General features: G+C 43.0%; 1 protein-coding gene across 1 annotated transcript; it reads left to right on the top strand.

Annotated features, from left to right (window-relative positions):
• Positions 1-28,712: 28,712 nt before the first annotated feature.
• LOC142100786 (regulator of cell cycle RGCC-like) lies at positions 28,713-47,550 on the top strand. The gene is made up of 5 exons (XM_075184592.1): positions 28,713-28,819; positions 42,369-42,521; positions 42,637-42,723; positions 42,812-42,874; positions 47,284-47,550. Exons 1-5 carry the CDS (start codon positions 28,807-28,809, stop codon positions 47,289-47,291), a joined length of 324 nt encoding a protein of 107 aa, XP_075040693.1. The 5' UTR covers positions 28,713-28,806; the 3' UTR covers positions 47,292-47,550.
• Positions 47,551-72,089: the final 24,539 nt, after the last annotated feature.

Raw genomic sequence — 72,089 nt, forward strand, 5'->3', positions numbered from 1 at the left:
TCAGGTCCTGAAAGACTGCCGGAGCGTTGCACAAACCGAATGACATTACGAGATATTCGTAATGTCCCGAGTGGGAATTAAAGGCAGTCTTCCACTCATCCCCTTTCTTGATTCGGATAAGATTGTAGGCCCCTCGGAGGTCAATCTTAGAGAATACAGTAGCTGTTTTTAATTGATCGAACAGGACAGAGATCAAGGGTAAAGGATACATGTTCTTAATCGTGATGCTATTTAGTCCACGGAAATCGATGCAAGGCCTCAGGCTGCCATCTTATTTGGAAACGAAAAAACAACCTGCGCCTACCGGAGACTTAGAAGGGCGGATGAACCCTTTCTTCAGGTTTTCTTTTACGTATAATTCCATGGCCTGTGTTTCAGGAAGGGATAGTGAATATAAACGCCCTTTGGGCAACTTAGAACCGGGTACCAATTCAATTGAGCAGTCGTATTCCCGGTGGGGTGGAAGTGAATCAGCTTTCTTCTTCCAAATACATCACTGAAGTCCTGGTAGGGTACCGGCAACAATTCTGGACTAGGCTGAATAACTCTAGGAAGCAGGGTCAAGCAGGACGTAGAGCACCCGGGACTCCAACGGACAATCTCCCCTGTTTTCCAATCAATAAGGGGGTTATGACTGCGAAGCCAGGGATACCCCAATATCAAAGGAGCAGAGGGACAAGTGATGAGATAGAATGAGAGCTCCTCCGTATGGAGGACTCCTACAGACAACCGAACCATTGGAGTCCTAGCGAGAATCCTTCCCCCAGGCAAGGGGTTACCATCCAAACCACATGTGGTGATGCTTGATCCTAACCTGATATGTGGAATATCAAGCGTCTGAGCCAAATGTATATCCAGAAAATTACCAGCCGCACCACTGTCAAGAAAAGCTTTCAGGTCCATGGATCTCTCACGGAAAGTTAGACGTCCAGGGACTAATAAAGAATTGTCTGAAGAGGTAATCAGAAGACCCAAGCGCACCTTTTCACCTGCACTTAGGCTTTGGAGTTTCTCGGCTTGCTGGGACATGAACGAACTAAGTGGCCTGGTTGACCACAATACATACACAATGTCACTCACCGGAGTGTGAGTGCCTCCACTCTGGTATGTGGTTCTCCATCTTTCCCGCTAACACCTGTGTGGAACCACGGCCGTCAGCCATCCTGTCGCACTGCGCATGCGCAGGTCCCTTTACCAACTACACCTGACCACTAATGTGATTGATGGATCAATCACCCCTCCCTACTTAAGGCACCTGCAGCCTTAGGTAGTTAGATAGGTGTGTGCAGTTTCCAAACTGCTTCCAGCTCTACTCCTGTGTGCAGTTTCCAAACTGCTTCCAGCTCTACTCCTGTGTGCAGTTTCCAAACGGCTTCCAGCTCTACTCCTGTGTGCAGTTTCCAAACTGCTTCCAGCTCTACTCCTGTGTGCAGTTTCCAAACTGCTTCCAACTCTACTCCTGTGTGCAGTTTCCAAACTGCTTCCAGCTCTACTCCTGTGTGCAGTTTCCAAACTGCTTCCAGCTCTACTCGTGTGTACAGTTTCCAAACTGCTTCCAGCTCTACTTGTGCTTCAGCTTCCACGCTGCTCCCTGCTCAACTCAGCGGCGGTTCCCATACCGCTACAACGCTTCACTTCTCAGCTTATTCAGGATCTACACAACTGGGTATGCTCTACTGACTATTGACTATTGCCTATTGCTCGCATACCAGTTGTATCCATTGTTGTTTGCTGCACAGGGTACAAGTACCCATATAGACTGTGTTACTGCATTGCTTCATTTAGGACTAGCTTTCACTCAAGCTACGATATCTCCTCACGCTACTACTTAGCGTTATTGTGCATATCTGCTGTGACCAGCTTCTCCTCACTGCAAGGCATCTACTCCATACAGACTATTCATTGTGTCTTCCATTTCTGCCTCACAAGACATTGCTCTACTCGCGCTGTTTCCATACAGCCACAGTTTGCCTTTCAACTTCACTCTCCTGCACCTGGACAAGTCCTCATTCCTTCTCACAGCAGTGGTACAAATTGCTGCACGCAGACCACTGACTTCCCTGTTACCTACCCGCACCTGGACAAGTCTTCCTATCACAGCGGTGGTACAACTTGCTATACGCAGACCACTGACTCTCCTATTACCTACCTACACCTGGACCAGACTCCTCACCATAGCGGTGGTACAACTTGCTGAACGCAGACCACCGACTACCCTGCTACCTACCTGCACCAGTACTATTCTTCCCATCACTACAGTGGTACAACTTGCTGTACGCAGACCACTGACTCCTCCTCTACCTACCATCACCTATCCACGTCCACTCCCCGTGTCTACATTATCTTCAGCCTCCAGTTTACTGCTCCAAGTCGCTGACTTTCCTCTAACCATAGCTGCAAGTCGCTGACTTCCTCAGACTATCTACTCTCCTGCTGTGTCGCTCCAAACATTCACCTGCCTGCTTTGAGGTGCGTGCCATAACCCCGCCTCTCTAGCAGAGTTCCATCTGGTGAAACTCGGGTAAGCAACTCCTAGTGCCCGTGACACACAAGCCTAGTGAGCGTCTTCTGGAGCGTTCCTCCGGAGGCAAACGATAAGCCCCCAAATGCATGGGTTCAGAGGAATCGGGCAAAGTGTTATCAAGTTTAGCGAAAACGTCCATAGGAGCAGAGGACTCCCGTTCAGCCTTCCTCTCTCTGATCCGACGATCAATTTTTATAACAAGTTGCATCAAATTCTCCAGCGTGTCGGATATCGGATACTGGACCAAAGAATCCTTAATCTGCTCAGTGAGTCCTAAGCGAAATTGACTTCGCAATGCTGGATCGTTCCAGGCGCTATCAGTGGATCATCGTCGAAATTCCGCACAATACTCTTCCGCTTAGCGACGTCCTTGCCTCAGCGTATGGAGATGAGACTCAGCTGAGGCTACCCTATCCGGGTCATCATACAAAAGCCCCAGAGCTTGGAAAAAGGCATCCACTGACTGTAAGGCTGGACTTGTGGAAGGCAAGGAGAAGGCCCAAGACTGAGGGTCGCCATGGAGTAAAGAGATGATGATCCCTACCCTCTGTTGTTCGGAACAAGAGGAACGTGGTTTCAGACGAAAGTACAACTTGCAGCTCTCTTTGAAATTACGGAAGGCTGGCCTGCTTCCAGAGAATCGGTCAGGCAAATTCATCTTAGGCTCCAGTGTGTCACCCACGGGAACTTGCTGGAGCTGCCGGTCTCTGGAAGCCCCTTCTTGGACTGCCAGGCGCTGGGATAAATTCTGCACCACTTGGGAAACCGCCTGTATCTGGTTGGCCAGAATCTGGGCTGGGGACAGATTCGACTCCTCTCCGTCCATGGCTGTATGATACCAATCTTCCTAGGCCGGTTATAATGTTAGGAACTCCCAAGTCAGTACAGTGAAACTCGGGAACTACTCTGAAGGCCAGGTGTTCGCTGGAGCCCCTAGTGGTGGGGACAGACTGGGCTTCGGGCCGACCGAGGGTCGTGTAATGTATACTGACTTAAAGGAGTTCCCAGAAGTGGAGTGATTGGTGGACTGTAGTTTAAGAAGAATCCTAGGTCAAAAGGTCACAGGCACAGATGCAATATCCAAGGCCAAGCGAAGGGTCAAACTCACAGGCAGAGAAGCAAAATCGGATTTCCAGGCAAAAGGTCAAGGTCAGAAGAGAAGGGTCACAGGTCCAATAACAAGCAGGGGTCAAAACACGGGTAGTCAAATCCAAGGGAGCAGGAACCAAAACAGATAGCACAAGCAGGCAGCAGGACTGAGGACAGAACGCTATAACCGGCAATGAGGCTTAGTCCTCATTGCCTTAAATAGTTCAAGCAGCCAATCCGAGAGGAGCCCACACAGAAGCCTAATAGATAGAAGTGCTGGTGGGCAATCATAATGCAGTGCTCAGCTGCATACTAATAACTGACTCCTCTACGAGCTGCCTCCTAGGCACCTGGACAGCCATGATTGGCTCTCACCTAACTAGCCCTGTGCGCGCGCGCCCGCCTATTAACCAGCTGACCGGGCGCGGCGTCAGGGAATCTGTAGCGTCCCGGTTGTTGCCCAGGCAACCGGGACGTGGAAACCGGAAGTGACGTCCCGGTTACTGTAGCAACGGCCGGGACGTCATTGGAGGATCCTGGAGAGTCGCGGCGGTGCCCGCGGCCGCCGCGATCTCTAACATACACCTTGTATTTTAAAAGCAAAAAATAAATATTCTGTTTTGCTCAGATACAAAGAGCACCCTGTTTTTTGTTCACTTAGAAGTAAAGATGTCAGTGATATTGCCCGTCACTCAATTGCCAACACAGATAAACCCTTGGATTTTAAAAGCAACAAATTGTTTATTTTTTTGGGTGTGCTGCTCAGTCAAATAGCATCCTGGTTTTTGGCCGCTTAGTCACTGATGCTGGCCCTCACACAATTGCATTCAGATGGAAAGAATAGAGACTTGGGTCTAAGCCATCATATGTTTATACCTGCCTAACACTTATGTATGGAGTTCACCATTCTCTTTCTCCATACATAACACCAGGGACCCTTACCATGTTTTGTTAGCGCAGGGAAATACCCTGTGTGAAGATTTACCCACACATCTACACATTCTCCCTGATGTTTTAACGTACACATTACTGGAATCCTGGGACAAATACCTCTGCCATTTAGCCTCCTTCCAGTGACTCTGTCACAATATATATATTTGCTGGTCATAGTCAAACAGCACCTTGTTTTTTGTCCACTAAAAATTTCTGATGTCACTGAATCTGCCCCTCACAAAATTGCATTGAGATTGAAACCCATGGGATTTTAAAAGGAAGAAATATTTACTGTATATTTTTATTTTTAGGGGGCTTGCTGCTCACAGTCAAACAGCACCCTGTTTATTGTCCACTACTTAGTTTCAATGTCATTGATAGTGCTCCTTGTGTTCAGATTGAAACAATTGTGGTTTTAATAGCAAGAAATATATATATATATATATATTTACTTTTTTGGGGTGTGCTGCTCAGAGTCAAAGAGCACCCTGTTTTTTGTCCACTAAAGTCCATTAAGTCCATAGTGACTTGGGTCTAAGCCATCATATGTTTATACCTGCCAAACACTTATCTACCTAGTATCCTAACAGACACTCCATCCATGCCTACATGAGCTGCAATGTGAACATGTGCTGCATCAGTTCCGGATTACCCTAATTCAGCTTTTATAATGCTAGCAGATTGATACCTCAGAGGCCACATCACTGAGAATTTGTGGATGGATAAACCAGCACATTTGCTAGCAATGGAGCGTATTAATGAATTGACGTGACCCATCTGTCCTTTCAAGCCTGATCAGTTTTTGATCTCCTAGTTAAGGCTTGAAAGGACAGATGGGTCACGTCAATTCATTAATATGCACATTACATAAGGCACACCTGTGACAAACTGATAGGTCACATTTACCTCAAGATTGCTGTGCCTGGTTTCTCACAAGGAATGAACTTTGATAAGGGCTACTTTTTACTCTTTTTGTTCCACCAGATCCTCAGTTATGTATTAAACTCATACATTTATTATGTGTATGTTTTAATCATGTTTTGTATCATGGACATATACGTTGTGTTAACTGTAGTTCATTTTTGCACTAGTAGCAGGCCTGAAAAAGATTATAGTATGTCAACAGCATATTACTGAGAAAGAACATCCCCCGTTAATTAAGCATTTGATCTGAGACCAGGCCAGGGGAGGGCTGGCAAACTTTAGCCCGGGGGGCAAGCACATAGCACTGGCCCATAAGTAGCGGCCCACACACATATATATATATATATATATATATATATATATATACACAAACACTTTGCACAAGGACCTAGAGGGAAAGTCCAGTGTGTCTAGGCAGGGGCACACACAGAATTTTTAAGAGGGGGGGGGGGTTTCCAAATGTTAGAATTCAGGACTAATCCAAAAAAAATAAATCCAAAATAAGCCTTCAACATACACTTTTTTAGTCTAGTTAAATTGTTTTTCAAAATACCATTGACACCGCACATCAAACTAACATTGATACCGCACATTAAAACTAGCATTGATATCGCACATTAAAACTAGCATTGATACCGCACATTAAAACTAGCATTAATACTGCACATTAAAACTAGCACTGATACTGCAAATTAAAACTAGCAATGATACCGCACATCAAAATAACATTGATAACGCACATTAAAGCTAGCAATGATAACTCACATTTAAAATATGATCTATAAAAAAAATAAACAACCAAAAACTTCGATACTATGGCACCAGTTTTTGATTATATTACATTCATATATGCAATATATATAATGCAGCAAATATGTTATAGGATTCTCTATTTTATTAATCAGTAATTAAAGTAATTATTGAAGCCTGCCTCTTATATTAAAGCTTGAATTAGAATATATATATATATATATATATATATATATATATATATATATATAAGTGAAATCTGATTAAAGCTTAGAGGCAGGCTTCAGTACTTACTTTAGTAATGATTGTTAAAATATAAAATGGCAGATCATATAACATTTTTGCAGTTTCAACTGATAAAAATAATCCTATGCCATGTAGCTAACTTTCCATTTATATAGTACCCAGTAACTGTAAAATACAATTGAAGTAAAAAATAGAGTATATTTAAATAAAGAATATATATCCTATATTTTTATATATAATTAGCTGAACACCCAGTGTTATTGGGACTCACCGTTGAGCCGCAGGGCAGCAGTGACGATTTCTACTATCTGGCTATGCCTGGGAAGAGCTCCATTTCGCCAGTGATAGTCTATACAGCTGTTGTGAGGTGCTGTACAACAGGTTAAGCATGTTTACATGCTTTTGCCTGTTTGTCTGTGAAGCTGGGAGGGGGGTTTAGCAGTAGATTATATAATAATGTTCTATTACAGTACTGAACCCAGGGGCTGGTTTATCAAAGTGCAAAAAGCCATTTTGTTTTAAAAAACTGATGTTTTTTGCCCAAAAAATGGCTTGGTTTTGCTCCGCAAAATACTAATGGGGTTATCGCTGGTAATAACCACTGTTGGGGGAACCTATTTATCAAGCACTATTAATAGATCATCATACAAATAGCACTACAGTATTTGTATGATTATCTATTCGCCCACATACACACAAAAAATGCTATTTTTTTTAACAAGAAAGATTAAAAAGATAATATTAAAAAAACTTAAGATACACTTACCTAAATAAAAGTGAACTTCCTTCCTTCCTTCTTTTCTTCCTTCCTTCCCTTTTCTTCCTTCCTTCCCTTTCCTTCCTTCCCTTCCCTCCCGTCTTCAATAATGGCTACAGGGGTGGGTGCTTGTCCTGTCCTGCCTAAATGGGAGCCTCCTGCTGTATTGGAAGCTCACATTGTATTGGTGGGCAAGCAGCCACTATATATAAAATAAATATATATATATATATATATATATATATATATATATATATATATTTATATATATTATAAGGGCACAGTCGTGTCCTTATATTAAGGTTACATCTAAAAAACGTCTTTTACCATAGGGAATTTATGAGAGGGGGGCATGGTGTTTGAGGGTCTACATTTTAAAAAGTATTAAAGCTATTAAACTGAAATTTGGCATGCGAATGGAGAACTGTCCACAGGTGCCGCATGTGAAATTTCAGAAAAAAAGAATAAAAAATGACAATTTAGGAACAATCTAAAGTTCAAAATCTGTCCCGTTTTTTTCTACTTCCTGTTTCACAAAAGTCAACGTTTTTCTGGGTTTTTTGGGGGAGCGTAACTCAGTGTACAGGGCGTTTAAAGACACGCGGTAAGTTTTGTTAGAAAGCTATTAAGGCTGAGGAGTGCCTTTGAGGGTTCACAAGCTTGAGAAAGTTACAGTTTTTTTACAATTTGGTAAAACATGCCCCATTTTAAAGATAGGGGATTTAACACAACTTCATAACGTTGCGCATGTCTGATAGAGTCTTGTGCTGGGTGTACTGAAAATGGCTTCACTTGAGAGCACAAACATGGCTGACTGACCCCTCTCGCTTAGAAAATTCCTTTTTTGAGCAGGAGAAATTAGCCACATTTGTCGGTAACAGGGAAGATAACTGGGGTCTTGGGGCTGCAGGGGACACACATTAGCATTTTTAGCCCTGGCACCGCTCTCATTTTAAAGTTTAACGGTTTGTGTGGTGCCAGAGGCAGCTGTAACAAAGCCGTTTTTTAAAACTGCTATGTGGTTTCTGCAGTGATCAGTGCGGGGAATAAGATATAATGACTGTTTTGTGCTTTGTGCCCACTTGGCCATCAGTTCTTGTTTTACACACAGCGCCTCAGCCCTCTGGAAACACTGAAGTCCCTCCACTAATCCACTTAACCATCCAGCTCAGCTTCCAATCGCTCTCAGGACTCGCTGCCAGCTTGTGACCGACTCTGGGGGACCTGTCCCTGCTTCCACTACTTAGCTGATACCTCCATCCTCTATACTACTTACAGCACCAGTACCGTATCCAGCATACCCAGAGATAATCATTGCAGGGGAATATGAAACATCGGGATCCTGCACGGAGCTGACAGCTCAGCAGCAGCGTATCTGTACACTGTGTTCAGACTCCCTTGCTGACCATAGCACTATTTAAGAAACTAACTTACAATGGAAAATAGGACTGCTAAATGAAATTTGAGTTAAAGAGCTTATAGATACCTTAATTATCACTCTAGAAGACCTGTAGAATAGCTGTTATCACTCAGGAATATGTTCGTACAGTTTCCCTCAGATAAAGGAATGAATGAGTCTGCTATTTATTCAATATGAAGTCAACAACTAATGTCTTGTGGAGGGATGCTCCGGCGACGAGGTGACCGAGAAGGAGACGCCGGAAGAAGCTGCTCACCAGTCCAGCGGTGAGTATCCTTCTCTCTTCACAGGGTCCGGGGGCAGCGGGTGGGTGAGCCAATCATGGCTCACTTCCCGCTGCTGGGCAATCAGCGGCCGGATTGGCGAGCCAATCCTGGCTCGCCTCCGGCCATTCAAACTACTGGCGCCGCCGCCGCGTGCCAATCAGGGCTCGCGGCTTTATAAGCCGCCGGGCGCCGACACGAGGTCAGTCCGGCGGCGGAGGAGAAGAAGGAGGACGTTGCGTCCAGAGCTCCAGCGGCTGAAGCGGCAGGGAGCCCTTGTAAGGGCTGTGAGCTACCCTGCCGCCAGAAGACTTCGATCAAGACGGCGGGACAAGCGGAGTTTCCTGCGCGGAGCAGGTGAGTATCAATTACTCTGTTAGGTCGGGCACAAGGCCCGGGGCACCTTCAGGCACTAGGCCTGTGGCGCAGGTAGGGGCGGCAATTGTAGGTGTTCAAAAGGGCACAAGGCCCTAGTCTTTAGAGGGCACAAGGCCCTAGTTGTTAGGAGGGCACAAGGCCCTTAGTTAGGGGGGCACAAGGCCCTTAGTTGTTAGGAGGGCACAAGGCCCTAGTTCCTCAAAAGGGCACAAGGCCCTAGTCTTTAAAGGGCACAAGGCCCTTAGTTGTTAGGAGGGCACCAGGCCCTAGTGCGTTAGAAGGGCACCAGGCCCTAGTTGTCACAGGGCAGGAGGCCCTCAGGTAGGAGCGCGGCTCCCCCGCAGGGCACAAGGCCCTTAGGTGGGTACAGGGCAGGAGGCCCTCAGGTAGGAGCGTGGCTCCACCCCCACAGGGCACAAGGCCCTTAAGTAGCTTCGGGCTGTAGGCCTGAATAGGTAGGAGCTCGGCTCCCCCGCAGGGCGCAAGACCCTGAGCGTAGCAGAGCACAAGGCTCTTGACGGTAGAAGGGTGCAAGGCCCTCAAGTGCAGAGAGGCATAGACCTCTGGTTAGGGAAGCGATAGGCTTCCATGAGCGTAGCAGGGCGGCTGCCCTGTAGCTTAGCAAGGACTCCGGGTCCTTGCTGGTAGAGGGACATAAGGTCCCTCACTGTGAGCGGGCAGTAGGCCCTTGTAGTTGGCAGTGGGCATTCGGCCCAGATCTAGCGGGATGCTAGGTCCTGACATAGGGTAGGGAACACTTGGTTCCTACATAGGTACGAAGTAGAGTCCTGGAGCGGTGTTTAGAACCCCTCCATCCGTCCGGAAGGGCACCTAAGTCCTGAGCCCCAGCACAAGGCGGGCTTAACGGCCGGGGCTCGGGCCACGGGTGTAGGCCTGTGGGGGCACAGCGTCTCAGGACGCAAGAGTGGTCAGTCGGAGGTAGGTGTGGTGAGGTCCATAGCGTTCCCTCAGGATTGGGTAAGTAACCGAGGTGTTGGGGAAGGGTGTTGTTGTGTTGTCTTTCTTGTCTTGCAGGTGCTGATCGGAAGACAAGATAGCAGGCAGGAGTCAAGGGGGCATCGTCGGAGAGTCGCATACGTGAGTATAGCCGCGGCGAGGACTGTTCCCTTGGTGCACTCACCTTGTGGAGCTGTCCCTCCCGCATTCTCCCTTTCCCTTACAGCAAAACGAGTGCCCTGTACACAAAGTCAGGGGCCTTCTCCCCCTGTGGCGTTTGGGAGCTCGGACATCCCCCCCACCCCTCCCCCCAGGGCACCTCACAGTCTCATTCTGTCAAAGCAATATAATTATTAGTAGACGGCATGCAATGGAAAACTGCTAGTTTAGGTAACGCTACTTAGATCAGAGCTGAGAGATATCTTCTTACCCTGAATGAATGAAATAGCCGACAGCTGGTTAACATCCAACACTCAGCCCCTCCTCCGTCAGAAAGCAGTACAGCTATCAGGAGAACTAGCTTTGTAATTAACAGTGATGGGATAAAGCAGCAAGATTAAAGCTAAGAGATAGTGACAGCTCAGCCGGCAGATGCATGTACGAGTCTAACAATCAAACCCTCCTCTCGTTAAAAACAACAACGTTATCATTAATACAATGTTTGCTAACTAACACTCATAAGTAACAGAAGATTGTAGTTACAAGATGGGGACAGCTCAGCCCTGACCGTAATAAATCTCTCTCTTGGAGATGGGACATTGTGTGGGAAAGCATAAGGCTCACACAGGAGATACAGCTATGCATTCTTGAAAGATTAACCCTTTGAGTAGGATTTCAGGTTGCTGCTGTATTCACATAATTAATTACTAATCCATACATTGGAGAATAACAAAACTGATACCTATTGTAAACTGAGGGTGAAACAGAATGAGAGCAGCAGCTATTATAGATATAACACAGAATTGATGAATCAGGGTCTTTGGGTTGATTTGCATGGCAGATTCTGGATTGGCTAGAGGGTATAGGAATAGTCTGTTAGCCCTTGATGTACTGCCTGGATCAGTTTAATTTATTGAGTGTGATAGAGAGTGTCCCCTCTGACAGTGAGAGATGCTGCTGACATGGATTTCTATCTGGGAGATTAAAATGACACTTATCAAAAGAAAAAGAAGACAACTGATATTGATATGAATCAATATGTAACATTTCCATTGAACAGTAATCCGTTTGTTTATGGTTAAATCTGTAGTAGTGAGGTTATCATCAGCAGCAGCTATTTATACAGCACCACTAACTCCGCAGTGCTGTACAGAGCACTCACTCACCCTGCCCCAATGCAGCTTACAGTTTAAATTCCCTAACATACACACAGAGAGAGAGGCAAGGGTCAATTTTGATAGCAGCCAATTAACCTACCAGTATGGTGTTTTTTGAAGTGTGTGAGGAAACTGGAGGACCCGGAGGAAACCCACACAAACACGGGGAGAACATACAAACTCCACACAGATAAGACCATGGTTAGAAATCGAACTCATGACCCCAATGCTTTGAGGCAGAAGTACTAACCACTAAGCCACAGTTATTATCATCATCAGCAGCAGCTATTTATACAGCGCCACTAATTCCGCAGCTCTGCACAGAGAAATCACATCAGTCTCTGCCCCATCATATTACAAATTACCTGTTTGCCGATCATAAATGTCAATAAGCATTCACTCCGAACAATATTTTGGGATATTTGGATTTATATAAACGGTATAAACTAAAAGGTAGCCTTAAAGATATGGTTTAATACTGCTAAGCACAGAAGATATTAGGGAATATTAAACTTTTCAACCAAGGGAGTCTCCCTTTGTTGTTGCAATAGCAATATTTTCATACACACTCTGTATATTTCTTATCGCTCACTAATTCTCACTATGTATTAACATTTCACCATCAGGGGCACATGCAAGGGGGGGTTTCCTAGTCTCTGGAAACCCCTGCCTTGCCTGATGTGCCTCATGTTTTTATTAACTTTCTTTTTCCTCTCCCCTCCACCGCTTGCGGCACCCCCCATTCACGAGCGGGGAAGGGGGTGTGCCGTGAGCGGGGCAAAGTTGGGGAAAAAGAAAGTTAATAAAAACATCATTGGTGGTCAGTGGCAGCAACAGGCAGCCAATCGTGAGGCTGCCTGTTGCTGATTGGCCTCAGACAGGAAGTGCTCATTTGACTAACTTCCTGAGCAGCGCGGAGTGATGCAGCAGATAGCAAGGTAAGTGTGTGTGTTTGTTGACAAGGGGGTTTGTGTCAGTCTAATGTGTGTGAGGGCAGCAGGGGGCTTGTGTGTCAGTCTAATGTGTGTGAGGGCAGCAGGGGGCTTGTGGCAGTCTAATGTGTGTGAGGGCAGCAGGGGGCTTGTGGCAGTTTAATGTGTGTGAGGGCAGCAGGGGCTTGTGGCAGTCTAATGTGTGTGAGGGTAGCAGGGGGCTTGTGGCAGTCTAATGTGTGTGAGGGCAGCAGGGGGCTTGTGGCAGTCTAATGTGTGTGAGGGCAGCAGGGGGCTTGTGGCAGTCTAATCTGTGTCAGGGCAGCAGGAGGCTTGTGGCAGTCTAATGTGTGTGAGGGCAGCAGAGGGCTTGTGGCGGTCTAATATGTGTTAGGGCAGCAGGGGGCTTGTGGCAGTGTAGTGTGTGTGAGGGCACAAGGGGCTTGTGGCAATGTAATGTGTGAGGTAGGTAGTGGCTAATTAATGGGTGTTATTTTGTTTGTGGGGTGATGGTGGGGCAATTTAATGTAAAAGTGGGGTTGGTGCAGACTTATCAATGTAGGGTGGGATGATTCATTTAATGTTGGGGTGGTTTGGGTGCTATTAATAAAATGTGTTGCAGAGTTTTGGAAAAAGGATTGCTATTTCTTAAAAGTGAATGCAAGTTATTTAATGTATGGTAGGAAATAGGTTTATTTAATAAGTGTGATTACTATTAATTTAATGCTGGGGTTGTTTGAGGGAAATGGGTATTTTTATTAAAGGTGAATAAAATTATTTTACAGTCGGGCTGGTTACAGGACAGGGGCACAAATAATAAAACATGAATTGTTTTGATTTAATGTCAGACTGCATAGAGGCAGGGAGGCCTACTGTGTTCACTCATTGCTATATGTCATGTACCTATTCTATTTCCAAACAGGGAACCAACATTCCAGGATCCAAACAAGCACAACTGAGCTTAGGACCCAAGCGACAGCAGCAAGTATTGAAAGCGGGAAGAACAGGTAGGAGAGAACAGGACATTCTGCCAACTGTCCTGATTCTGGTGGGGCAGTCCTGTGTATGGGGACTGACCCACTCAGTCAGGACTTTGTCCCAACTACAGGGACAGTTGGGAGGTATGTCCCACTTCACACTGCTCTACTCACGAAGGGGGAGCTGCATGCACCTAACAGTAGTGCACGCAGCATTGCTCATGTATTTAAAGGGGAATTGGAAGAGTTGGAGAGCTACCTAGCACTATCTAAAATTATAGCCACGCACCCATGCATGCTGGTCATGCCCACTGGTGGTGTGCTGTGGAAACTTCCCTCCTCAAACCCTGCGTTTGCCCCTGACCATCTACTGATTTCAACACGTGGCAGTTGAAATATGATTTTAATCAATGACAGATGAGCGCAGTGTTGGAAGCCCTATGGGTTAAGTTCACAGACCGTCTCCTGTGTACTCACCTTGTGTCCAACCAAGTTGATACTGGAACAGCTCAACCCATCATTGTACTCCTCAGCAGTCCCAGGGTCACTAATTCTAAAATTATCTCCAAAAAGGACAAGACCACCCAATTCAGAATAGATTACAGATGACTCAATGAAGTGACGGATGCTTGCCCCGGGGTATTTGATCTCCTGGAACAGCTGGGAAAGTCTTGCTACATGTGGACTTTGAATTTAAGTAAGGGGTAACAACAAATACCACTGATCAGGTACACCCAAGCAAAGTCAGCATTCATCACACCGTTTGGATTTACTGTGATGGCTTTCGAGATGAAGAATGTGACACTATACATGGATCCATATACACACAGTGACACTATACAGGGGTCTGTGTACACAGATAGCGACACTAGACAGTGGTCTGTATGCACACATTGACACTATAAAGGGTCTATATATACACAGTGACATTATACAGGGATCCATAAACATACAATGACACTATACATGGGTCCATATACAACCAGTGATGCTGTACAAAGGGCTATATACAGACAGTGACAATATACAAGGGTCCATATACACACAGTGACACTATACAGGGGTCTATACCCTCAGTGGCACTATAGATCATCACCATTTATTTATATAGCGCCACTAATTCCGCAGCACTGTACAGAGAACTCACATCAGTCCCTGCCCCATTGGGGCTTATAGTCTAAATTCCCTAACACACACACACACACACACACACACAGACTAGGGTCAATTTTGTTAGCAGCCAATTAACCTACCAGTATGTTTTTGGAGTGTGGGAGGAAACCCACGCAAACACGGGGAGAACACACAAACTCCACACAGATAAGGCCATGGTCGGGAATTGAAATCATGACACAACCGCATGGCGAAAACCCCCAGTGATAATTCTAAATGATAATACACCTTCTCATAGAGGACAACTAGTAATTTTTCTTGATGATAAACCATAACTCCATGGAGAAAATGACCAGTAATGATAAACCACCTCATTTGTTCCCTGAATAAATCTGATTTTCTGCAGGTTCTAACCACAATACTACCGCTAATAATACAGCATCCAGGGTGTCGCTCTCGGATTACATTGTTGGGGAGGATCCAGATGGAAGCACACAACACTTTGACTGATTAACAGACCCCAAGAAATAACCGGTCTTCCTGCTAAGTGGTCGACCCCAGTGCTGTAAGGCAGAAGTGCTACATGGATCCATATGCATACACTAACAGTATAAAGGAGTCAGTCCTTATGCACATAGTAACACTGTACAGGGATCTATACCCTCAGTGGCACTATACATGGAACTATATGCACACACTAACAATATATAGGAGTCCTTATACACATAGTGGCTCTGTACAGAGGTCAATATACACCCAATGACACTGTTCTGGATTCTCTATACATACAGCGACAGTATACAAGGGTCTATTCTCACAGTGACACTGTATAGGAATCCATATACACACAGTTACACTATAAAGTGGAATGGCATGAATAGATGATGGACATACAGTGTGGCATACTAGATAAGGTTGTAGGCATACATGGTAGGATGTGAGTGAAAACCTGGTGCACATATGGTGGGGCACATGACTGAAAAGCTGGTGGGCATATTTGGTGGCATATGTGAGAAATGTTGATAGGCATATGGTATGGCATGTTAGAAAGCTGGTGAGCATGTATGAATCAGATGAGCAGGGGATTATATGAGGCTAAAGCTAGTATGCATTAGAGGTGGCATGTGAGAAAGCTGGTGGGCATATGCGGTGAAATGTGAGAGAAAAACTGGTTGACATGTGGAGTGGCATGTGAAAGAAAAGCTGGTGGGCAGCTGTGACATATGAGAGAAATTTTGGTTGTCATATGGGGTGGACAAGAGAGAAAAGCCTGTGGGTATATGAAGTGGTATGTCACAGAAAAGCTTGTGGGCAGTGGGTGTCATGTGAGTGAAAAGCTGGTGGGGTTTATGAGGTGGCATGGGACAGAAAAGCTAGTGGGCATATGTGGTGGCATATGGGAGAAATGCTGGTGGGCAGGGTGTGGTATGTGAGAGAAAGCTGGTGGGCATATCGGGTGGCATGTTAGAAAAGCTGGTTAGCAGGGGTGAAGCAATTGAGCACAGAGTGACATGTGAGAAAAGCTGGTGGGCATATGGGGTATCATGTTAGAATAAAGCTTGTGGACAGGGAGGAATAAGTGAGAAAAGATACAACAGAGGTGGCAGAGGTTAATATAATATAATAGTAATGTAAACTCAGTTGTTTATTAGGGATTAAGAAAAATAGTGAAAACTATATGGGCCAATTGGTTCTTATCTGCGATTTTTCTGTTCATGTTTCTGAATTTGATATCATAAATATTTTAACTTTACAAAAAGCTATGAAATTCCATAGACAAAAAACCTTACGGTTTAACATGTCCGATTAAGGTTCCTTACACACCATCTAAAACATTAAAAAAAACTATTGAAACTCTTTAACTCAAACTCCAAAAAGCAATGAAATTACGACGATTAAGGCAGAAGCCTTAATGGACGTGTTACTTGCGCAATACAGACATGGTTTGCCATCACATCCTGTGGTTAGCTGCAGATTCAGCACTATCATGAAGTGAGATTTCTGTCACTCACAAAATGGTGGATCTGCTAATTCACAGATTTGTGTGTTCACTGGAATACACACATAGAGTACTATTACATTTTCTTAGTTTAGCTTTATCGTAGTTTAGGGCCTGGGTGTCTTAGAAAGAGACAGTAAAACAACTTCATAAAAAATTAGAACTACAAAATAACAATAGAGGTAAATTAAATTGATGTATAAGCCTCTACTTTGTTTGGTTTTCAGTAAGCAATGTCTGACATTACATTCTTTCACAACCCCTAAGCTAACTTTTAAGGATACATAAAGCCATCAAGACTATTTTTAGTAAATTGCACAATAGTGTAATCCAAATGCATAGAGAGATTTTCTGCAGGAATCCATCAGCCACAGGAACCATATTTGGTGAGGAGGAATGTATTGCAGATATCTTTTAGGATTAGGCACAATATTGGAGGGAGGAATGCTCTACAATGATCTGTCAGGAGCAGGTACTGTTTGGTGATAAGCTATGTTCTGCAGGTATCTTTTAGGAGCAGGCACAGTCTTGGAGGGAGAAATGCTCTGCAGGAGTATGTCAGGAGCAAGTATTGTGTTTCAGGAGGAGGGATATTCTGTAGAGATCTGCTGGGAGCAGGTACAGTGTTGGTGGGAGGAATGCTCTGCAGGGATCTATCAGGAGGGGGTAGTATGTTGAGTGTAAGGATGTTCTGCAGGGTTCTGTCAGCTGCACGAAGTGTTTTGGGTGGTGGAATGCTCTGCAGGGATCTTTCTGGAGCAGATACTGTTTGGTGATGAGCTATGTTCTGCAGGTATCTTTAATAAGCAGGCACAGTCTTGGAGGAAGAAATACTCTGTAGGGATTTTGTAGTTCTAATTTTTTATGAAGTTGCTTTACTGTCTCTTTCTAAGACACCCAGGCCCTAAACTACGATAGAGCTTAACTAAGAAAATGTAATAGTACTGTATGTGTGTATTCCAGTGAACACACAAATCTGTGAATTAGCAGATCCACCATTTTGTGAGTGACAGCAATCTCACTACATGATAGTGCTAAATCTGCAGCTAACCGCAGGATGTGATGGCAAACCATGTCTGTATTGCGCAAGTAACACGTCCATTAAGGCTTCATTGCTTTTTGGAGTTTGAGTGAAAGAGTTTCAATAGTTTTTTTTATGTTTTAGATGGTGTGTAAGGAACCTTAATCGGACATGTTAAACCGTAAGGTTTTTTGTCTATGGAATATATATATATATATTTATTGTTTTAAATTTTGTATTACTGATTTATTTATTTATATATATGCATTTATTTATATAATTATTAATTAATGTTTACCTACTTCATGGGAGCCTCCTAGTAAGATTGAGGCTCCCATGTATATGGCTGATTGGAGCTGCCCCAATCATATTCAGAGGGGGTAGGTACTGAGGAGAGGCAGGGCACCGGGTGTAAATCTGACACTCTGGCCCTCAGTGATTTGCTGCTACAGGGCTCCTGTAGGCTATGGGGGGAGCCCTGTAGCACTCTTAAGATGGCTAATTTTTTGCCCTGTATATGCGGTGCTGTCTGCATATACAGGACAAGTATACATATACATGGGTAGTATATACATCCCCTCCCCGCCCCCCGCCAGTGGATGAATTCGGTGCCGTCCCCTCCCGCCCCCACTGGGTAGTATTTAGTTTATGCGGACGGCACCGCATTCAAACACGTACCTGCCCCGGGGTGGGGTGGGGCAGATACCCCACTGCTCTCTGGCCCAGCCCGCCCCTGGACCAGGCAAGGGGTATGGTGTTAGTTTGATCATCACATTCCTTTGTTTAAATGCACACCAGGGGGTCCCTTTGTGTTATGTGTGTTTGTGTGTTAGCGGAAAACAGCAATGAGGAAATCAACGAATGCTGTTTTCTAAATCTAAATCCTACTTTTAAGGAGCCTCTTATGCACTACTCTAAGAGCTAGCCCACTAATGCTAAACATTAAAATGTAATATATCTGTGTTGTAAGTTCTCCTGACGGCATGTACAGAACTATACCCTCTTTGAAAGCCAGAGGGGAAATGAGCTGGGAATTCTCATAAAGTCTTTGTACATTGACCCTGTCAAATCTAGTCCTGATTGGTTGACTCAGTCTTCCCCCTCTCCAAGATTGGCTACCATTTTCAAACATTAAGTAGGATTGGTGTAGTATTTCAAGGCTTTTATGAATTTATGACAGAGGTGAAGACAGGTGTTAGATCTATATAAAGAGCACATGTTGCTGTATTGTGGGTTCCATCTTGTTCCTGGCAGGGCATAAGCGGGATGTCAGCACTGATGATGGGTTATGGACTGAGTGAAGAATTAGAGTGCTACTGAAAGACTACGAGGATCAGCACGTCTTCTTCCTCCCCTAAAATCCCTGTCAGTCAGCAGCATCATGAGAGAAGCCTCGGTAGCATAGGATCAAACCTGTATCAGATACCCAGGGTTGGCCACTAACAGACTGATATACTGTTGTACATTTAACTCTTTGTGTGCTGTGTTACATTTGCTTCAGTTTGATCTTTGTTAACCCTTTTCTGCAAGTGTTATTCCTGTTGGTGTATATACTATAATCCTGGAAGTGGTTTATTCACTATTATATTATCATTATTATTATTGCCTCTGTCCCCCTACTCTCCCTCTCACCCCTGCTTCTATCTGTCTGTCCACCCCTCCCCTTAGATTGTATGCTCCTCTGAGCAGGGCCATCTCTCCTCCTGTTTCCACTACTTCTAACTCTGCTCTCCAGCTACTTAGCCTCCTCCTCGAGGGTCCTCCACCCCACGTCCACTCTCGCTCCCTCCTCCCCCCTGGGGGTCTCCCTGTCTTCCGCGCCCTCCTTCTTGGGCCCCGTCATTTGCGGATCCTCTCTCCCCCTTCCCCGCCCTCTCTAGCTGTGCATTGAGCTTACTGAGTTGCTGTGCTTACTGTTTACTGTACTGTGCTGTCTCCCATTGTATTGTAATTTGTTTGTCTCTGTACGGCGCTGCGGACGCCTTGTGGCGCCTTATAAATAAAAATTAATAATAATAATAATAATAATAATAATAATATGTACCTGTTATTAATCAACCTTAATTTTTGAAAATTGGATATTTGCCTGGGTGTAAAAGAGTGTTCCCATGTCCAGTGGGAGGGTGGACGATAGGTTGTAGGAAGCCTGGTGAGCACTAATCATCATCATCTATTTATTTATATAGCACCACTAAATCCGCAGCATTGTACAGAGAACTCATTCACATCAGTCCCTGGCCCATTGGAGCTTACAATCTAAATCCCCTAACATACACACACACAGACAGAGCGAGACTAAATGCAATTTAATAGCATCCAATTAACCTACCAGTATGTTTTTTGGAGTGTGGGAGAAAACTGGGGAAACCCACACAAAGATGGGGAGAACATATAAACACCAAATAAATAAGGCCATGGTTGGGAATTGAACTCACAACCCCAGTGCTGTGATGCAGAAGTGCTAACCACTAAGCCACCATGCTGCCCACTAATGTGGTGTGGGAATCTTTGCCGGTTAATCCAGAGTACACTCTTTATCGGTTGACCAGGGTAAAAAGCCTGTGGTTCCTCAGTTTCGTTACAACACCTTGTAAAGATACCGGGTATTCATTTTTGTCCACTTGCATGCACTTAATGCTGACTGGTCACTCGGAGATACCTTATGTGCCACCTGGTACATTTCAGGGGTTCTAAGTCACTCAGGCAACATCAGTTAGAAAGTAATTTTATTGTTCAAAACACAAACACTAGAAAACACAGTATTATATAAATGCCAGGCAGGTTTACTACACTATCCATTACCCTACTAGCCAAACTCAGTTCTATTGTCCGTTGGTAGTATAGGAGTAGCCTGTAGGTACGTAATTCAGGCACTAGGCCTGTTAGTTTGGATTGGAATGAGGCCGGTAGCAGTGAGGAGGTACTCAGTCATTTGAGACCATGCCTGGTCTGTTCCCACTGTAGTCTATTTAGGAGACCATTGTATGGCGTACCTTTCACTGTAAATTATGATATTGCTCTGCACTGTATGGTGTGTTTTGTGTAAGTACTTTACCTTCTAGGATTCAGAAGTCAGGCCCCAATTAAAGGTGGCTTTTGGTATCCGTATTTCCTGTCTGCATTTTGTAATTTGTGTCTGTGAACTATGGGGTTTGAGTCAGGGAAATACACAACACCTAGTGCTAGGAGTTTATATTTGCACGGCTTCTGGTCACATAGTATGGTTGTTAGTACCAGGGCGCTCTTTTGTTGTTATTGTAGCTAACATTTGTGTGGGAAGTACATATTAGCTCAGTAGTTAGAATTGTGGGTGGGCTGACTTGTGTTGCCCTTGTTTCTAGACGCCGATCCTGAAAATACAGATGACCATCAAGAGGAGGAGGCGATTGCCTGTTTAGTATCATCTTTCTGTTTCAACTCTCTCTCTTGGTGGGGGCCCTCACCATTACATCGATGAGTAGGATATTTGATATTTGGGTGGGATACTTCCCTGTCCTGAATATCCATAGTCCGGCGCCCAGATCAAATCGAGGTGTCAACGATAGGAGTAGAGTGAAGTGTCTCTGCTTGTCACACACCACGGTACTCCCATGTACTCCTGAATCATCGCACCTGTTACCCGGATACCAGTATCGCCCTGCAGACTGTTGCACCTACTTCAAGATCCTGCTCCAAGGTTTCCAGCTCTTTAGGACATCAGTGCTACTCCGCTCTGCAGATGTCGGTACTCCCGTGTACCCCTGAATCCTCTCCCCTGTTACCTGGACTCCTGTATTGTCCTGCAGACTGTTGCGCTCAGGGGCGGGCTGGGCAGGGGGGCCCGGGCCTCTCAGTCTTACAGCTGTTTGGGCCGGCCGCCCCACCCCCTCATCTCCCTTGGATACAATATTTCCTGAATATTACTGGCGGCCGCATCACAAGACATACAACATGTCATGTGATGCGGCCGGCTGTGCACCCCCCGGGCAGAACTTTGCCAGCCCGCGCTTGGTTGCGCCTATTACTAGATCCTACTCCAGGGCTTCCCAGCTCATCGGGACCTCAGCGTTACATCGATTTGCAGAACCCTGCACTCCTGTGCACACTTCTACCTCTTACCTGGATCTCAGTATACGCCTGCAGACCGTTGCACTTTTCTCTGATCCTGCTCCCGGCTTCTCAGCTCTTCTAGACCACAGTACTACGCCTCTCTGCAGACCACCGCATCTCCGTGCATCTCAGATCTCCTACACTATTTACCTGGTTGTCCTCGCTTCTCTCTCCTGCTCCATATAACACCTTCCAACTCTACCTTATCTCTGGCCTTAGCTCCAGGGCTCTCCACCTGGTCTCACTTGTCACCCACTAGAGGGCCACCACCTGCGGTCTGGGAGCTGCAAAGTCCATATTCCCTTGTGGGAATCCCTGGCGAAACCCTCCCTCTCCGTTAGACTCCGCACCTCTTTATGAGTAGTGCCTAGCCATGCAGACCTCGAGGTACCACCTGACTCCGAATTTGTGACACTGCTCATGTCCGTCATATCTACGTCCATCCTGCAGTGTGGCAAGCTGCGCTGAGGGGTCTGTAAAAGCTGTAGGTGGATTAATCATGGAGAAGGCAGGAACTTTGTGTGCGCCTGTCCATTCCCCACAGGCGTTACAGTATAACAGTTCCTAGGAGCTTGTATTGCATAGTGTATGAGGGTTTTTTATTTTTCCAAGCCAAGGATCCCTGGATTTATTACAGACAAGGAACCTGGCTCTAGGCGAGAAATAAAAAGGGTGAATGAGAGAAGTTTTGGGGTGTTTTGTTTCAATTAAAATAATTTTTACACTTGTGTCTGTGTTTTATTTACATTTTTCCTTGGTCCCAGGGCATGCTGACACTTGTGGTTCTCCAAGTGACAGCATGACCTGGTAGTCATGGGTATGCTGGTGTCTGAAGTACTACAAGCACCTGCATGTAAACATTTAATGGCAACCTGGGCATGCTGAGACCTGTAGTGCACCAGGGACAAAATGGATTTACAATTTTATATAATTAATATTATCCCACGCCCACCACCCCAGGGACGAGGGAAGAGTCCTAGCACGGAGCTGGTTTACCTAGCGGGAGGGTGGGAGTGGTGCAGTTATTTTTGCCGACCTAATCACCCTAGGGAATCCAGCTTCATGCTAACCAGCCTGGGGCTAGTTTGGCATTTTGGCAGGGGGACCCCACGCTATGGATTTCCCTGCTATAGTGCAACCAGCCCAGGCAGGCAAACCCTGGTGCTGGTAATAGTAAATTCAGGGGTACCCAACACTTTTTGCCCCCATATTTTGCTAGTACCAGCCTAGGCTGGCAGAACTAGGAATGGTTAAGGAGTTTGAGGAGGGGTACGCATTTTTTTACATTTTTCTTTACATTTATTGCCATTTTATCTATGTTGACATTTTGTATGTCGACATTGCAACCCTATAGACATTAGGACAGTGTGTACAAATTTTACAAGTCGACATTTTGAATGTGTAGACATTATGTATGCCAACATTTTAGCTGTGTAGACATTAAGAACATGTAGACATTTTGTTGGTCGACATTATAACAGTGTAGACATTACAACTTTTGACATTATGGTGTAGACATTTTGAATGAAGACATTTCATACCCAACCATCTCCAACAGAAATGAGAGGATGCTCAGTTTAGCATAAACATAAACTTTAACATATAGACTGTCCCAAGCAGAACACAGTCACTAAGCCTGGAGGCCTCATTTTTATATACAGTTTGGTTCCTACAGTCCCAGGGCTGGGCTAGGGTGGTCTTGGATATGGGACTTAACAGGGAATGACAGGGGCTGTTACCGGGCTGTACTTTCCCAAACCCACACACCCACAGGCCTTCAGGTTGGTATGGAACCTCACTTGGATTAACTAAGGGGTTGTGTCTGGATAAAATCTGAGTGACTCTGAGTTTATCCCCTTCTATTACAGTTCCACAGAATCTGTCTGCCAACTGATCAGGACTATCTATCCCCTGGTGGGAGAGTGTACTGCTGCCCCTTTTCAGGGCATGTGACAGCACCTCTCCCCATAATTACCCAGAACCCACCTGGCCACATTTAAGAATGAACAATTAGCAAAGTCATATTTGACATAATCAAACATAAAAGGTAGCGGTTAGATACTTGACACATGACACATACAATGCACCCCTTACAAGCCTAGATTGGGAAAGAGGGTGACCAATGGGTTATGACCTCTAGTTGCACAGGCCAGACCCCAACTCTCACCACACAACACGAAACAGAGCCACTTCAAACATCCTGCTATCTTAAGAATTGCAGAGTGATTTCTACATAATAGATAGATAATAGATAGCTACATAAACCTTTTTCTATCATGTACAACAAAGCCTATTGGCTAGACCTAACTTGAGGTATGCCTGAGGGCCAAAGCCCTCTAGCCTGTGAAAAAGCTACACAGACATCACAGTGTCTGCAGTAGGTAGTTCATGTGTTGTGTGCCCAAATCAGTTTCAAACTCTAGTTATTGCTTTTCAAAGATGAGTACAGCTGGAAAAGGACTTCTCAAAAGTGGACCTGCTCCTGCCCTGCAGCCCAAGCCAGCCCAGAGGAAGCAACAGAAGCACCTACCACAGCCACGACTGGGTAAGAAGTCTTACACCCCTCCTCTTCCCACCCCCCCCCTTCCAACCTCCCTCCCCACTCCTTCTCTCCCTACCCCTGTTGTGACAGCACCTCCCTCCCGTCCTGCTGTCACAACTCCCCTTCCCTCCCCAACCCGTTCCCGTCCTCTTCCCACCTTCACCCCTTCCCCTGCCACAACCCTCCCTCCTCTCTCCCCTGCAGTAGTACTAACCCCCTCCACCGCTAATGCAGCTCCCTGACTTTCCCTGGAAGATTTTCCCCCTCCTGTCTCCTCTGCAGGTAAAGGGAACCAACTAAAGAGGAAGAGGAAGAGGAAAGAGCTAGACAGCCCAGCTGGCGGCTCTGACTCTTCAAAGAACCAGCGGTCGAGCTCGGAGAGGACCTCCTCCCGCAGGACGAGGACCTGGAAGAGATGGTGGAGGAGTTGCTGGCTCAGGATTCCGAACAGGAGGAGGAAGTGGAGGAATTCCTGCAGCTGCCCAACATCTGCCTCTTCGACCAGCTGGAAGAGAGAGGTCTGCTCCCACCTCACCATGGGGACATGGGCAGACTGGACCAAGTCCCATCGGGACAAGGAGGGTAACTAATGTATTGACTGAGCTAACTTTCTTTTTTCTCCCAACTAATGGCTAATTTTTCCCTTTTTACCATTAATGTGAGGAGTGTGAAGGATAAGATTAGACGTCAGTCTGTGTTTACCTTTCCAGACAGTCAGAAATGTGATGTTTACATGTTGCAGGAATGTTCTCTGCCTTTCTCTAGTTCCTATAGGCACCTGTATAGGCAGTGGTCTCACGGGCCCTACTATTGGTCTGGGGGAAGTGACTGTAAGTCTGCAGGGGTCGCCATCCTTATCAGGGGAAGCCTCTTCACACTAGATTCCGTTCTGGAGTTTGTCTGCGGCAGATTGCTTATCGTAGATGTCTCCTGGGCGGGCGAGCCTATCAGGCTTATCTGTGTGTATGCATCCCCTGGTAAAAATGAGCATTTGGATCTTTTCCAGACCCTGCGGGCCCAGCTCGCAACCACCAGGGTGGTAGTGATGGCCGGGGATTTCAACTGTCCTATAGAGGAAGGTAGACGAAGTTCTAACAGCAATGCTAAACTTGATGTTTCTTCTAGGTTGCTGCAGGAGATGGTAGCCGAAGCATACTTGGAGCCGTCCCGATGGCTCAGTGCGTTCCCGGATTGACTTTGTGTTTACCTCGGGAGCGGTAAGACAGAACAGGCATGTCATGGTTTCCTGCTTCTTTTCTGACCACAGGGCCATTCTCTTTGAGGGGGTCCTGGGCCGTGGTTTTACTCCCGGCCCAGGCTCCTGGAAATTGAACTGTACTGTGCTGGAAAGAAAAGAGGTGTTGGTTGAGCTTAGGGATGCCTATGTGAATTGGAAAAATGATAAAATGTATTATGATTGTATGTCTAACTGGTGAGAGCATGTCAAGTCCCTGCTAGATTCCAACTTTGCAGCTGGGACGTGAAGGATGATCTGGCGGAGGCCAAGGAGGGCCTTCGAGGAGTAGTCCAGGCGCATCATCTTCCGTTCTAAGGTGGAGAATCTGGGGAAGGGTGAGAAATGTAATTCTTTCTTTTTCAGTAAACTCCACTCCGGCCACACGCCCCTGACTGAGCTGAGGGGCAAGACTGGCACCCCCAGGAAGGGGAAAGAGGGCGTCATGGGAGTCGTCACAGACTACTACAGCAACCTCTACTCCCCTAAGATTACAGACAACGATGCGGCTGAATCGTTTCTAAGGGAAACTTCCCTTTACAATGCAGCGCCGCTTTAAATTTAATCACCGAAGACGCTGAACTTGCGGGTGTTAAAGAACCCGCATGTTAATACATTTACCCCCAAGTGTTCGCTCTAAATGGACGAAGTCACTGTCTTCTGCGCTGATCAGCGTTCGGTGGCAGCACTCGTCCAGACCTGCGAGAACTTCGGCCGAGCATCAGGGGCAAAGGTCAACTGCAGGAAGTCAGAGGCGATGCTGTTTGGACAGTGGCACCTGTCATCCCCCACTGGATTCCCCTTCACAATCAAGCCGAACTTAATCAAAATCCTTGGAGTCTGGTTTGGTGTAGAGGAGGCGGCCCTGAAGTGTTGGGAAGAGAGACTGGCGACAGTCAGACAGAAGATTGGACTGTGGAGCCTCAGAGACCTTACCATCGAAGGGAAAGCACTGGTGCTACCTAACGAGATTCTTCCCATTCTGCAGTACACGGCCCAAGCTTGGCCACCTCTTGCTGCCGTCTGTAAGACCATCACGAGGACAGTCTTCCACTTCATCTGGGGCTCCAAAATGGACAGAGTGAAACGGTCAGTTATATACAAGGAGCCCCTCAAAGGTGGTAAAGGGATCCCCGATATCCCCACCATGCTGCGAGCCTTCTTTCTTTGCAACTGCATCCGCAGTACACTCCTTGAAAAGAACATTTGCTCAGCTGGGAAGTCCATGTCTCGCTTCTTCCTCCTGCCTCTTTGGAGGACAATTGGTTGGGACAAGTGGGACAGCTCCTTCCCTTACAACTGGACTACACCTTGGTTTTACCTGGATGTTGGACAATTTGTAAGGGAGCACCATCTGGAGGGACTTAAGTCAGACTTGTGGAAGCCAAAAACTATCCACAAGCTCAGGGCTCCCTGTTCAGGGGCGAATGGAGGATTGTCGGGGGGGGGGGGTTTGTTTCCCCCCGACTCAAAAAAAACCCACCCCCCGCGAGAGCTGCTGCGCATGCGCAGCAGCTCCGTTTCTTCAGCGCTGTCCTATACAGCAGCTGTGGCGCTGTCTAAGAAGCGTCCGCGGTGGTGCTGTATACACTACAGCACCGCCGCAGACGCTTCTTTGACAGTGCCGCGGCTGCTGTATAGGACAGTGCAGCTATAGCGGCCACTTAGTTAGCGCAGGGGGGGTTTCTGGAGACTCAGAAACCCCCCTGCGTGTGCCACTGCTGTTGCTACAGCCAAACACGTCTGGGAGAATGTTGACTCTAAGAGGCTGACTAATAGACATAAGGACATTGCATGGATGGCTATCCAGGGGGGTCTGCCTCTCAGGACATTCATGCACTCCCGGAACCTGTGCAGATATGTTCACTGCCCCTTTTGTATCACCATAAGGGAAACAGCTCAGCATATTTTTTTAGGACTGCCCCACTGCACATGCATTGTTGGATGCCCTGAAACATGAACCTAAGGCCAGTGTGCCCAGGACTTGTCTTTCATACCATTCGGTATTATATGGATTATTTCCTGGGACCCAATCCAGTAGGCCTGGCGCCTTATGAACTGCTTTAAGGATGATATGTGGCTTGCCAGGAATTGCCTAGTCTTGAAGCGGGAGGAAATGACCATCCAGGACTGTTGCAGGCTGATCTACAGCCTGCTAAGAGACTATAACACCCTTGACAGTCCTGAGGAAGAAGACAACGATTGGTTGTTGTTGATTGTTGTCTCCCTCTTCTCCTCCCCATTGTGTGTTTTTTTTCAATAAAATCTTTGGTTTGTGCCTCCCCTCCCTTACCCCATCCAACCCATTCCCCACCACAGTTTTATTGAATGTCATGTCTTATTTATGCATCCTTCCCTTTGTGTCTGTCCTCAATAAAACATTTTGCTCTTGACTCCCCCACCCTACCCCTCTCACCTACCTCCCCCTCATATCCAATGTTTTTTATTGTAATGTGATATTGTTTAAAGTTTGAATGGTTAGTGCAGTACTTGATGTATAGTGTAGGATGTTATATCGTGTACTTTATACCTTGTATTGTTCTAAAATGTATGCATGATTATGTTTTATGGTGTACTGTGTGCACCTGAATGTAATGTATCGCCTGTGTTTTTTGTACTTTATGCAAATAAAGCTACTTTTTCAATTAAAAAAAATGCTGAAAAATAGAGCAGAGATGCGTATTCATATTTTCCTGTTTTTACATATACATCTCAGTATCACCAACGTTGAGAGAGATCATTGACAGCTGCATGTCAGCATAAGGTAAGTATATAGAATTTATTTAAGTAGCATAAAATATACATTTATCACTTTTATTCATAATAATATATTTAGCATACAATTTGTGTTCACTTTCAAGGTTTGCAAGCTTACTTTTTTGCATCAGTCCCTATTGTAAAAGGATAGTTATTGTATCCTGTTTACTTCCAAAGTATAACTTTACAGTTCTGTAGGTAATATTATTGTTTTAAATAATGGTGCTACTTCTAATAATATTCAACATAAGATAAAGAAAATTTTCACATTACATAGATGACATTTGCAAGGAAGTTTTCCATTTTCGTTTAACAATCTTCCCTTAAGTTTATATCTGTGAACTGCTTACAGCGGTTCTAAGAATATTCAGGTTATTTAGCCGTTGCACAAGTGGTTTCCATTCATAAACCACAACAGCACACATCCTGTCACTCTACAGCTCCACTCCTACTGTTTTATTGTACAAAATTGTATGGTCTACTAATGTCTAAAGGGTGTGGCTTGTCAACTAAACTCTGAAATCTGGCAATCTGTATAAGTGGTGCAGAGCAGAGTGTCTATATTATAGTAAAACAGGACAAGCCATGGACAGAAAAGGTAAGACTTATTTTTGCTGTACTTAATATTTCACTTTCTAAAGACAATTTCAAATAACCATAACACTATTTATAGGAGTATCATATGATGCCAGAACCCTGGTGTTATAATTAGTACTGCATATTATGTTTCAATGTTGTATACATGTGTCCTTCCTGCCTTGATAATATAGATACTCAATCACTACAAGGGACTTGGAGTAAGTAAGTATGAGGGTCCTTTCATAGTCTACAGATAACAGATTTTGTTCTTTATGAGATCAGTGATTCTTTGATTAGATCTAAGTTTCAGCATGTTAATAATTAGTGAGAAAAACTGATGTTAATCATGAAGTGGATGGTTTAACCAACATATTATGTGTTACTAATTTTATTACATTTATAGTATGTATCACAACACACATTTTATAAATTCAGAAAATTAAACTACAGTACTATTCATTTAATGTAAGAATCATACACTTTCACGTTTCTGAGAAGCAATATTTAAGATTTAGATTTTTTTTCCCGTAAGATGTTCACTCCACCTGCTCAGCAGTAGATAGAAGCTTCAGTTGTATTTGTCTGTCAAATATCCAAACATACATTTTACACATATATTTCAACTCATCCCAGTCTAAACCTTAATCAAATTAAATAAACCTTGAGATTCCATTAAGTAAAAATCTTACTGAAAAGAACTATGACTTGTGTTTAATTAGAACTATCAAAACATATGTTGTAGATTATATATTTACATATTTGATAAGGTTGGAAAAGTAAATCATTGTCAACCTTCCATACATTCTATTTGTTTTAATCTGGAGGAAGGCAAAACAAAACCCCCAGTTTGACCAATTTAGCCTCACCAGAGAAAAAAGTTCCTCCCTAATCCCAGAAATTACATCAGATAATCAGATAATGCCCTGGATCAATCACCCTCATAATGTTATGTAACTATTGGTACAGTTAACATTTATGGTAAGAAAGGTATCCAATTTATTCTGAAATTATGTTAGTGAATTTGCCATCAAAACCTCACATTGTAAAGAATTGTAACAGCCTAACCCCTCTTACAATAAGTAACCCCTTCCTATGCTGATGGTGAAACCATATTCATTCCATGTGAATTACCCCTTGATCTCTGTTTGGTCCTTGGTATGAAAGGTTTGTTAGACACAGCTTTGTATTGAGCACACTCTATATACATATTAATCAGGTAACGTTTAAGGCATATTTTCAAGTAAGTAAACCTAGTCTTTTTATCTTCCTTTTATTAGGTAACCATTTAATCCCCTTTATTTATGCGATAGCTATAGATTTTCTTGCATTCTCCTATGTATTTCTTACAGTGAGGTGACCAAAATTGTATTCTATAATCAAAATGTGGTCTAACTAGTTACTTATACAATGGTAATGCTTTTTTTCCATCATGTGCATTTCTACCCCTTTTCACTCAGGATTATATTCGCCTTTGCGGTCACTGTTTGGCACTGTGTTCTGACACCTAGCTTTCTGTTGACTGGTATTCCTAAATCCTCTTTTATTTAAATTTTCCCTAACTGCATTCCTTGTCCAACATTATCCATGTTTCCCTAACTGTATTCCATGTCCAACATTATCCATGTTTCCAAATGTATCCATGATATATATACGCACAGATTGTCTGTTGGCTTAGTCTTTCAAACGACTGACACACCCATTCGTGGAAGCAAGACCATGGGGTAAATGTATCAATATGCAGATTCTTCAACACCCGCGTGTTCAGCCTCTTCCGCGATTAAATTTCAAGCAGCGCTGCATTGTAAAGGGAAGTTAACCCTTTACAATGCAGCGCCGCTTGAAATTTAATCGCGGAAGAGGCTGAACCTGCGGGTGTTGAAGAACCCGCATATTGATACATTTACCCCCATATGTTGTAAAAGTAGAGATGTGAACCTGGAGCCTCAGTATACATTGACAGATGTTTTACAATGAATAACGAGGATATCTCCATTTGCCCTCTGTAGCAAAATGAAAGGATTAATACATCCAACCAGCAGTTCAAATGAGATTTTGACCTAAAATCAAAATGAATGAAGTACTAACTTTTGAAGATTACATGGGAATGACTGACTTTTTCCAAGCGGTAGACACATGTAGAGAAAAAATTGCAGCAGTCTCCTGGTGCTCCTCCTACCCCTGTCTATACACAGCATATTGTCCACTGGCATTACATTGTTAGTGGGCAAAATTCTAGCAATGCCTAGCATGAGGGCAGCACAGTGGCTAAGTGGTTAGCACTTCTGCCTTACAGCACTGGGGTCATGAGTTCAATTCCCGACCATGGCCTTATCTGTGAGGCGTTTGTATGTTTGCGTTGGTTTCCTCTGGGTGCTCCGGTTTCCTCCCACACTCCAAAAACATACTAGTAGGTTAATTAATGGCTGCTAACAAAAATTGACCCTAGTCTGTCTGTCTGTGTGTGTTAGGGAATTTAGACTGTAAGCCCCAATGGGGCAGGGACTGATGTGAGTGAGTTCTCTGTACAGAACTGTGGAATTAGTGGCGCTATATAAATAAATGGTAATAATAATAATGTGCCATATGTTGGGAAACCACCTGTTCGTGTGAATACTGGACCATAGGTGAGTGAGGTTCTGGAATCAGGGTGTCCACTGAAAACTGAAAATTTGGAGCTGTCATTTAATAATTTAACACTGTTTTTATCCCACCATTTAGAAATATTTTTGACTTCACACTCCATGACTCCAATGACTCTTTCTCTTAGCCATCTTGTACATAGTATGGTGTTTTTTTCTTTAGATTGTTGTTGCTCCACACTGTGTCCTAAGAATGGAGGAGGGTGTGGTATAGAAGTCAGGAGAGAAAATGTAACTAGCCCACCCAATGTTGGGTATAAAGATCTTGCATGATAACTTAGAAGTTAAATAATCTCGCTTACACTGCCTCTCCAACTATGTTAGAAACTTCAATACTTCCTGGTTAAGTTTGTTAATTAAAAAAAACAAAAAAACTATAGTTGGACTGGTTACTTAGCAGCTGCAGAGCTGAATGTCTCCTGATTCCTCCTCATAAAACCTTTTAACAACACTCTATACAATTCATTGTTCAGAAAGGACTGTTGTTATTCCCCTTTGTATTAATTAGAGATGCTCACTGACCCCTGTGTTTTGGTTTTGGTTTTGGATCTGGATTACCGTCGTGCTTTGGTTTTGGTTTTGCGAAACCGCCATTGCGTGTTTTGGTTTTGTTTTGCTATTTTGTTTTAAAATAACCGAATTTAGTGCTCCACCTGTTTCTTGGATAAGTAAGGTAATTCTAAAGCTAATAAATTAGGAAGAAAACAGTTTAATCCCTGGTAGACCGTCCTTAATTCTGCACACAAACCTGATTGTCTTCCTCTTCATCTTAGCCTATTGGCATTGCAGCCATCGTCTTTGGGTGTATATTACACCCTACACACAGTCTCTATAGACCCCCCCCCCGCCCTCCACTTGTAGTTGAATAGAAAAAAAGCAGCCTGCATAGACTGTAGAATCAGAATATAAAAAGAAATGGAGAAAGGCAGTTTGGTATCTGTCTGCATCAGACCCCCTCTCCACTAGGAGTAAAATAGAAAACTATTCAGCCGTTATAGAGTCTAGAATATAAATAGAAACTGAGAAAGGCAATTTGGTATCTGTCTGCATCATAATCATCAACATCATCATTAGTGCCCTCGTCGCCTACACAAATCTCCTCCTCATCCTCTTCTAATTCCAAAGTGGCATCCTCAATTGGTGTATCACCGGCTACACTCTGGCTGTTAAGGCACACATCAGCAGTACTGCTGAAAGGACCCTTCTTTATGTGTACACTGTCACTAACAGAATGCTCACGATTAGGCATACCACTGGTGGATGGACTCTCCACAGGGATTGGTGTCATTTCTGATTCAGAGCATACCCTATCCTCTAATGCCTTACTGTTTTCTTGCAGCTTGGCTTTGACGCGTAACAGTAGTTGTGCACCACTTTTAGACTCCAAATTACTTGGTCTTGCTTGGTCACGAGTGACCGTACAAGAAGAAGGCTCAGTAACATTTTTTGATCTGCCACTAATAGAGAAATGTGAAGGCCTCATTCTTTCTTTGCCACTGCGTGTGTAGAATGGCATGTTGGCAATTTTTTTTATATCGGCAGTTAACTTTTCCTCAGTTACACTTCTTTTTCGCTTCAACACTGTAAAAAAATTTTTAGTGTGTGTTTTTTTCCCTGATTTAAAAAGACTATGTACTTTTACATCGCCTTTCCCAGATGACGTACTGGGAACACTACCATCAGGACTGGTGACAGAACCTGGTTGCTGAATCTGCTCATATGTGGACTGCTTTGAATCCATTTTAATGAGCCCAAAGCACTGGTAGTGCAAAAAAAATTTAGAAATACTGCTGACAAATATCACTTTTGACAGCCAGAAAAATTAGTGTAAAACACTGGGGAATATGGGACACCCCAAAAGCACTTGGAGTGCTAAAAATTGTTTTTTATACTGCTGACAAATATGACTTTTGACAGCCAGAAAAAGTACTGCAAAAGAATGGGGAATAAGGGACACCCCAAAAGCACTTGGAGTGCTAAATATTTGTTTTTTATACTGCTGACAAATATGACTTTTGACAGCCAGAAAAAGTACTGCAAAAGAATGGGGAATAAGGGACACCCCAAAAGCACTTGGAGTGCCAAATATTTTTGTACCTACTGCTGACAAATATGACTTTTGACAGCCGGAAAAATTACAGTAAAACACTGGGGAATATGGGACACCCCAAAAGCACTTGGAGTGCTAACTATTTATTTTTTACACTGCTGACAAATATGACTTTTGACAGCCGGAAAAATTACTGCAAAAGAATGGGGAATAAGGGAAACCCCAAAAGCACTTGGAGTGCCAGAAGTTGAAAAAAAAACCCTCCTCTATCCTCATCTTACTGCTGTAACAATTGGTATTAAGATTAGAATTGTATAGAATAGAAACAATAATGCGTCCAATTATTGCTCTGTCCCTGCGCTGATATAGCCTGTGACCTAACCCTGCTCTCTCCCTCTGTCAAATGGCGATGGACTGCTGTGGAGGCTGGTATTTATGCTTTTCAAATCTCGCGAGAACCGAGCTCAGAAATACGAATATGTCACAATGACGTTTTGCCTCGATTTCGATTCCGAATGGGCGGGAGAGTACCGAGCGTGCTCGGCTCGGTACACGGATAAGCAAAATTCGGATTTCATACAAGATTGTTCAACAGTCTATATTTTTCTTTTGTTTGCCTGCTTTTGTTACTTAGTGAAAGATATTGTTCACACATACAATCATTCACACACTACATGTGCAAAATTCATTATCTATCTCTCTGCTATGAGACTCTCTAACTTGTGCCACTTTAACATAAAACACCCTGGGTCTGATTCAGAGTGAGACATACACCCATTTGCATAGAAAGTGAATGTACGCAACTGCGGTTATTCAGACCTACGACTTTTAGGCACTTATGCCTTACATCTGAAGAGCTGTGACTGGAGAGGGAGGGATTGCTCTAATATAGGAAATGTACAGTCAGGGTGCGTTTGAGCAATTGCATTCGGATTCAGACAGGCACGTAGTTGCAGATATGGATGGAAAATAGGTTTTATATGCGGGTGGCCAGTGGCAGTGTAAGTAGCAGATGATGATCAACACCCAAACTTGTGAACTGATTGTAGTTATGTATGCAGACAGGGCCGGATTTACCACTCGGCAACCTAGGCACCTGCCTAGGGCAGCGGTTCCCAAAGTGTGCGCCGCGGCTACCTGGGGTGCCGCGGCGCTGTCACAGGGGTGCCGCGGCCGCCCTTGCAAAAGAAGAAGGAAAAACAAAAAGAACTTACCAATCCAGTGCCGAATCCTCCTCCTCACTGTTCTCATTGACTGCCGGGCGTGACGTCATCACATCTGACAGTGTCATTGAGGAGCAGCAGCAGAGAGGACATCAGGAAAGAAGACAGCAGTAAATGAGGAAAGAAGGTAAGGGAACGGAGAGTGAAGGGGGGACGGAGTGTGAGATGCTGAAAGGGGGGACACAGCTTCAAATGCTGAAGGGGGGGACACAGGGTGAGATGCTGCTGAAGGGGGGGCACAGGGTGAGATGCTGCTGAAGGGGGGGAAACAGGGTGAGATGCTGCTGAAGGCTGGGGGGGGGACGACACAGGGTGAGATACTGCTGAAGGGGGGGGGGCACAGGGTGAGATGCTGCTGAAGGGAGGGACACAGGCTGACCTGCTGTGGGAGTCTCCCGGACATTCCAGGAGAGTTGGCAAGTATGCTTTACACCTTCCAGTGTAATTTTTTTTCTACTTAGCAAATTAAGGTCTCACTGATATTATGTATGCTTGTTTTTTAATATGAAAAGGTATCCATTATCACATGTATATCAGTTCATAATCATTTTTCACATGTGTTTCAGGCAATGACACAAGTAGATATTTAAGCATTTTTCTGTACTCTTTTTATTGGAGCCTTTTTGCAGGGCAGTGTGGTTTGTTTGTGGATCCCCCCCCATTGTGAAAATCTTATGCTTGCCCCTGTTATTGAAGACCCTCCATTCCTAATTTTATTTTGCTTTTCCTCTGCCCTGCCTTTTGTTAAGTTTTCACCTCTTTTCCTGCCTTTGTGTCTTTTTAGCAAAACACGGAAGACTTGGGACTTAACACAATATGTCCGGGACTATTTATTATACAGAGAAAAGCCCTATCTCCAGAATCTTTGCCAGATTTGGGCTTCTCTCTGTCTATCAAGAGCTACTGTTGTATTATTGCAGTTCTTTAACAAGGATTGTGGTGGTTCATATCGCTGCAATCCTCCAATCGCTATCGCCATCTCAGGATGGCGATTGCATGGAATACTGAAAGAGAAAAAAGGCCCAATTTAAATATTTCAGTTGGGAACTATTGTAAATATTTTTATCTATTTTTATTGAATTTTTTTTTAGTTTAATTATTAGTTTTAAACTTTTGTAACTGGAAGCACAAGTCAGGGCTTCCAGTTCCACTGTGCATGTGTGAACCGATAATCCAGGTCACGTATAAACAGATGCACCCAATACTAGCCGACAAAGTGGTAAGAGCACTTACCAAGTGATATTTTCTTGGTAAATTGTGTCGATAGGAGGTTTTACTAACACTGAAATAATTCTAGTCATTATTGCATCTCTCACTTTAAATCTCCTAATTATGTTTCTATTTTACTCTCACTCTACCTATAATTACTAGAGATGCTCACTGACCCCCGTGAACTGGTTTTGGCTTTGGATCTGGATTAGCTTCGTGTTTTGGTTTTGGCAAAACCGCCCTTGTGTGTTTTGGTTTTGGATCTGTATTTTTTTGAAAAATTGCTAAAATATGCTAAAATCACCTAATTTTGCTCTTTTTTTTGTTCCTACATTATTATTAACCTCAATAACACTAATTTCAGGTCATTTGCGGTCAATTTTGACCACCTTACAGGTCACAATATTATTTTCATACACTTTTGGACAAATACTGCAGCGACCTGGCTTGATGCTTTGCGACAGAGCAATGACTCAAACACACGGCAGTTCCTAGCACATCTAGGACACATTGGTACACAGCAATGGCAGAAAAGAAAAGTGGTGGAAGATGGAACTGTCCTTAGGGCCTCACACCCGACACGGAGCGGCGGCGCAGAATAACCAACAAACTGTGTCTCTACTGTGCCAGTAATATACACTTCTTACAAGTCTGTCCTCTCCGCAGACCACGACAGCCTACCAAACCATTTTCTGTTGTTTCCTCTCTGCATTCCGGATTAGTTTACACTTCACCTGCTCTGCTCCCTGGCATGAGACCCAATCTGCCAACCCCAGTTATCAGCTCCAGCCGCCTGTCCTGAGGCGCCAGCTCCAGCAGCCTGTCCTGAGGCGCCAGCTCCAGCCACCTGTCCTGAGGCGCCAGCTCCAGCCGCCTGTCCTGAGGTGCCAGCTCCAGCTGCCTGTTCCGAGGCGCCAGCCAATGTCTCCTGTTCTGAGGTGCCATCATCTGCCTCCAGCTCTGAGCTGCCATCATCTGCCTCCAGCACTGAGCTGCCATCATCTGCCTCCAGCTCTGAGTCTCCTGCCGCAGGCTCTGCACCCGAGTCTCCTGCCGCAGGCTCTGCACCAGAGTCTCCTGCAGCAGGCTCTGCACCAGAGGCTCCTGCAGCAGGCTCTGCACCAGAGTCTCCTGCCGCAGGCTCTGCACCAGAGTCTCCTGCCGCAGTCTCTGCACCAGAGTCTCCTGCCGCAGGCTCTGCACCCGAGTCTCCTGCCGCAGGCTCTGCACCCGAGTCTACTGCCGCAGGCTTTGCACCCGAGTCTCCTGCCGCAGGCTCTGCACCAGAGTCTCCTGTCAGAGGCTCTGCACCCGAGTCTCCTGCCGCAGGCTCTGCACCCGAGTCTCCTGCCGCAGCTTCTGCACCCGAGTGTCCTGCCACCGTGCTCTCAGTTCCGAGTCTTCAGCCGCTGCCTCCAGTTCCGAGTCACAAGCTGCTGTCTTTGTTCCTGAGCTACAGTCTTCTCCAGAGGGGGTGCTACCCTTACAGTCTTCTCCAGAGGGTATGCTGCCCTTACAGTCTGCTCCAGAGAGGGCCCTGTCCCTCCAGTCTGCTCCAGAGAGGGCCCTGCCTCTCCAGTCTGCTCCAGAAAGGGCCCTGCCCCTCCAGTCTGCTCCAGAAAGGGCCCTGCCCCTCCAGTCTGCTTCAGAGAGGGCCCTGCCCCTCCAGTCTGCTCCAGAGAGGGCCCTGCCCCTCCAGTCTGCTCCAGAGAGGGCCCTGTCCCCTGTGGTTCAGCCCGAGTTGCTACTCTATGCGGTTCAGCCCGAGTTGCCACTCTATGAGGTTCAGCCCGAGTTACCACTTGGTGCTGTTTGCTTTGCGGCTCCTCACAGTGCTGTCTGCTCTGCGGCTCCTCACAGTGCTGTCTGATCTGCGGCTCCTTACAGTGCTGTCTGCTCTGCGGTTCCTCATAGTGCTGTCCAGTCCGAGTGGTGTGCTCAGTCTGGGCAATCCATCCAATGTGCCCAGCTTGCCATCCCAGTGGGGGACTCATGCTCCGCCTTCCCAGTCGGGGACTCATGATCTGCCGTCCCAGTTGGGGACTTATGCTCTGCCATCCCAGTGAGGGACTGCTGCTCAAGTTGAAGACTCCCCAGAGTTTCCTAGTGAGCCAGAATGCCCAGATGCCTCTTCCAAGTCATCAGATCCTCCTCCAGTCTTCTTTGATGGAGACATCAAACAGTTTATTTCGGTTCTTCAGCTTTCCATGAAACAGTTTCAAGACTCTCCAGATTACTTTGCCAACCAATTTAACCAAGTGAGTTCTATAATCATGAGTTTTAGAGAAGAGCCACAGACCTGGGCCTTCTCCCTTCTAAATTCCAATAACCCCATTATCCATAATACCATGGACTTGTTAACGCTGTGTGCAAGAAGTACTCTCAATCAACAGTTGAGTTTCCTGGTCATAGTTTTTCTGTTTCCATTCCGGCCTGTGTTTCAGCTCCTATGCTTATTCACAAATCATCGACGTCCGTTGCTTCCGTTACTCAACCTATATCCTCAAAAAATAAAAAGAACAATCACAAACAACAAACCTTGGTTACTAGCTTCATGGGCATTTAACCATCTTCTCATAAAATTAACAGTCCTGTTCCGACTCTAGAATGGGATTTAGACTCTGAGTCTGAGATTAATATTTCTAGAGACTTGGTTGATGAACTTGAAAATTCTTTTTGTGCTTTCGAAGAATTGGGCTTTGTCTGCACTCCATTGGAGAAGGACTCAATTATGTCTCCTAGAAAATCCTTCAAGAGGAGTAAGCAGAAGAAGAGAAAAGTCTGAAAGAGACTTTTTATGGAGCGTCTGGAATCTGCTCCAGTAAGGAAGGGATAATGTTATGATCTGCCTTGTATCTTTGTGTGCATTTTGCCCTGTGTTATTATTTGCATTGTTTCCCTGTGTGCATATTACCCTGCAGTGCCTGTAATTCTCCTGGGGTGCTGCTGTTCGGCCTTTCCTACTATCAGGGGTTAACTAGCACTGCTAGTTAATCATCCACACCTGTCTGTGGCCTATGTATGCCTGCCTTTTCCAGAATCCTTTGCTGGTCATTGAAGTTCCTAGCCTGCTCATGTGTCTCTGTTCTTGGATTACCTGCATGTTTCTGGCTGCTACTGCAAACTGGTTTCAGTTAAGTTATTTGCTGCATTTCATTATTATTTACCTGTTGTTTGCCAAGATTTGGAAATCCATTGTTCCATTCAGCCTGAACTGTTTACTGTTTATTTTGCCTTCCCTGGACTATACTTTTCTGCAATAAACAGTTTAAAACGTTTATATCACGTGTCTGGCTCCATGGCTGTAATTAAGGAATTGGTTTTGTACAGAACCATAACAACATCATCCTCACACATTATTAATTCATCACCGCTGGAATCCGCCATTACAGAAGTACAATTCCAAAGTGGCATCCTCAATTGGTGTATCACCGGCTACACTTAAGCTGTTCAGGCACACATCTGCAGAAATGCTGAAAGGGGCCTTCTTTATGGGTACACTATCAGAAGGGTCACGATTACACATAGCACTCATGGATAGACTCTCCTCAGGGATTTGTGTTATTACTGAATCTGAACATACATTTTCCTCTAATGCCTTACTGTTTTCTTCCAGCTCGGCTTTTACACGTAAAAGTATTTGGACACCACTTTTGGAGTCCGGGTGGCAATGTTTTGCTTGGTCACAACTGACCTTACAAGAAGATGCCTCAGTGACAGTTGCAGAACTCACACTCATAGAGAAAGGTGAAGGCCTCATTCTTTTCTTGCCACTGCGTGTGTAGAATGGCATGTTGGCAATTTTATTTTTTTCTGCAGATAACTTTGCCTGGATTACAGGTCTTTTTTTCTTGACTAAGGTAAAATGTGTTTTTTTTACATTTTTGTTTCCCTGACTTAAAAACACTATGTACTTTTACATAGGCTTTACCAGATGACTTACAGGGATTACTATTGTTAGATCTAAAATCTGATCCAAGTTTGCCTGTGGTGTCAAGTATATCTGGAAGCGCTTCAATCAGCTGGAGAGAATAGACACAGACCAAGTTCTGTATACAAGGAATATTTCTGTTTATTGACACAAAGATACAAGTTTTTATAGCCTTCTGAATATATGAATCCTACGTCATAAGCATACAATAGTCTATGAGATGCGCTGCTGATTAACTATCTCACGTATTCTTGAGGTGTTTAACTTTCTCCCCCTTCTCAGGACAGATGTGTCAATTGTTCTTATCTCAAGGGGGGCTGGAGGTTTATCTCCTGTCTGCCATGTCCAATGTCATGTGCACAGCTTCCACACTACGAGCTGAAAATGTAACTACCTATTGTTCACAAATGTTGCTACATTTTTCTCTATGTCAACTTAACCTCAAGTCCGTGAGCTTACATCTTGTAAAACTGCATTTCAGCAGAAAAATGAACAACCTCTTTTAGCAAACAAATATTTCTATGCGAGTTACAGAAATGGCTGAACAAGGGCTTTATGAGGCCTTTACAAAAAAATCATATTTAACACTATCATCATGATTGGTGGCAGCAACTGCTTGGTGCTCCTGCTTTTCTGTGTACTGCTGTGAATCCATTTTGGATAACACTGTGCACTTTGAGTGCAAATTCAGAAGAAAAGCCTGCCAGGCCTAGTATTTGTGTTTCAGCAATGACAATTAGCAATGGAGCTCTTCTCTTTGTGTGTTACCTATATAACACAGTAGAATGTGACTTCAGAATTACACCAAGCCTGCCAGCACTAGTATTTGTATTTTTCGGCAATGAGAATTAGCAATGGAGCTCTCCTCTTTGTGTGTTACCTAAATAACACAGTAGAATGTGACTACAGAATTACACCAAGCCTGCCAGCACTAGTATTTGTACTTTTCTGCAATGAGAATTAGCAATGGAGCTCTCCTGAATGTCACTGTAGACTTTGTTGAACACTACTACCCCCTCCTCTTTCAATTCTATCTATGTTGCTGCCCAACTGCTCTACACACTGTGCTACCCCTTCTGTGTCCCTCTTTCAAATGGCGCTAGATCGCCGTGGAGGGCGGTATTTATAAATTTCAAAACTCGCGAGATCCGACCATGTAACGATGACGTTTGCCTCGTTTTCGATTCCGAAAAAGCGCGAAAGTACTCAGATATGCTAAGTTCAGGTGTGTTCGGTTCTCGGGGAACCAAGCCTGAGCATCTCTAATAATTACTTAACTTTTTGTGCTCTTCCTCACAATTCAGCTGAAACTAATGTTGAAAGAGTAGAAGCAGACAGTGCCCTGCAACACCTGCAAATATAAATGTATTGCTGGTTTGCATAAATAGGGTAGTATACAGTAGTATTACCTAGTAATTAAAAAGACTAGATACCATAGTATTACTATTGTATAACTCACTAGTTAGATAAAATCTTGCATATGATATCCTTTATCTGTGGTAAGTACAAAAATAGGAACTTTTTGTACTATGGACCGTACAGATTAGATGAGGAAGAAGTCACCTGATACAAATGAAAGAAAGATGGCTTTGACACCAGCATAGAAAAGGGTTCTTGTACTGTAAGGGTGGTTAAGCTGTCCAATTTGTTACCACAGGAGATTGTGATGGCAAATACGCTAACACAATTTAAAAATGGACTGGATGTTTTTCTTACAAGAGTTAGTTTCTGTAGCTATAATGAGAAGGGGGCATTATGACTGGTCCAGCAAACTTATCCGATTGCCATTTTTGGGGTAAAGAAGGAATTTTTCCACCCATGAGACAAAATTGACATTTGTTACATGCTGGTTTTTTTGTGATTTCTAACACAATTATAATTTCTGAAAGTTCAACATGACATATTTTTTAACATTTTGAACTAATGAACAATTCTTCTACATAGAATATTTTACATTTCCTGCCACCTGCAAAAAAAGACAGCAGCTTTACATTGTTCACCACCAACAACAACCATAGTAATAGTCTTATATCCGGCCTTATCACAATGGCTTGCTGATTTTCTTCTATTGTGGTGATAAGCTATATGGTAGATACTATATTGACATCTAGGGCCTGAGTCACTAAGGAGAGAAAAGCATAAAAAAGAAGTAAATTTGCACATAGACAAGCCATGTTGCATTGGAGGGAAGTAAATAAAAAATGTGGGCACAGATTTATATTTGGGATAGGGCATGTCCTAGATCAACTTTAAATTTCAGTGTTAAAATACAACTATAAAGTATTTGTGTGCTACATGAAAAAGCAACCAGTCGTTTCCAAACGTGTAAAATAATAAACTAATTTGCACCCCTTGCATTGTAACATGGTTTGTCGATGTGCAAACTTACTCCTTTTGTTTTGCTTTGCTCTCCTTAACAACTTGTTATGCTGAGTGGTACAGTGTCACTATTAGAAAAAAATACAATGTTGTTCTAGAAAAATAAAAATTTATGTGTTACTGTCCTTTGCTTCTAGTGTCTTTAGGGGAAGATCTCATTCTTACCCTATCAGAGTTTGATGATGCTTTGCAAGACTTCAAAAGAGGACCGTGTGATTTTGAGGAGCATCTTGAAAAGCTAAAGAAACAGCATCAGACATCAGCTAATAATAGCAGCAGTGATTCAGAAAGTAAGGCAACAAGTAATTGATCAAGCTGTAGTAGAAAAATGTTTGATCCTAGTGATTTTTGTGATGGAATGTTGATTAATGTTCTCTGGCCCTTGAATGTATTTGTTTCCTTTAGGTGTAAGTTCTTCACAGAGAAGCAGCTTGAACACTAGTGAAGAAAATCTGAGTTTTTCATTCACCAACAAAAGACACCAACCAAAAGGTAACATTAAAACACAGTGATGTTATTAAGTAGCTTCATCTCTGCTTGAAATATTCAGTTTAAACAATAATTTCCTATATATCCATAGCAAGACTTGGTGATACAAGAGAACTGGAAAATTTCATTTCTGATCTGGATAAAGTTCTCAATGGTAAGTAATACCACATTCTCTGAGTTTTAGTGTTGTATATACAATTACTTACACTGACTGTTTCTTCTTGATTTGCAATGATTTCAGCCAGTTCAGGTTAGGTTTTTATCATTAGAGGAGAAGGCTCATTGTTGCTGTTTGTGTAGGGACTAGCAACAGGGTCAACCTACAAGCAAATCAAAACCCTTTGTTATAGCATGTGTTGGCAACAGTGTAGTTACCTCTTTTTCAAATAAATTCAAACCTAAATATCAAATTTCAGAGACCTGCTTGTTCCCTCCAAGCTGCACAGATCTTGATTTAATGAAACCTACTTGGGACCAGCATATAGAAAATGTAATCCACAAAACTGAGGACAGGTGCCCAGGTCATATAAAAATTAACATATATTGGAGAAAAGAAAACACATAAATGCAGCTATCAATAAGGGAATTGCCAATCCCAAAATTTACAAGAAAAACACCTAAAGGAAACAGCACAAATTATTTGTATTTTTACCCTACACAAAACCTTGAATGTATCAAAATAATTATTTTATATAGAACTCCTGTCTCCAAAGAATATACTTAAAACATCTATTATTCATCATAATCAGTCTAAGTAATAAACATACAGCCTAAAATCACCAAAAACAGGAGATGTATCTTTCACCCTAAAGCGTACCTGTCATTCAGTTTTGAAAAGTCTTAATTAATAGTGCAGCCTGAGTAAAAGCCTAATTACACTGTACAGTTATTTGCACACATACTATTCTTGAGAAAAAAAATTCTCCTCTCTAGTACCTTCTGCTAAAATTACTCAGTATTTAAATTGACTGATGATCCTGTAGCCAGGGCAACTGTGAGGAATCTTGGGCCTTGGTGCATTTCTGGGACCCTCTTTGGGCCACATGCGCAACCTTGGGAGAAGCTGGTGCTCCTCACACAGCCTAGAGGGGGAGTACTACCCAGACCCTTTTTAGGCTTCAGTAAAAGCCAGTGCTGCATGTGTGACCACTCATACCAATAAGATCTGTGGTCTGCGAAGTAACTTTCCTCCACCTATAATCTGGCTCAGATGGGGCCATGGATAGTTAGATGGAGAACTTCACTAGATAACTCTACTATAATCGCCACACTTTCCTGCCTGTGTTGGTAATATCATGTGATGATTCAGAGCCAATGTGCTGAAAAACTTTTAGTTTGATCACGTAGCCTACATATTTCAGGAGCAGAAAGCATGTTCTTGTCAGAGAATGGAATATACTTGCACAGAAGATGGCTAACTTCATGCATGCATTTAAAAATATACCTATAGATGAAACTATGTGGCTGTAAAACACTGTCATCGTCAGCATATGTTATATCATACATGCCAACTCTCCAGGAGTGTCCGGGAGACTTCCAAATTCCGATTAAGTCTCCGGGACTCCCAGGGCAGCAGGTAATTTTCTCTCATTGTGCCCAATTCCTAGTGAAGTGGGCAGGATGTGAACCTCAATGACGCGACAATGTCGATTTCATTGCGGTGGCGGGGCCAAAGTGACGAGATTTACCACAACCATCCCCCTTCCGCCCCCCACCACAACTCCCTTCCAGGATCTCCCGGAGAAAAGAAAAAAAAGTTGGCAAGTATGTGTTATACAGTCATGGCCAAGAGTTTTGAGAATAACACAAGTATTGGTTTTCACAAAGTTTGCTGCTTCAGTGTTTTTAGACCTATTTGTCAGATGTTGCTATGGTATACTGAAGTAAAATTACAAGCATTTCATAAGTGTCAAAGGCTTTTATTGACAATTACATTAAGTTTATGCAAAGAGTCAATATTTGCAGTGTTGATCCTTCTTTTTGAAGACCTCTGCAATTCGCCTTGGCATGCTGTCAATCAGCTTCTGGGCCACATACTGACCAATGGCCGCCCATTTTTACCTAATCAATGACTGGAGTTTGTCAGAATTTGTGGATTTTTGTTTGTACACCCGCCTTTTGAGGATTGACCACAAGTTCTCAATGGGATTAAGGTCTGGGGAGTTTCCTGGCCATGGACCCAAAATTTCGATGTTTTGATCCTCAAGCCACTTAGTCATCGCTTTCGCCTTATGACAAGGTGCTCCATCATGGTGGAAAAGCCATTGTTCGTCACCAAACTGTTCATGGATGGTTGGAAGAAGTTGCTTTTGGAGCATGTTTTGGTACCATTCTTTATTCATAGCTGTGTTCTTAGACAAAATTGTGAGTGAGCCCACTCCCTTGGCTGAGAAGCAACTCCACACATGAATGGTCTCAGGATGCTTTACTGTTGGCAAGACAAAGGACTGATGGTAGCGCTTACCTTTCCGTCTCCAGACAAGCGTTTTTCCAGATGCCCCAAACAATCTGAAAGGGGATTCATCAGAGAAAATTACTTTACCCCAGTCCTCAGAAGTCCAATCCATCTACCTTTTGCAGAATATCAGTCTGTCCCTGATGTTTTTCCTGGAGAGAAGTGGCTTTTTTGCAGGCCTTCTTGACACCAGGCAATCCTCCAAATGTCTTCGCCTCACTGTGCGTGCAGATGTACTCACACCTGCCTGCTGCCATTCGTGAGCAAGCGCTGCGCTGGTGGTACCCCAATCCCACAGCTGAATCAACTTTAGAAGACTGTCCTGGTGCTTGCTGGACATTCTTGAGCACCTTGAAGCCTTCTTCACAACTATTGAACCTCTCTCCTTGACGTTTTTGATGATCCAATAAACAGTTAATTTAGGTGCAATCTTACTAGCAGCAATATCCTTGCCTGTGAAGCCCTTTTGTGCAAAGCAATGATGACTGCACGTGTTTCCTTGCAAGTAGCCATGGGTAAAAGAGGAAGAACAATGATTTCAAGCACCACCCTCCTTTTAAACCTTCCAGTCTGTTATTCTAACTCAATCAGCATGACAGAGTGATTTCCAGCCTTGTCATCGTCAACACTGTCACTTGTATTAACGAGAGATTCACTGACCTGATGTCAACTGGTCGTTTTCTGGCAGGGCTGAAATGCAGTGGAAATGTTGTTTTAGGGATAAAGTTCATTGTCATGGCAATGAACAATTGAAATTAATTGCAATTCATCTGATCACTCTTCATGAAATTCTGGAGTACATGCAAATTGCCATCATAAAAACTGAGGCAGCAGACTATGTGAAAAATAATATTTGTGTAATTCTTAAAACTTTTTGCCATGACTGTATATTTGTAGAGAAGAAGAGGTAAATAGTTAACTCCCTGGAGTTAACAATCAAATTTAATTATTGGTAACTGAACGTCATACATTTTTTAGAAAAAAATGTAACCTTTGTTAATTTAATTAAAAGCAAACATGGATAAAAATAGCGAAATATAAGTGCTTTTGAATAAAATAAATAGAAGAGTGATTATAAAAACCGCTGGAAGCACTTGGAATATAGACCCCTTATAACTGAAGGTAATCACCTATATTAGATGAACTGGATTATATTATAATTGGCATTGCTAATGGTTACACCTTATGCTTTCATAATGCCTTCCACAGTTATATCTTAAATTAAGAGGAGGATTATAGTCTTCTATCTATGACCAGTAATATTTACTGGATTGTGCAAGGTAAACATAGTTTAACCATAAGGAAAGTGCATAGAATCTAATAGTCTGTCATGTTCTCCTCTAAACCCTTATATAGTAATAAACAAAACCTTGAATGGAGCGCTTATTACACTGAAGTGATAAGCCCTTAATAAGGCTAAGCTCCTTTAAAACAATGAACACTTCCCTGTGTAAATTCCATAAAGTGATACACCCTATATTAATGCTGCCTGTCTTGCATGCCGTATATGAGGAGTGTATTGCTGCCTGCCTCCTAGTCGTTCCGTGCTATCTCTGGGTTTAGGGAGCTTCTAAATCTACCATAGGTATCCTGGATCATAGTGCATGCAGCGAAAATGGGGGAGAACATTATTATTATTACTACCATTTATTTATATAGCTGGCATGGAGCACCAGTGAGGTCTCTGCTACCCCTATTGCTACACTTCTGTTTGCCAGGACACTGCCTGAGAAGTCAGCAAATCTCTCCTGTTGGTCACAGGGCTGCCTGGGAAGTCAGAAAATATCTCTAGCTTGAAGCCTGGATCTAAACATTGTTGGGCAGTCAATGGAATATGTGCATGGGATTCCCCTATATAAAGCTTCCTATTTTGTCCCTTTTCTTAAGAATCGGTTGTGCATCCTTTTAGTGTTTCTGGGAGGAACAGTAAATAATGTTACTTTCCTCAAAAATATTGCATGTGTTTACAAATTTTATTTTGATGTCAGCATTTAGCAATTGCAAAGTTATTTGGAACCATGGAAATTGGAATAGCAAAGACATGTTAATATTGGTATTTCCCTTCCAAAATTAGAAGTATAATTTCCCTTTAATTTATGTTCATGCAGATTTCTGAAAGAAGAAGTATGATCGTAAAAAAACCACTGCAAGCAAACTTCCTGTTAACGCTATCAGCTCGTGAAGCTACATAACGATGTTTTGCGTATTACATTAAAGTAACTGACAAATTGTTTATGAACAACTGTTTACAGGTTTAACATCTGGAAGTAGCAAAAACTCACACATTTATTGTAGATACTGTAATATAAAATGTAATAAAACATTTATACATAATTCATATATTTTCTTTAAAAAATAAATAAGGGTTTCAGTAATATTCCTAATTTATCTCTTTTAATGTTAATAGTTACAAGTTTACTCTAGAGCAGTTTTTTTGCCACTAGTCTCAGTTCTATTTATTATTATTATTATTATTATTATTAATAATATTATCATCATCATAGATTAGCAAGGTGCCACAGTGCTCCTCATAGCTAGGTAGTGGGGAAAACAGGACATACATAAAACAGGGACTCACAAGGTAGACAAAATAAATGAAGACATCAAAACAAAGGGTTAGAGAGGACCCTGCTCATGAGAGAGCTTACATTCTGAATGGAAAATGGCACAGATGAAACTGGTGGTTGTCTTAACCTCGATGATCGTAACCAGGGGCGGGCTGGCCTAGGGGGCAGGGGGGCATCGGTGTCCTCGGCCGCTCGGCGTCAGCGCTGTTAGGGCCGGCCGGCCGCCCCTCGGATGCAAAATCTCCTGATTTTGACCGGCGCATCACATGACATCGCGTGTCATGTGATGCGGCCGCCTGTGTGCCCCCCTAGCTGTAATATGCAAGCCCGTGCCTGATCGTAACCCACAACAACGGATAACACAACAGGAATACACCGCAGGTGTATTCCTGGACAGACTTATAATACTGACAGTTTAGAACACAGACCTCAAACAGAATGAAGAAGCCGGCAGCCACCGATGACGTCACTTTCAAAGTGCACACTATGTTTCCTGCTGTTAACCTGGTAATTTAAGGACGCTCCGCCTCTACAATGTTGTTTAAAAAGCCTAGTACACTGTAGAGGCGGCGCGTCCTTAATTACCAGGTTAACAGCAAGAAACATAGGGGTATATTTACTAAACTGCGGGTTTGAAAAAGTGGAGATGTTGCCTATAGCAACCAATCAGATTCTAGGTAGCATTTATCTAGTATATTCTACAAAATGACAGCTAGAATCTGATTGGTTGCTATAGGCAACATCTCCACTTTTTCAAACCCGCAGTTTAGTAAATCTAGCCCATAGTGTGCATCTTGAAAGTGACATCATCGCTGCCTGCTGGCTTCTTCATTTGTCGCCACTGTTTGAGGTCTGTGTTCCAAGCTGTCAATATTACAAGTCTGTTGGGGAATACACCTCTGGTGTATTCCTGTCGTGTTATCCGTTGTCGGCATTACAATCATCATTAAAAGGTACCCAACCCGATAAAGCTACAGGAATAAGTGTAGCTCACAGTGGGGATTGATACATTTGTGAGGGTTAGTGAGTTTAGTGTTGGTGGAAGTAAAGTAAGCTCTAATAAAGAGATGGGTTTTCAGAGAGCATTTAAAAATTTGAAGTCTGAGGGAGAGTCTGATTGGGCATGGTGGGGAATCCCATAAGTGGGTAGTGACATGGAGGCAGGAGTGAGAGGTGATAGAGATCATCCAGACATATATATATGGACATAATAATGTATAAAAACTGAATAAATTCCCAAATCTTGAATTTAATAAAACAACCAAGTACATAGTAAATAGTTAAAACAATAACAAATGTAAATAAAATTCCAAAATGAAAAGGACACTGGACCTCTCAAAAGGAGGTGTTTTTTTTAAATTTGTATATTTGTGAATTTATAAAGAGGTCATAGATTGATAATTTGTATAGGTATGGATAAGATATTATTATGTTATGTCTATATTGTTGTTTTGTATTTAGTAGTATTGTATTACACTTTTTTTATTATTTTTTTATATTAACTATGGTTGCTGAAGAAATTTGATCATTTAAGCATAATTGTTATGTGATATAGGTATTATTTCCATAACTGTCTGTTTTTATTACAATATACAAAGAGAACTGCTATACTGGAATAATTGGTTGTCTAACCAACAGGGCTGGATTAACCATAGGGCTAACTGGGCTACAGCCCAGGGGCCTATGGCATCCAGGGGGCCCTTGAAAGTGCTCAGCAGCAGTATTGATCGGTCGCTGGCGGCGCGATCAGTGCTGCTGAGCACTTTCACTGCGGTCCTTCCCCGGCGCGCTATAGTCTCCTTACTGAGGAGATCTCGTGAGTCTCACTCTCACGAGATCTCCTCAGTAAAGAGAGTACAGCGCACCGGAGAAGGAGGTAAGGGGGGGGGGTGTGGTGGGCACGGGCAGCTCGGATCACGTGGGGGGGGGGGGGCGCGGGCAGCTCGGATTATGGGGGGGGGCCTCATGGGGGAATGGGGGCCCCCTTAGCCCAGGGGCCTCCATTCCCTTAATCCGGCCCTGCTAACCAAAGGGTTAATTATTTAATGTTTCCACCCTTTTTTCTGACTTACCGTCTATAAATATCCATGGGGAGGTAGATTGGTCAGGTTTGAGAAAGTCCCACTGTTGGGACGAAACGCGTCAACAAGCATAGCTAGCGTTCCCGACCCTAGTGTCTGAGTCCTTTTCTGTTACGAGCGGGGAGCCCTTGTGCAGCAGGAACTCTCATCTCTGTATTGAGTTCACGGGCGACAGTAAAAGCAGGTGCACCTGCTCGAACATGTGACACGCCAGAGAACCACACGGAGACAAACAGTGAGTTATTTGTATAAACACCAGCGGTGAAGTCCGCGAAAAACTCATATCACCGTGGATCTCAATTTCAGCCTGTTGTGGAGACTATCTATTCCATCTTCTGAACTGTTAAGAAGTCACTATGTCTTTCTTTCGAATAATATCTTTTGGATTTGTTCTGCTGCCTGGGTGAGCTCTATTTGAACACCAATCTCTTCCTACTGGAGTTTTACTCTTCCCTATATATCTGGAACTATGTTTTTTTGCCCTCACATGATGATTCATTTTTGAGGTTTCACGTGATCCTCTAATTACCTCTGGACTGTATTCTTAAAAGAAGCCATATCACACCGACTTGCCACCAGATATCTGGGGTGTTTTTTTAAAAAAAAAAAACACCTCCTTTTGAGAGGTCCTGTGTCCTTTTCATTTTGGAATTTTATTTACGTTTGATATTAGTTTGACTATTTATGTACTTGGTTGTTTTATTAAATTCAAGATTTGGGAATTTATTTAGTTTTTATACATTATTATGTCCATATATATGTCTGGATGATCTCTATCACCCCAGCACCATTATATATCTTTTTTAATTTTTGGTTTTTAAGGTGTCAATAACCCTTTAATGTGCTACAGGGGGAAATAGTGATCCTCCAGAACACTATTACCATCATTATTTTTGTCATCATTGGTACATATCCTTATTGGAAGGAATTTACTATTATTGTCTTTAGTTGTATATTGGTTATATTGGAGAATTACTTTTTATTTTTTATTATATATTGCCCTTTCCTGAGAGCGCCAAACTCCTCACCTTTGTGGGTGCTTGGTTGGTAGGAGTGAGAGGTGGTTACCAAAGGCAAGATGCAGGTCAGAGGTAGATCTAAGGGCAAGAGGTTGATTATGTTGAGATGAAATTTGACATTTATGAAGGGATGAGGGCTTTGCAGGTGAGGTTGAGTAATTTTAATTTGATTCTGGAGGATATGAGGAACCAGTGTAGGGATTTGCAGAGAGGTGCTGCAGATATGGAGCAGTGAGAGAGGAGATAAGTTTTGGTGCAGCATTTAAGATGGATTGAAGCAGAGATAAAAGGGTGAGGGAAAGGCCAGATATGAGGAGGTTGTTGTAGGGCAGAGGACTTGAGAGAACATCAAAAAAGAAACAATACACACCCGCAACCTCACGTACGCTTTGGCTTATATCCTGGTTGCAATAACCTGGGATTAACTGCAAAATATTGATAAATGCCATCAAGTTAACAAGTTAATTCCTCCACAGTTTTCACCTGTACATATACAAGTGTATGTATATGTGTATATATATATATATATATATATATTTTATCGACAAAGTGAGGCGTTTGCCACAAGCTTCTAAAAGAGACATGTATTTAGCTGGCAATCTTCAGAGAGTCTGCAGAGTTATACATTTATAGAATAGTTCACCTAAGTTAAACAGATACAGGTGGAGAACATATGTGTGACAAAATAATGAGTCTGATTTAAAGAGACTGATTTAACTTGAATGTTTTGAAGTGGTTTAAAAAACATATTTTCCACAGCAAGTTGCAGCCTGACAGGGTGTGTCTGCAATCAAAACAGAGCACCTGCAACAAACACCCTTTTAAAGGCAAGGTGGGAGTGTCATCTGTCCATCAAGTTAGGGCTGTGGGAGGAGTGTAAACTATTTAAACTTGCCTGTTTCATTGCACAGTTTTGACCGATGCCAGAAAGTGGCCGGTGGCTATGAAGTTGGTCTCTGTCTATCTAGCATTAGGGTCACAAGAAAGAGTGTGGAACTCTATGCTGTCAATTTACTTTTACCATTTTGACAATAAAAGCAAAGTAAAAAGCAAGACCGTTTCCATGCGTGCATCACCTGAAGTGTGCCCTTGACAGTATATATACTATATCTATGTACACACAGTTTTAAACAGGCTTTATAAGTGTTAGCTCAATTTTGTGACTGTTTGGCTCCTTGTCATGAACCTAACTGTCAGTTGTAGCTCCAGTGAATTGGACATAAAATGTTACTCTAACAAGACAACAAAAAACCCCTGAGTAGTGATTGTGTGTTTTTTTTTTTTTTTTTATTTGCTCTGTTTAGTAGTGTGATGCATAGAGCATGTTAATGTTGTATTTTTGGAAGATTACTGAGGCTGGTTGTTGCCAACAATTAAGACAACTCCAAAACATGAGGAAAAAGCATTTCTATGGTTTAACCCTAAATGCAGCAATGCCTATTTTCATTCTGCAGCAAAACAGCCTCAGAAAAAGCTCTTCAATATTGCTGCCAAGAAAAAGCAGTCTGAAAAGCTCTAGAAGTCGTCATCATCATCATTTATTTATATAGCGCCACTATTTCCGTAGCGCTGTACAGAGAACTCACTCACATCAGTCCCTGCCCCATTGGAGCTCACAGTCTAAATTCCCTAATATAGACAGACAGACAGACAGACCAAAAGAGAGAGAGAGACTTGGGTCAATTTTGATAGCAGCCAATTAACCTACCAGTATGTTTTTTGGAGTGTGGGAGGAAACCGTAGCACCCGGAGGAAATCCATGCAAACACAGGGACAACATACAAACTCCACACAGATAAGGCCATGGTTGGGAATAGAACTCATGACCCCAGTGCTGTGAGGCAGAAGTGCTAACCACTAAGCCACTGTGCTGCCCCAAGTCTAACAACAATTTCCAGGCATGCAAATATATATTGTGTGATTAATCACTTAAGAAAAAGTGTGACTAGATGCGATGATTGCGTTTTGAACAGAACGTATAATAATAAGCTCCCTTGTTTTTCCACCCTGAGTGCTCCATTGTTCTAAAGCTGGGTACACACTATAGAAAATTACTGTAGATGCGATTTCTGTAACGAGTTTACCAATGACTGGCACCCCGATGAGCATGCAGGTTTATATGTACAAACCTACATGATTTACCTTCAGATATGTGCTCTTTATCTCTCATAACCATCTGCTGAAAAGACTCTGCACACTCTATAGAGATCTGCCTACACTGCTGGTCAGTGTCTGGTGAGTACATACAGACTTTCACATTTGCCCGACATTGTTCCATTGTTGATAATGATTTTTAGTCCGTTTATAAAATCAAATCAAATGATATGATGTGCTTAGGTACAATAAAACATGATCATGGGAGCGTATACACTAATGCTATATCGGACCTAACAGTCGTTTATTGTGTGATTTTCTTAAGGGCCAAATGCAGAGTGCAATCTCTATTATCCTCCATCCATCACTCAGTGCTAGCACTGAACGTTGGTTTGTAAAGATCAGTTTACCTCCATAAAGAACAATGTTCTCTATTCAGAGGTACAGTCTAGCTGCATTCACATGCAGCTAAATGCACTTCAGGCACACTTGCCAACTCTCCTGGAATGTCCGGGAGACTCCCGCATTTTGCGAGAGTCTCATGGACTCCCGAGAGAGTGTGGCAATCTCCCGCATCTGGCAGAATTCTGCCCACTTCCTAGTGAAGTGAGCAGAATTAAGTCCAAAACGCTGTGATTCACCGGGAATCGCGGCGATTCAGGACTCTTGCTGAATCGCGGGGCCAAAATGACGCAAATTTTGGAGCCCCGCTCCCATCACGCCCACCTCCCCTGGCAGGCTCCCGGAAGCCAACTTCAACAAGTTGGCAAGTATGACTTCAGGTCAATAGAAAATTGATACAGTGAAAGCTTTCATGCATGCCATACGACATGAAATTGGTGCATGTTATATAAAATATGTGCTAATTAAATTATATATTGGCATTTGTCTTTGAATTTCTGATGTACATTAATACTGCATCACTCAAACATCCGCATATATCCCAGCGAATAAATTTCAATTAGCATGCTAACTGGCAGAGACATGGAGCCTGTTGAGTCAAGGAAATTTTTATTTTGCTACATATTATTTAAGATTATACATAACACAAGTGACAGGTCATCTTTTCAAAATGGGAAATAACAATTCTCTCAACTGCCTCTTTTTGCACTAAAAGCCCCAGCCATTTTTACTTTAAAATTTCCTGTCTTGGGTGGGGAATATAAATATGCATAAATAAATATTTCCATTAGCTCAATAGTTCCCGATTGGTGAGAAAATGTAGCATACATGCCAAAAGTGTGGGTACAACATAATATCCAGCCCTCAAGACACTGCTGTTACAAAACATGCACTTAAAATGTTTCTCATCACTTAAAATACTCTACTTCTTCTACCGACCATGTTGTCACTTCTACACAAGCATATGTACAAAGCAAGCAATTGCTATGTGTTAATCTTCAAAAACTCTAGTTTTGCGAATTGGCTCAAAATCGGCATTAAAAAGTACAACAACTAATTTTGTTTTTAGTTTAATATCTTATGAAATCTAGTATTTACTTGCCAGCTGAATATTTTGTTATGCCAAATCAGTGTAATGCTAAAACTATCATAGTACAGTACATTTTTTGTGCATAGCACTCACTGCTCTTGTAATCTTGCAGAGGAAGTAATGATATAGTGATATCCATTGTTATGTAATTGTTCTTAATGTCAGCATTTCCACTTTTTTTTTGGAATACCTGACTGTGCTTTTCAGTTACAATTCCACTGGCAGTGCAGAACTCACATTCAGCTAATAGATTAGTAAATGCAGAGGAAAGTGTTTTGATTTTGACCAGTAGTTCAGCTTCTTCTACTAATATTCCAGGAGATTATAATCAGGTGGAAGTTTAATTTCAGAATCAAATGTATTGGTCTCTAGATATCACTTAGCTTAATGTAAAATATGAGCATACAAAATGCTACTCCCACTCCCCTTCTCCACAACTTTTCAATGTAGAATCTCTTAATCATTTTTTCACCTTAATTCTTTTGAGAAATATATTTTCCCTACAACTTTTGATGAAATATATTGCATGGCTTAGCCTGAAGACAACATAGATATGGTTAAGTTCTCTCACCCAAGATTTGGTTGCTGCTGAATTACGTCTCCCTTGATAGGCATTCTGGGCATTCCAGGACATTTACTCTACCAAAAATATCAGTGATGCTCAGTAAGGGGCTATTGTGACAGTATTAAGTGCAATATGTTTATGTTTGAATAAGAGGAAGTCTTTGTCATATTGTAACTGGGTTGACAAAAATCAAAACTTTAGTTTAAATGTTGTATGACAAAACCAAAAGGAAATAGACAATGACAGAAACACAGAGGAATGCCCCCCACACCCTCACCTTCCTGTCCCCCCATCACTGTTACTTCCACACATTGTCTGAGGTAGTCCTGTTATGTCTTCATGATAGCAATCATTGTAATCTGTCTCTGGTTGTAGCTAGATAGTTTAGTGCATTCAGGTTCATGATGTTCAAATTTCCAGGTCTTGAATGAGAACCAGGCAAATAAATGACAAATAAAAAGAAAATGAATGACTAAAGGATGTAAGCAATGTGTGGTTTGTATGTCTGTACGAATAAGTGACACATTTGTCACTTATTACAGTGGGCAACAATCATTCCTCTAGCATGCTTTGATCACTTCTTGGATGTCATATTTTCCCACTACTGATGAACATGATGAAGGATTTGCAGCTTCTGCATGAATTTTATGAGAGTACAATTAAACAGGCTGAAATACTTACTCAAGCACACTAAAATTTATATTAAATTACTGATGAAGCATGAAATTAGCAAACTGCTGTAGCATATCTTCTTCTATACCATACTTGCCAACTCTCCCGGAACGTCCGGGAGACTCCCGCATTTCGTGAGAGTCTCCCGGACTCCTGGGAGAGTGTGGCAATCTCCCTGATCTGCCCACTTCCTAGTGAAGTGGGCAGAATACGGTTCAAACGCAGCGATTCACTGGGAATTGCGGCATTTGGGCGGGGCTAAAATGATGCGGTTTTGGGGGGCCCGCCCCCTACACGCCCACCTCCTACTGGCAGCTCCCGGAACAAAAATATTAAATGTTGGCAAGTATGTTCTATACATTAAGTTTATTTGTATGAGTTCCTGACAGAGCTTACAATTTATAATTGTTTGTTTCCAGAAGATGATTTATAATGTGTTCAATTCATCCATGCAGATCCAGGTGTCACAGTAAATTGAGAATATACACAGGACAGGCTGTCTTTTAATTTCCCAATGATAGTTTGTAATTGAGTTCACTTTCTTCATTTATTATTTTGTATGTGTTTGCACTTCTGTTTGGGGTGTGGCTGTGCATGGCTACATATGCCTGTCAGTATGGAAAAAATCCATATTTACTACTAGAAGACATTGTAATAATGGGGACAAAAAATTTTATGAATTTTGTCCTGATTATACTGAATACTTACGCTCGCCATACACCTCGCAAGCAATTAGCCACAAATGACTAATAACTGTCACGGTCGTCTGTATATCTTGATCTGATTCGGGACCCTTGGGCCTAGCTGGAACAGGACAGAAACAGAACCTAGCGGCCTGGGTGATCTCTCATGTAGAGTCCTCAGAGTAGCACAAGCAGCATAGGAGTATAAGGACCGTAGTCTGTGCCTGAGTACTGGACTGGAATCCGGTGTTATACCTGACTGGAACTCAATCCCGGCTCCTGCGGCCAGGCACACGGGGCTGGAACCCACTAATAAGAACTCAGATAGGAAACGCACAGAAACTCAGAACAGAGCGAACTGGAACTGGAGACAGGGAATAGGAACTCAGAACTGTGACACGGAATGGCGAACTCAGGACTGCGTGGCAGCCACAGACCTGGAACCCAAACACATTCACAGAACTGGAAATAAGCCCTAGAGACTCAGAACCGTAGCAATAGAACAGATGATAACGGTTGTGACTGGATCACTTATAAGTAACTTATGGTATAAATTTATTTCAAGGAAATAGCGCAGGACGCTTATTTATACAATTGCAAATGCACTTATTTTTGATATTGCGTATATTTTGCCATAGGAAATCTTTATTTCTGAGATCAGGTGAGAAAATCTCCTTCTTTTTCTGTTTTAACCTTGTTAGAGGAAATTTATGATAAAGATATCCTTATAAGGAAAAGACAAACTCTCTAGAGATACAGAAGATTATCATAGAGGTATTGTCAAATCTTATAACAAACGAGATCCTAAAGAGACATTTCAGAATCCTGTTGATTACCATAAAGATATTCTAGAACCTAGATCAAGGAGAAATAGATCTCCCGTCTCAAAATTCTCAAGGAGAATGTCTCCTGATTTAATTGATAGTCCAAAAACTAGGAATAAAAGAAGGGATGTAAGTTATGACAATCCTAGAGATAGACATGAACCCTGAAAAGAACTCCTATTAACAGAGAACGTTTTAAGAACTATAATGACCACTATAGAAATATGGGAGCCAGACTCAAGACAGATTCTAGTGACCATAGATCTCAACATTTTTTAGAGAAGACCAATCCGTGGGAACAATTCCAACATCGAAATCGGTTCGATGCTCTAGCCCCCCGAACACCCAAGCGCTCAAGAGAGCACGAGGAAAAAGAGGGGGAGGGACTAGAAACAGAGCCAAAGAAACATCAGAGGATGTAAAAGGAATTTTTAACCTATCTACTAAAATCTTGGACAAAGGCCAATTACGACTCTTGAGTAAGGGCTTGTCCTTTGCTCCCAGTGTTAACCCTAATTTATTTGATTTGTATACGGAACTTAACAGATACACCAGAGCTCTATGCCGGCAAAGATATTTTGCCTCTAAAAATCTTAATAAGAAACAGATAGAAGGTTCCCCAATATGTCTAGATGCAGATGATCTTATGGGACTTGACATCTTGGAAGACTTGTGGCAGGATAATAATGTTTTGGGACCGGTTGCCCATGATTCTATTACTACTAATTTTGACACTAATACTCATAATAATTCAAATAAATGTAAGAAAAAAATCTGATTTCTATCCTATCAACCATAGAAGCCCAGCGATACAGTTATTCTATAAAAACACTCTAGATGAATTTAAGACATTATGTAATGGGTCTTTAGGGAGAGATCTGGGTAAGAATAATCTCTCCGCCCAAGAAAGAAAAGCACTTTTTTCTTTACAGAATGATTTGTCACTTGTAATAAAACAGGCGGACAAAGGAGGAGGGGTCGTAATTCTAAATAAGGAAGATTACTATACTGAAGCCTTGAGACAGCTAAAAGATACCAAATTTTATAAAACTTTGGATAAAGATCCGACTGGGGTGTATCTAAGAGAGTTTCAGACTCTGTTGGATCATGCACTGTTGGAAGGAGTGATAACCAAGGAAGTTCACCATTTTCTTTTCACCCAGCACCCTATTACACCAGTGTTTTATTATTTACCCAAAATTCACAAATCACTTACTGCACCTCTGGGGCGTCCTATTATTTCTGGTATTGGTTCCCTTACTGCTAATTTATCTTACTATGTTGATCACTTTCTTCAGGGCTGCGTTGTCTCTCAGAGATCTTATTTGAGAGACACCATGCACGTTCTAAATTTGATTCAAAATATTACCTGGCGTCCGGGTTGGGGCTTTCTGACCCTGGACGTCCAGGCTTTATACACGCATATTCCTCATATAGGAGGCACAAAAGCAGTTGATGAAGCCCTGATGAAAAGGGAGGACATCTCTGAGGGGCAGCGCAGCTATATCACTGACGCTTTTATGTTTATACTTACCCATAATTATTTTTTGTTTGATTCAGTTTATTTACAGACTCTTGGGATGGCCATGGGCACCAGGTTTGCCCCGAGCTTCGCCAACATTTATATGGGGGCGTTGGAAGACAGCCTCATATGGGGCGGTCCATTCGGGGCGAACCTGGTGCTCTATGGCCGTTACATAGATGATTTATTTATTATTTGGGAAGGAGGATCAGAGTTGGCTTCAGAATTTGTTTTCTTTTTGAACACGAACACGTTTAATTTATTTTTCACTTATCAGTTTAATATGTCCACTGTGAACTTTCTGGATGTGACCCTAACAATAGATGAAACTAATAACAAAATTGTTTCTACAAGCTATAATAAATCTGTTGATTCCAGTACATTTCAAAAGTGGTCATCACAAGCCCTGGATTCATAATATACCCAAGGGCCAGCTTTGTAGAATCAGGCGCAACTGTACCCTTGACAAAGATTTTGTTCTACAGGCCGAAAATATGTCACTTGATTTTCTTGAGAGGTTATCCAATATATTTATTAGAAGAAGCTAAAGACTTTGCTTCAAAAAAGAAACGGAGTGATCTGCTGGTTCCTAAAGCTAAAAATTCTCTTCACGGGACTTGTGATAAAGAAGGTTTTAACAACTCTCTTATATATATTTCTAAGTTTAACATTAAGTCTCATATGATAAAACGTATTATTACTGATAACTATAAGATTTTACATCAAGATGTTGTCCTTAGTAATATGTTAGACAAAGTTCCAAAAGTGATCTATAAGAAAAATAACAACTTAAAAAATTTGTTAGCTCCAAGTGTGTTAAAAACTAACACCAATATCGTCAAAACTACTTCTCAGTCTTGGCTACCCTCTAGAAGTTTAGGGTGTTATAGTTGCAAAAGAAATGTATGCCTTACTTGTGACTTTATTGGTAAAGCAGTGACCAGCATTAGATCTGGGGTTAGCGGCATAGAGTATGCCATTTCTCAATTTATAAATTGTGAAACAACTTATGTTATCTACGTGCTGGAGTGCCCGTGTGGCCTCCAGTACGTGGGTAGAACTACGCGTTCCCTAAAAAGCAGTTTTAGGGAACATGTACAAAACATCTTGAAAGGCTACCCCAAACATAGTGTATCTAGACACTTTCTGGAGAAGCACGAGTGCAATCCTAGGGGTCTGAAAGTTATTGGTATTGAAAAACTTAACCCCACAATAAGGGGCGGGGATCGTTACCAAAAATTATGCAGAAGCGAAGCATCATGGATATTCAAATTACAAACCCTACATCCAGAGGGTTTGAATGAGACTATAGAGTTCAGCGAGTGGCAGTCATGATTTTTTTTCTTTTATTAACCAATTTTTATAACAAAAGCTAATATGGTTTATGTGGATCATATATCTAATAGCTATGTCATTATGTGATGTGTATTTTTGCAAAAGTAAACTATTCTGTAATTATATCGTTGGGTTTTCTATATATTGTTGCCCATGTTTTAGGATATTATAGAGAGGTTTATTATGACTTTTATGATATTGTAGATCAAGGGAAGTTTAAGTATATCTATACATTTAATCTAGCTAATTTGTATTATATGTCTAGTCCTTATTGATATTACCATATTTCAGAAAGTGCTAAGAAGTTCTAAATTTACTATTTAAACTAATATCCAAAAATGTATATTTTATATATATATTTTTTATTATAACTTTTATGATTTTTTTAATACTGTATCATATTTCTATTCTGATACAAATGATGGATTGGTTTTGTTTGTTGTTTTTATGTATATTGTGTTGAGTTATATATTTTTTGCTATACAAGGTTTCTTGCACAAATATATATATGCACTTCTAAGGTCTCAATGATCTAAACAGGTGTTGACAATTATGTCTAATAAGATACTCCCTTTAAAAAGGCAGCTACTGTGTCAGTGATTTATGGCTTGAGAAAGTCTGAAGTTCAGACGAAACGCGTCGCCTTGTTCATGCTGCCTGTATTGTTTTGAGCCCATTGACGGCAGAGATATTCAAGTACTAAACGGAACCTTTTTCCTTCTGAATTTGGACTTGCCCGGATCACATTGGAGGTGCGCACCGAAGATCGTGAGTGTATTGCAATACTGCCTGACCTTTGCCTATGACGATAAGGTAAATCCTTAAAACAAGATGCCGTGAACCACCGGTGATAAGACTGTTTAATCAATCTTTGGAAGTACGTTGGTTTTAAATCACACTCAGCCGCTGCAGCGGTAAGAAGAACTACCAACTTGATGCTCTTCTATTTTGATTGTTACAACTGTGTGATACATTGTTACTTCAATAGTGTATATATTCACCGACTGTTCTAACGGCCAAGGATTATATATTTTACTCACTGCAGTAGATGCATATACAAATACTTAGGGATCTACATATATAAAGACTATATTGCTGGCACATTAATATCTTGATGAGCAATTTATACGAGACACTGTACTTATTATTTTTTTTGTCTAACAAGGCACCTGGATCAATTTTGATGTCCCTTTGCTCATGGGTTGGGGATTTATGCATATTCCCTTTTTTTCATTATTGAGACCTAGTGCATATATTTACCTGTATTAACAACCGAGGTGACATTGTCCTAATATCAATTTATGTATGCTGATCTGTATTTGTATTTTTATCTGTGTTAATTCTGAACCTTTTATAGGCATATATCTAACATACAGATTTTCTACGTGTGTACAATACATCCATTATTTGTGTTTTTACTGTCTGTTATTCTATACCATTTATTAAATTTTGAATTGGTGACTCTGCGCAACTCTCTATCTTTGTTTGCTATATATTTATAGAGGCTTAACACTGCCTCTTTTTGAGATTGCTGCATTCGATCCTGAGGCTTAATAAACATAGGTACACACGGTATACATTAGCGCCAGAGATCTGAGTGTTTTTCTTGTTAGAGGAAATGCATTATTTCTGATGTATATATCTGATACAGTAAGCCTTTGTTTAGGAAGTCTTTTGTGTATCTTGGTGTAAGGAAATACCTTGTTTGGGGTTTTGCAACTTTTCTTGGGGAATTCTTTTCTTTGGAGGAAATGTGTATTCTGCAACTGTTGGAAGAAAGGACCCATGTTAATTAGACCTTTTTATATGTGAGGCTCTAGAACCTGAAGGCATGGGAAGATTTAATTAGACTGCTGTTAGATTTTCTCTGTGTCTGAAACAAGATCCAGGAAATCACAGCAAGTGTTAGGATATCACAATGTTGTTAGCTTTGCATTGCATGTAAATCCATGTTTGGGTAAAGAAACTGCATCCTGATTCTAAAAATAGCCTGTGAGGCTATGTCCAAATCTGTATAAAAAGCCCTGTCTTGTATTGAAAATTGTTCTTCTGATTCCATCTGACCTGAGCACTGATACCTTCAATCAGTATGTCTGCAAATAAACATCACTTGCTTCAAAGACCTGCTTGAAAACATCATCGATCCTGTGACCTACAGATTAGACCCAAAATCTTATCCGTTCCTGGCTGTTTTTGAGGTTTGGACCCAGTTTCCAGTACCGCCACTCTGCCCGTTACCCAGCAGCTGTGGCCAGAGTGATAGGCCAGGGGGAAACCACCCACAGCAACCCTGATCCATAGGAAGAGATCAGGAGTACCAGCCCAGTGTCACACCGGTAAACCCACTGGTACGGCAGAATAGATACTGGATGGTGCAAAGTAATTACTGAGGTGAGCACTCTTGCTGAATGTAGAATATGGCAGGAGGATGAGCAGCTTGAAAGTGCAAAGTACTTGCAGAATGATGAACTCCGGATAATGCAGAATACTTGGAAGAAGATATGCTCTTGCAAAGTGATATGTACTTGGCCACGCAGAATGTACACTGAACAGGATCATTTTGCAAACACAGGGAATCAGGAACAGTGCAGGAAAAACTGGACCCTGGATCCAATAACTATCATCAGGAGAGAAGTGTGTTGTTCCAGCAATGAACAGATTTCAGCAGCAGGTTTAAATAGGGTGTCCCAAACAACTATTGGCTGCAAAGGTTCATGTGATCACAGCTGCTGAGTTTGGTTGGTCTGGAATGATCACCTGAGTGCATCCTAGATGGCTGCTCCCATGCAGCAGAACAGCAGTTTGTGTTTGTTTACAAACGGAGATGTGATGGACAGGAATGCTGAAGACGACTAGGAGAGATCCAGGTAGCCATTATATGACAGCGGTGGAACAGGTAAGTGCGGCTAAGACCCCGATGTGTAACAGTACACCCTTCCTTATGAGTGGCCATTGGACACGTAGATTGGGACAAGGCTGGAAACTTGCGGTGAAATTTTTTGATGAGAGATGGAGTGTGAACATCAGAAGATTTGATCCAGGCCCTCTCTTCTGGACCATAGCCCTTCCAGTCGACTAAATATTGTAAGGTGTTATCGAGAGTCCAAGATTTTTTTAATTTCATTATTCGTCATGTTCAGTCTGCACTTCAGGAGAAACCAGTTTGGGTGTATAAAACCGATTTAGTACCAGTGGTTTTAAGAGACAGATATTGAAGGAGTTGCGTACCTTGAGGTAAGATGGTAAATGTAGTTTGTAGGACACTAGATTGATGACCTGGGAGATGTTAAATGGTCCAATAAAGCGAGGAGAGAATTTCTTAGATGGAACTCTGAGGCATAGATTGTGAGTAGACAGCCAGACTCTGTCTTCAGGTTTCAAGCTTGGAATGGCTCGTCTCTTTTTGTCAGCCCGAATTTTGTAGGGTTGGGATGCTTTAAGTAGAGATTCCCGTACCTGGCGCCAGTGGCCTGCAAAATTCTTTAGGAAGACTTCAGAGGCAGGTACTGAGGCTGTTGGAAGTGGAGTAAACAAAGGTACCCTGGGGTGTAGACCATAAACAATATGAAATGAGTGGAAGCAGAGGATTCATGATAATGATTATTATGAGCAAATTCTGCCCTGGGTAGCAGATCTACCCAGTCGTCTTGACAGGAGGATATGTACAAACGGAGAAATGTTTCTAGGTCCTGATTGACTCTTTCCATTTGCCCATTGGATTGGGAATGATAGGCCGAAGAGAAGTTTAGTTTGATCTGTAGTGCTTGGCACAAGGATCTCCAAAATTTCGCTGCACACTGAACTCCTCTATCTGAGACGATTTCTTGAGGACAACCATGCAAACGGAAGATTACCTTTATAAATAGCTGAGCCAGTATAGGTGCTGATGGGAGACCACGAGTGGAACAAAATGCGCCATTTTGGAAAATCTGTCAACGATGACCCAGATGGTATTGAAATTGTTAGAATTAGGTAAATCAGAAATAAAGTCCATAGAAATATGGGTCCAGGGTTTGGTGGGAATAGGCAGAGGCAAAAGTTGACCAGCTGGAGATTGTCTTGGACTTTTATGTTGGGCACAGTTTGCACATGCGGAAACAAATTGCTGAACATCCCGAAGAAGCATGGGCCACCAATAGCTTCTCAATATGAAAGATTGAGTTTTGTGGACCCAGCATGACCGGCAAATCTGAAACAATGTGCCCATTGGAGCAGATTCTCAGGAACAAAAGTTTTCCCCTGGAGAGGTGTATTGTCAGGTTTAACGTTTAATGACTGCAATGCTGAGTGGACTGATGATAGGCCGCAGATTCACAGTGATGGAATCTTCCTCTTTCACTATAGAACGTGACAGAGCGTCGGCCTTGCAATTTTTTGGAACCGGGACGGAAGGTGACATGGATATCAAATTGAGAAAAGAATAGTGCCCACATGGCCTGTCATGGATTCATGAACTGTGCAGTTTTAAGGTAGAGCAGATTCTTGTGATCCGTGTACATTGTGACAGGATAACGAACGCCCTCAAGTAAATGCTTCCACTCTTTAAGCACCAATTTGATGGCATACAGTTCTTTGTCCCCTATGGCATAGTTACGGGAGCTGGCAAAAACTTTGGGGAGAAGAAGCCACAGGGATGCCATTGGTCATTAGCTGGCTTTTGGGAAAGAACTGCCCCTACTCCGACAGATGAGGCATCAACTTCCAAGTAGAATGGATGGTTTAAATCTGGTTGCCTGAGTATAGGAGCAGAAATAAATGCTTGTTTTAGAAGCTTAAAAGCAGTTTGGGCTTTTTCAGACCATTTGGCAGGATTAACTCCTTTTCTGGTGAGGACAGTCAGTGGTGCTACCACAATAGATTAGCCATAAATACATTTTTGATAATAGTTAGCGGATCCCAGAAATCACTGTACTGCCTTTAGTGTAGATGGTTGAGGCCAGTTAAGAATAGCTTGCACCTTCTCTGGGTCCATATGGAGACCAGTCCCCGAGATGATATACCCCAAGGATGGAATGGATTCAACTGGGAAGGTGCATTTTTCAAGCTTTCAATACAGTTTATTCCTTCTGAGATGGCTGAGGACCTCTTTAACATGTCTGCGATGGGACTGGATATCAGGGTAGTAAATGACGATATGGTCCAAATATACCACAACAGTATGGTACTGTAAGTCTCTAAAGATTTCATTTACGAAATTTTGAAAAACCGCTGGGGCATTGCTCAGTCCAAATGGCATGATGAGATATTCATAGTACCCATCCCTGGTGTTAAAGGCATTTTTCCATTCATCGCCACGCCTGATACGAATCAAATTGTAGGTCCCGTGGAGATCTAACTTCGTAAATATTTGGGCACCTTTGACTCTGTCAAATAACTCTGTGATGAGGGGCAGAGGATACCGGTTCTTGATGGTAATGTCGTTGAGACCACGGTAATTGATGCAGGGATTTAATCCACCGTCCTTTTTCTTTACAAAAAAGAAACCGACTCCTGCAGGTGCAGATGATGGGCGAATGAAGCCCCTTTCCAAGTTCTCTTATATATATTCAGACATAGATTTTGTCTCGGGGATAGAAAGAGGGTAGAGTCTGCCATGCAAAACAAGATCAATGGGACAGTCCCAATCCCGATGAGGTGGTAGAGTTCAGCGGCCTGTTTACTGAAAATGTCTGTGAACTCTTGGTAGACAGAAGGAACTGGCAACGCTTCTTTATCAGAGGTGGAGCAATGTGGAAGAACACGTTGTAAACAGGACCCGGAACAAGTTGGACCCCATGATAAGATTTTTCCCATATCGACCAGTCGATATGGGGGTTATGTGTTTGAAGCCATGGAAACCCGAGAACCTCAGGGCTAGTGGCTTCTGGGATGACCAGAAAGGTAAGAGACTCAGAATGCAGAACTCCTATTTAGAGCGTCAGTGGAGATGTCTGATGCGTAATGGTAGCACCTGGAATTCGGCTACCATCAACTGCATGGGGAAAGATAGTCACAGAAACCTTCACTAGTGGAATAGCTAGTTCGGCAGCTAATTTAGCAGACATGAAATTCCCAGCTGCTCCAGAATTGAGCAGGGCTGAAATGTATTGGGAGCCTCAAGCGTGCTTCAGGGTGACTGGGATAATACAGTCCTTGCCTTGTGGGGAACGAAGGGCCACTCCAAGGCTCACCTCCCCATCGTCCGCTAGGAGGGTGCATTTTCCATACTTGTGAGGACAAGAATGTAGCAGATGTCCAGAACTGGCACAATATAAGCAAAGGTTCTCTCTAACTTGCTGTTCCCGCTTTGTGGGTGAAAGACATGCTTTGTCTAGTTGCATGAGTTCTTCAGGGAAAGGAGATAATGGATGGACCCGTGGAGTAGGGCGGAACTTGGGGTGCTCCAGCCTCCTCTTTTCTAGATCTGTCACCGGACCGTGAGTGCCTCTGCGCTGGTGCGTGGTTCCCTAGCCTTCCTGCCGGCGCCTGTCCTGAGCCGCGGCCGCCCCCCATCTTGATGCACTGCGAATGCGCAGCATCCAAGAATTTATGACCTTTGCTATTAATCTCATTGGTGGATCAGGCACCTCTCCCTATTTAAGGCACCTGTGCTCATTACCTCGTGGCCTGATCTTGAGTCTCATTCCCTGTGAGTCTCTGAAGGTATCTCCTGTGTCCTTCTAGTGTCTTCAGCTCCCTGCTGATTACCTGTGCTACTCAACGGTGGTTTCCATACCCGCTACTATTCCTGCATCCTACTCATGTCCTCAGCTGGCTTCTGATTACCTGCTCTGCTCATCAGCGGTTCTCATACCCGCTACAGACTCCTGTATCCTGCTCGTGTCCTCAGCTGGCTTCTGATTACCTGCTCTACTCACCTGTGGTTCCCATACCCGCTACAGCCGTTCAGCATCCCTGCTGTGCCTGCATATTCTCGTGGATAGGCTTCTCTACTCATCAGCGGTATGCTTACTTGTTATTGACTATCAACTGTTACCTTGCATATCCGCTAAGGACAAGCCTCTCTACTCAGCAGCGGTATGCATACCCACTATAGACTATTTGTTGTTACGCTGCATATCTGTTTGGAACAAGCTTCTCTACTCAGCAGTGATATGCATACTTGTGATTGACTATCAGTTATTATCCCGCATATCCACTCTGTGCAAGCCTCTACTCAGCAGCGGTATACATACCGTTATAGACTATTAGCTGTAATCGCTGCATATCTGTTTGGAACAAGTTCCTCTGCTCTCAGTGTCTTCATACCGTTATTGACTCTTTGCATGCCTCCACTCATCCGCACCTGAACTACTCCTCACCATAGCAGTGTTACAACTTGCTGTACGCAGACCACTGACTCTCCTGTTACCTTCCTTCACCTGCTCACGTCCAACCTGGTCTCCGTGGTTCAAACCTGCCTTTCCACTATAGATGCAAGTTGCTTACTCATCTACCAATATAGCTGCAAGTCGCTGACTCATTTACCAGTATAGCTGCAAGTCACTGACTATCATCATTTCCATTGGCATCCTCTCTCCATCTGCTGTTCTATACGTTCCACTATTCACCCAGCTGCCAGAGGACCGCTGTACAAACTCCGCCTCTCTGGTAAGCATAGTCAACTGGTGAAATCCTGGGCAAGACTCCTAGTGCCCGTGACAATCTTTCTCTGAACCGAAGATCAACCCGATTGCAGATTGTAACCAATTTGTCTAGAGTTGTAAGTAACTCCAGAGATGCTAATACATCCTTAATATGGTGAGACAGGCCCTGCCAGAAGATGGCAGCAAGAGCATCAATATTGCAAGACAGCTCAGAAGAAAGTGTTTGAAATTGAATGGCATACTGGCCCAAGGACTGATGCCCCTGCCAAAGACGCAAAATATCTGAAGCGGCTGACGTAGTTCTTCCAGGCTCACCGAATATTCTGCGGAAGGTAGACAGGAAGCTATCAATGTCAGACAAAATTGGGTCAGATTTTTCCCATAGCAGTGATGCCCACGCCAGAGCTTGCCCTGATAGTAGCGAAATAATATAATCTGTTTTGGTACGTGCAGTAGGGAAATTCCTGGGTTGTAATTCAAAGTGTATACTACACTGATAAGAAACCCGCGGCAATTCTTCGGATCGCCATCGTATTTAGCTGGCGTGGAAAGATGGAGTAGGTAATGAAGCAGGTCTTACTGGCTCGGGTGGAGTATGAGATGGTTGACTGTGGAATACCTGAAGGTATCCATATGCGTAGAAAAATCCTGCAATAATCTCAAAGTTTGCCCCTGATTAGGTTCTTGTCTCTCAATGCGTTCAGCTAATATTTGGACAGTGTCCTCCCTCAGGGTATTGTTCGGTGTGTCTGATCATGTGACCTGACAGGCAGTGAATTCAAACTTCCCCACTATTTAGTCTTCACTCTGACACTCTCCTGTGTCAGAGCAACAAGTGTACTTAGCATCTGGCTGCTCCTGATCCCTGTGCTTTCCCTGTGCAGTGCTCCCTGTGAATACTGGCTGACTTTCTGTGTACCGACCCGGTTTGTCTATTTAACCCTGCATCTGCTGAATCCCTGGCAACACGAACTGGCTGACCTTCTGTGTACCGACCCGGCTTGTCTGATTAACCCTGCATCTGCTGAATCCCTGGCAACACGCACTGGCTGACCTTCTGTGTACCGAACCGGCTACAGTTCCTGACTCCTCTTGTGTTTGTCTCCTCGTGCCTCTCTACTAGACAGCAAGGTACGTCTGGCTTCCTACTTCTTACAGTTAATATTCAGCTTGACAATGCCTTTTACTGTGTTCCCAGAACCGTTCACCCTACTACTATCTCTACCATGCCGGTGGGCTAACCTAGTGGCCGCGACCTGCGGCCCTCTGGCAGCTAAAACCATCCCACCTTGCAGCAGTTCTTGGAGAAGACCGGGGGGTCCGTTAGACTCTGCGAACTGGAAAGACCAGTGCCAATACCGGTTGGTAGTTGTCTCCAGTGAGACATAACAGGTATGTTCCCCTAGCGGATCCATTAGGCCAGAACAAACTGTCACGGTCATCTGTATTTCTTGATCCGTTTTGGGACCCTTGGGCCTAGCTTGAGCAGGACTGAAACAGAACCTATTAGCCTGGATGATCTTTCTGCTCATGTAGAGTCCTAAGAGTAGCATAAGCAGTATAGGAGTATAAGGATCGGAGTCTGTGCCTGAGTACTGGACTGGAATCCGGTGTTATACCTGACTGGAACAGTTCGTGGGAACTCAATCCCAGCTCCTGCAGCCAGGCACACAGGACTTTAACCAACTAATAAGAACTCAGATAGGAAACACACGGAAACTCAGAACAGAGCGAATTGGAGACAGGGATTAGGAACCAAGAACCATAACACGGAATTTTCCTGGTTGTTTTTGTTACCAGGGCCACCTTAACTACTTTATGGGCCCCCGGGCAATGCAGTGTACCGGGCCCCTAAAAAAAAAATATGTGTGTGTATATATATATTTCACTCACGTTTTTTATAGATATATATGGGCCCCTTAACTTACCTTAAGTCCGATCCTCTTCTTTTTTCCGCGCCACTGAGTCTCTTCTGCCCTCTTCCGTGCTGCGGTTGCAGTGAATGCTGGGCGTGACATCACGCCCAGCATTCACTGCGAGCACAGCACGGAAGAGGGGACCAGGGAGGGAGCCGATTCACCGCTGATGTGACCGCAAGGTAAGTATTTAAAAAAAATTACGATTCTGACAGGCCCCTCTTGCCTGCAGGGCCCATGGGCACCTGCCCATCGTGCCCAATGGAAGAGACGGCCCTGCTTGTTACCTTTCCCAGGGCAAGAATAACTGTCCATATTTGAGAGGCAAATGAAAAGCCAGAGAATGTAATGCAAAATAGAAATTCCCACATAAAGATTTTAAAAGTGGATCAGGTGAAGGAGATGACTTTTTAAAATCTTCATGTGTGAATACTCACTGTTGAGACACTTGGGAGGAATTATTATTGGTTCACCCACATAATGGCAGCCTCCTCTGCATATGAGTGATAGGTACACTTTGACTATTACATAGAAAATAGGACAAAATGAGCAACTACATTTAGCAGTAGCAAACCAGTAACAGAAAATGTAATCATAAATACATTTTCTTTCTTATTTAATAATGGTGTAGAGGAACTGGCAATATAGAAAAATATAGTTGGCAGACTGTCCTGCGCTCTCCTACCTGTTTTTGTTGCTTTCCCTATCTGTGACTGCGGGTGTCTTAAGTTGCTGCTTGTCTGGATCCTGGAATGTTGGGGACCCTATTTTGAAAAAAAAAAATGGGTACATAAAAGGTAGAAAACTCCAACCAGTTCTAGCATTAAATCAATAGCACCCAGTTTAATAATTAGACTTCCCTCTAGCCCCAACATTAAAATAATAGTATTCACATTTGATAACTAGATCTATTGCCCTCCAACCAGACCCTATATTAAATTAATAGTATTCCCATTTAATAAATCAACCTATTTCCCTACCTCTAAAACAGTCCCAGCAAGAAATAGTATTTAAGCTAAATAACCATTTCCCCACAACCATCCCTGGCATGAAAATTCACATTTAATAAACAGCTCTCCACCCCAAACTCATCCCCACATTCAATTAATAGCCCCAAACCAGCCCAGCATTAAATTGCAGGTCCAACCACCTCATCTGAAATGAATAGGCTCAACTACTACATTAAAAAGCCCCACCATCAACCCACAAATAAATTAATAGCACCCACCATGAAATAATTAGCTTCAAACCATAGCCTACCTCACACCCAAATTAAAGTAGAGACCCCCCCGCGGCAATAAACAATAAAGTAATAGTATTTACATTTAATAAATATAACTATTCCCCACAACCATCACTGCCATTAAATAATTCATATTCACATTTAATAAATAGATCTCATTCTCCCCAAAACTCAGAACCACATTCAATTAATAGCCCCCAAACCACCCCATCTTAAATTAATAGATCCTGCTATTAAATTAAATTGCCCCTCCATGACCCCACAAATAAAATAGCACCCATTAGCCACCACCTACCTCACGCCCACATTACATTGAGATAAGCCTCCTTGTTTTCACGTACACATTACATTGACAAAAGCCCCCTGTCCTCACATTTTACATTGACATAAGCCCCCTGCCCAAGCACACACTACATTGACATAACACACACTCACATGCATACATACTACACTGACACCCCCGTCACACATACCTTATTCCAGACGGGATTCCTGCACTGCATACATAGGATGGCATGTGGTGCTCGTCGCATATGACATCTGGGATAGGATGAACCCACGCATAGGGGGAGGAGGTAGGGAGGAGAAGATCCACAGTAAGTCTGCAAGGAAAGTGGCTGGTCCCGGGGAAGGGACCAGCAACAAACCACCAAACTATTCCTCCACTGTCATCCCTGGTCCACTGACCCCCCCCCCTAATCTGTCTATGTGTTGGGCTGGCCCTGATGGTGCGAATCAATCCCAATTCCCCAGGTGCCCAAAGATAAAAAAAAAAAAAACACAAAAATTTTATTATAATAGAAAAAAATTACACCAGGCAGCCAAAGAACAGCCTCATTAGGCCACCGCCCTATTGGGAAAATTCCCGGTAAGGCCTATGGCCAATACGCCCCTGAAAGTGTGTATGTAGGTGTCAATTTGTGTGTGTGGTCGGAAAATAAATTTTATATCTTGTTTTCTGGGTCGCGCTGTGCCTTCACCTTGATCTGGTTACAGAAGGGTCCTCGAAGAGGTAGTATTCTGCTTGTACTAACACCGAAGAGAGACCAAGGAACCCTCCGCCCTTCTTCTCTGAACAACAGACACACAAATGGGTATTTACACACTGAACTGATTTTTAAAAGCCACACTAGCACATTTTTAAAAGGAGATATATATATATAATATATGTGTTTATATATTCCATAGACAAAAAACCTTACAGTTTAACATGTCTGATTAAGGTTCCTAATACACAATCTAAAATATAAGAAAACTATTAAAACTCTTCCACTCAAACTCCAAAGAGCAATGAAATTACGACGAATAAGGCAGA

Source organism: Mixophyes fleayi, chromosome 9, assembly GCF_038048845.1.
Source record: "Mixophyes fleayi isolate aMixFle1 chromosome 9, aMixFle1.hap1, whole genome shotgun sequence".
In the NCBI taxonomy this organism is placed as follows: Eukaryota; Metazoa; Chordata; class Amphibia; order Anura; family Limnodynastidae; genus Mixophyes; species Mixophyes fleayi.

Bases quoted from the DNA above. Each gene is read 5' to 3' on its own strand.
- LOC142100786 (XM_075184592.1), top strand. The intron at 42,522-42,636 runs GTAAGGCAACAA...TGTTTCCTTTAG, and splicing joins TAGCAGCAGTGATTCAGAAA to GTGTAAGTTCTTCACAGAGA. The intron at 42,724-42,811 runs GTAACATTAAAA...ATATATCCATAG, and splicing joins CAAAAGACACCAACCAAAAG to CAAGACTTGGTGATACAAGA.